At 42.9% G+C, this 67,507-nt stretch overlaps 3 protein-coding genes across 12 annotated transcripts in view; 1 reads left to right on the plus strand and 2 right to left on the minus strand.

Moving 5' to 3' along the window:
* LOC112227828 (microtubule-associated protein 4) overlaps positions 1 to 22,910 on the plus strand; it is a 146,815-nt gene extending 123,905 nt beyond the window's left edge. For 4 of the 10 annotated variants that reach the window (XM_024392753.2, XM_042308519.1, XM_024392748.2 and 1 more), the window contains 10 exons: positions 191 to 448; positions 3,331 to 3,505; positions 3,737 to 3,799; positions 4,578 to 4,879; positions 5,851 to 5,913; positions 7,644 to 7,736; positions 8,653 to 8,734; positions 8,994 to 9,106; positions 18,674 to 18,851; positions 19,147 to 22,910. In XM_024392753.2, coding sequence (XP_024248521.2) covers positions 191 to 448; positions 3,331 to 3,505; positions 3,737 to 3,799; positions 4,578 to 4,879; positions 5,851 to 5,913; positions 7,644 to 7,736; positions 8,653 to 8,734; positions 8,994 to 9,106; positions 18,674 to 18,851; positions 19,147 to 19,154 — 1,335 coding nt within the window. In that variant the 3' untranslated portion in view covers positions 19,155 to 22,910. The remainder of the gene's footprint in view (positions 1 to 190; positions 449 to 3,330; positions 3,506 to 3,736; positions 3,800 to 4,577; positions 4,880 to 5,850; positions 5,914 to 7,643; positions 7,737 to 8,652; positions 8,735 to 8,993; positions 9,107 to 18,673; positions 18,852 to 19,146) is intronic. The other 6 variants (XM_024392750.2, XM_024392749.2, XM_024392756.2 and 3 more) reach the window with 6 other exon arrangements.
* Positions 22,911 to 30,702: 7,792 nt separating this feature from the next.
* Positions 30,703 to 33,197, minus strand: LOC121841297 (myosin-7-like). The gene is made up of 4 exons (XM_042308450.1): positions 33,127 to 33,197; positions 31,101 to 31,131; positions 30,876 to 31,014; positions 30,703 to 30,782 (listed from the first exon to the last, which is right to left on the minus strand). Exons 1-4 carry the CDS (start codon positions 33,195 to 33,197, stop codon positions 30,703 to 30,705), a joined length of 321 nt encoding a protein of 106 aa, XP_042164384.1.
* A 7,673-nt stretch (positions 33,198 to 40,870) lies between these two features.
* On the minus strand, positions 40,871 to 55,924 carry LOC112227826 (myosin-7-like). The gene is made up of 38 exons (XM_042308696.1): positions 55,716 to 55,924; positions 55,232 to 55,375; positions 54,979 to 55,135; positions 54,067 to 54,094; positions 53,869 to 53,974; positions 53,233 to 53,325; positions 52,754 to 52,817; positions 52,565 to 52,663; positions 51,493 to 51,596; positions 51,269 to 51,407; positions 51,045 to 51,163; positions 50,701 to 50,850; positions 50,434 to 50,604; positions 49,963 to 50,272; positions 49,779 to 49,852; positions 49,379 to 49,584; positions 49,156 to 49,279; positions 48,138 to 48,274; positions 47,793 to 48,048; positions 47,306 to 47,548; positions 47,045 to 47,221; positions 46,789 to 46,934; positions 46,621 to 46,711; positions 46,150 to 46,539; positions 45,918 to 46,044; positions 45,706 to 45,824; positions 45,421 to 45,617; positions 45,073 to 45,256; positions 44,063 to 44,228; positions 43,827 to 43,951; positions 43,431 to 43,739; positions 43,097 to 43,300; positions 42,452 to 42,748; positions 42,220 to 42,324; positions 42,015 to 42,110; positions 41,787 to 41,921; positions 41,446 to 41,494; positions 40,871 to 40,999 (listed from the first exon to the last, which is right to left on the minus strand). Exons 1-37 carry the CDS (start codon positions 55,914 to 55,916, stop codon positions 41,474 to 41,476), a joined length of 5,814 nt encoding a protein of 1,937 aa, XP_042164630.1. The 5' UTR covers positions 55,917 to 55,924; the 3' UTR covers positions 40,871 to 40,999; positions 41,446 to 41,473.
* Positions 55,925 to 67,507: the final 11,583 nt, after the last annotated feature.

Here is a 67,507-nt window from a genome sequence, read left to right on the forward strand (position 1 = left end):
TTGATGTAACTGAATAGAGTTGTTGTGTTTGTTCAGCTGGCAGTTCCATTTGTTGATATTCTGTTGATTATGATTAAGGCTGCTTCTGCTGCTTTCTCCTGCTGCTACTATCTTGTGTTTTGTTGTTTTCTTTCTCGCCTTTGTTCTTTGTTTTGCTCTTCATTTGTCTGGTGTGCGTTCCATCTCGCAGCCTGTCGCCGGGGCAACCAAACTGAGCGCCGCTAAGCCGCGGCCGAGCTCGGCAGCATCCGCTGGTGCTGCCGCCCCCAAACGCCCCACCCCTTCCTCCACTTCCACCACCACCTCAGCCACCCTCCTCAACAAAAAAACGCCCGTGCCCAAGGCCCCTACCCCCACTGCTGGCCCCAAGCGGCCTTCGTCCACAGTCAGCCGACCCACATCCGCAGCCACCGCCTCCACCACTGCGCCACGTGAGGTCAAGCCCAAGGTGAGTGGCCCTGCCCTGCTTTAGGGACAGCCGCAGTCCCCTCCACCTCCATAGCCACCCCTGTGTGGTGTCTCTCTGTGTCGGGAGAAGTACCTACTACTTTCTTCTTCTCCCATGGCATTTCTTTCAACCTCCGATTCATCATCTTGCTGATCAGAAGAAGGAGCCGGTTCAGTTCTGTTTAGCATAAGTGTTAGTTCAGCTACTATGTTAATTTCCACAGGAGCTATAGACAAAGGCTCTGCCTGACTACAGTGGTGCTGCTCGGAGCCTAATCTGCCTGTAATGTATCCACCTTCTAAACATGTCTCCTAGTAAGCCCTTGTGTCCCAGGTGCTGAGTGGCAGGATTACTCAGTGCAGGGTTCATAGAGGGTTCAATCATGCCCCAGGGCAGTGATTGGGGACATCGCCCTGTGTAGGGTGCCGTCTTTCGGATGGGACGTTAAACGGGTGTCCTGACTCTCTGAGGTCATTAAAGATTCCATGGCACTTATCATAAGAGTAGGGGTGTTAACCCCGGTGTCCTGGCTAAATTCCCAATCTGGCCCTCAAACCATCACGGTCACCTAATAATCCCCAGTTTACAATTGGCTCATTCATCCCCCCTCCTCTCCCCTGTAACTATTCCCCAGGTCGTTGCTGCAGATGAGAACGTGTTCAGTCAACTTACCCGGTAAAAGAACAGATTTTTAAAAATAAAATAGAGGGAAGGTCGGGCTGGAGGGTAGGGGGCCAGAGGAGGTGCAGCCAGCATTCATCAATCCTCCCTTGGCATTTACTAGAGAGACCCAGGGCCAAGCATCAGTCGCTCAAGGCTTCCTTCACCACACCTAAGTCTCTCACCTTCAGCCGTCAGCACTGCAGATACACACTACAATGTACGATGTACAGCCTCTATCCTGCGGGTGTATTTGCCTTTAATTACATATTAAGTAGCCTTGCACGGGTCTTGGAGCCCATCTCCTGTTTCTGTAGCGGAAGGCAGCTTGATGTGCAAGTACACCCCCTGGACAGGACGCTAGTCTATCGCAGAGCCTTACCCCATATCTGTCTTAGTGCTAAGCAGTGATGGATCAGGTCCCATTTTTACAGTCCCTTGGTATGTCTCGGCCCAGGATGGCACTCCCAACCTTGCAATCTCAGGGCTGACATTCTAACCAATAACTACATATTACACTGCTGTTTAATATTGGAGTACAGTAATACAGTCTAGGTCAAAAGAGTGGGCGACTCGAGAGATCGCAAGACACGTTTGAATGAGAGAGGGAATGAATGAGGAGACGGCACGGTGTATCTATGCATGGGGAAATCAGACACACAGCGCATTGGCATTCTCTTTATATCCCTGGTTCCTAGTACAATCCTTACATCAGCGCCAAGGCAACAAACACTATGTTGAGACCTATCAACAGTGTACCTGCTTGAGGATTCTGTTGCCTTCAAGTTCCGATGCGACACATTCGAAAGGCTTCCTGGACAAGATTGGCTGGAGCCTTCGTTTGATAATGCTAATCTGAACTGTGCACTCTGGGGTTAAATCTGGTGTTGATTCAGAGCCAGATCTTGCCATACACTGTATATAAGTGGGCCTGTGAAGTAACAGTAGTTGACTTTGGTTAGTTCAATTAATCAGGTGTGTTACTGGTTGGTTGGAAAAAGGTCTGGACTATCACCAGCCCCGTATGTATGATAATGGCCACCCCTGTTGTACACTGAGTATACAAAACATTAAGAACACCTGCTATTTCCATAACATAGACTAACCAGGGGAAACCAGGTGAAGGCTATGATCCCTTATTGATGTCACTTGTTAAATCCACTTCAATCAGTTTAGATGAAGGGGAGGTAACAGGTGAAATAAGGATTTTTAAGCCTTGAGCCAATTGAGACATGGGTGATTCAAAGGGTGAATGGGCAACACAAAATATTTAAGTGCCTTTGACCGGGGTATGGGTAGTAGGTGCCAGGCACACCGGTTTGTGTCAAGAACTGTAACGCTGCTGGGTTTTGCACGCTCAACAGTTTCCCGTGTGCACCATGAGTGGTCCACCACCCAAAGGGCATCCAACCAACTTGACACAACTATGGGAAGCATTGGTGTCAACATGGGCCAGCATGCCTGTGGAACGCTTTCGGCACTTTGTAGAGTCCAAGCCCCAATGAATGGAGGCTGTTCTGAGGGCAAAAGAGGGGATGCAACTCAATATTAGAAAGGTGTTCCTAATGTGATGTATACTCAGTGTATGTGATGGCCCATAGTTGTTAGCGTGAACTTGGAGTTCCATACACACTCCAGGCAGGAATTATCTGCCATTGCCCTCTAGTGGTTGCCTGTTTTACTACAGGCAGTGACATTATCGCTTGTAAATTAAATTACTCCTCTTTTTTTGGCTAAACAACACACGAGGGGTGAGGCAATCTAGCGTGCCCACTCTGTTGTGAAAATGCCCTATAGAGCAGTGCATTGAGGGAATACTTTTAGACACCATGGAGCCTGGCCCTTGAATGTCCTGCTTGGATATGATTGCAGAGGATTCAGTACAGGCTAGCCAGATGGCAATGAGAGAGATATGATAGCAATTACTCTATGAGGATTTGCTGATGTTTTTGTTGCACATCGAATACTAGATAGGCAAGTGGTTTTATAAATATAACATTATCCAATGTTCCTTTTTAGTAAGGAATGTAACATTACGCAACAAAGAGGTTCTTTGCCACAGCCTCAGTTTATGAGAGCGCTATGGTGTACATTCACCCTTTTATTTGTTATTAAACTCCATTACTCCATTATCTGTAACTGAATAGTGCAGCTCCATCCTTCCCTCCCTTATGTATCTGTTTACCCAACGTCTCCCATTCCCTGTCTGTCTCTCCCTCCAGACGACCACAGAGAGGCGTCCTCTAGTGCCAAAGGCCACCGCCGCCTCCACGGCTCGAATTGCTGCCCCCAAAAACGGCACTGCCACCACGGCAACCAGTAAACCAGCCACGGCGACCCGCACGCCCCTCGTATCCCGCACTGCCGGCAGCGCACCTGCAACCAGACGCCCTCAGGGTGAGTCGCTATGCTACACACTTACAAATTTTTGAACACGCGTACACACAAACACACACACACCATGACCTATTGTTTTGGTGATTCAAAGTGTCTGACGTCTAGCCAGCAGAGTACCAAACTGTTTCTGTATTCCACAACGTGACTCCACCCTTTTGCCAAACAAACTTTGACAAGACAATAGCAGGGAGCAACAGGTTGAACTCTGATCTCTTCTGTTCTGCCTCTCAGCATCAAAGACTGACAGCAAGCCAGGAGAGGACAAGAAGCCCAGCACTCTGAAGTCAACAACAGGTACAGAAACACTCCTCCTCTCTCCTCTTCGCCCCCCCCATTTTCTCTCTTATCTCCTCCAGCGCTAGTCCTTCAGCCAGACAGCCACAGTACTGTAACACCAGTTGAGGGATTGGGGGCAGAGAGAGACAGGAAATGAAGAGTGACAGTGTCATGCAGGAACACACAGATGAAGCATGTAGACCGGGACAAAGAGGTGTTGAAGTCGTCGAGAGAGAAGAAAGCAGCAGAGTGTAAAAAGCTCAACACAGCACACTCTGAGGATTACACTCCCCTACTGTTGACATGAGCCGCTGACACTGCCACTACGTCTCAACGTTGCATAACCAGCAACGCAGGCAGAAGCCCGTTACTATACGCATAAAGAGGGGATGATTTTCTGATCCGAGCATGTCTTTCCGCTCAGAAATAAGACTCTTTCAGGACGGATTGGACGGATCTAAGACTTAAGTCCTCGACAGGGTACATTTAGTTCATCACGTGATGTCCGTTAGACATTTGGGAAGTGGGATAATAAACGTTGCAGTGCATACTGGGGTTTATGTTGCTACAGAGCAGAAAGGATACCTGCCTGATGTATGTTCCCAAAAAGGTTTTTCAAATGGTTGCTAATAGCATATTAACCATCACCTGATCTTAATCACAGAATAGTAAGAGTAGCGAAGAGAGCAGGTCTATATAATTTCTCTGAACTGAGTTGAAGTATTTTAGCATCTAAACGGCTTCATTACCTGGTTGTTGATTGTCCTCTTTTCTCCTCCTCCTCCCTCCGTTCTAGCAGACTCCACCCGGCCCCGGACCAGCACCACCCGCAGCTCTATAGCTAGCACCACCAGCGCCACCCCCCGTGTCCGCCCCTCCACCACCAAACCTGCCCCCTCCTCCTCCTCCACAGTATCAGAGAAGAAGCCGGCTGTGCCCCGCGTCCCCCGTCCCACCTCCACCACCACCACCACGGGTAGTGCCAACGCCACGCGTACCACCTCCCGCCCAGGCACAGCCCCCGCACCAGACATTCGCAATGTGCGCTCCAAGATCGGCTCCACGGACAACATGAAGTACCAGCCTGGAGGGGGGAAGGTAAGGGGTGGTGCATCAGTGGTAGATGCAGATACCCGTATCATTTATGCGGCTACACGCTTTAATATTTCCAAGGCTTATTGGTCAGGTTGTGTTTTATACATTAGTCATTATATTAGTAAAATAGATATTGTTTCACAGATGGGCTTGTTTTACAGACAATGTCATTATGATTTTGTGTAGGGCTCTGTAGTGATAGTGTTCACAGTCTAATGCAGGGGTGTCAAACATACGGCCCGGGGTTCCTATCCGGTCCTTGGGTGGTTTGAGTAAAAAATAAATTAACAGAACAAATTATTTTAATAATAATGGCAAAATGGCAAAACCATTATGTTCAGTAGTTGAAGCCCCAGCTAAGACGGAATTTTCCATAGTGCACTTCTCCTAATGCCACATCCCGTAGCAGAGCTTTCCCTGTTAACAACCCCTCCTAGTTTCTTCTCCTGGCTGGTCCCAGCTTGTCTCATATTTTACCCTTTGCGATCCAAAATAGTTCCCAGTTAACTTCAGTTAACTCAGTGACTTCCTCCATAAATCTCCATTTGATTCAATTCACCATCTTGCACTCATGCTGACATCTCACCCCATTCTCTACATCCACCTATACACTACTTTACCTCTCACTTCCTTTTCCCTGGCTGAGACCCCTTATACATTATAAGTCCTCCTAACACGCATTTTAGCCAGATACACTATGCCTTCACTTCTACTGTCAAGTGTCAACATGGTGGAATAACCAAGTCCAACGTTGGAATTACCTATAACAACGTTGAAAGGCATATGGTGCCACATGTTGAGCGATGGATCCCAAACTGCGTGTCAAAGAAAATGCAGATTTTCTTTGTACTCTGAAATAAACCGAGCCCTGCTGCTTTGGATACAGCATCAGAATAGAGGAGGTAGTTCTGCGGACTCCTGCTGCCCTGTGTCCTGTGTGTTGTATTGACCCAGGGTGGGGCTTGTCTCCCCAGGTCTCTGGCAGGAGCGACGCCCTGGCCAAAGGCTCCTCCTCCAAAGAGACCAGCGAGGCCAAAGTGAGTTCACCCCCCCATATCTACCCCTATCTCTTCAAATATCTCTCTCTTCCTCACCCTCTGTTTACTACTCTCACTTTCTGTCTCTCTCTTCCTCACCCTCTGTTTACTACTCTCACTTTCTGTCTCTCTCTTTGTATATGTCTCATTATGTTGTCTCTCACCCTCTCTTTCTCTGTCAACCTCTCTCTTTCTTCTCTTCCCCTTTCTCTCTCATTCTTTGTCTCTCTATCCTCTTGTCATTTTCTTCTAAAGTGAGATACATGTCCTCCAAGCTGTTCATCTCTCCGACCTCTGTTTTGTAGGTTAAAATATTGTGGTTTTATTGCCATATTTCATTGTTCACAAACACTCACTCATCTCTGGTTATCCCTCATTCACTGCATGGACTGACTGACGGACAGCTGTCTAAAGCAGATGTTTAGGTGACTGACTCACCGACCAACCGACACCATACTGGTGCGCACCGGTGACTATGTCTTTACAGCCAGACAGTTCTGGAGGTACCAACATCAACGTGAGGTTTTGTGGAGGCGGACCACACCCGAAGAAGAATCATGCGTTTGAAATACAATCCTTCTGATTCATGTTGCGTCTTAGGTTTCACCTCGAAATCATTTGGTTAGGTTATTGTTTACAGTAGACATGGAAGAATCGGTCAATGAGATACCAGATCAGGTGGCATACCCTCGGAGGGGAGGCACGCGTCCGTGGTAGAGCGCTAAGCATACTAACACACTGCCTTGCTACAATCTCTCTCCTCACAAGACTTCATACAGTAACGCAAGGCTACAATGTTGCTTGACAGCAATACGAATACTGTATATCCCTGGTTTTAAAATGGTCCTGAACCTAAAGCAAAGTATTAAAGTTGGCCTACCCTGTGGCAAAGTAGGGGCTGGAGGGCTGTGATAAGTCATTGTACAGTAGCGTATGTCTGCACTGTAGACGGAGGATCCGGACGGAGAGACTTTCTGAGTTCTGCTCCGTCACACCCTCCACTAAGGCTCTCCATCCCCCTAATTGCCACAACATAATGATACCCAGAGGACTCCTATGGCTGTCAAGGATCTGAGCTTAAGCCTGCTACTGCCTAGTATCTGTTTGTCTGTGTGGTTGTGTGTGGTTCCTTTGCTTAACTGTCAGCAGTGATTTCTAACTAAGATGTCTGTATGAAATGTAGTAATTTTCCTGTCTAAATCTAACTACTGGGTTTATGGGTTCATGGTACCAATGTCATGTTGTCACTGTGCGATTGTCCGTCTATGTGCCAACAAGTATGAATGTGTCAATATGGCAGGATATCACCAAAGTGAATTTTAAACGGAGACATTAACTTCAGCCATTCACTTAAGCCCATTAAAAGGGCATACAGTATGCATAGCAATATCACAATTCAGGCAGTCAGACACAGTTATAGTAATTATCACTGTAACAACACACGTTAGCACCAACATACAATACATTACAGGTGAAACAATCACCGTGATAATACATTCACATGCCTGTTTCAATAATCTATTTTAATACCGTAGCAATTGAGCATCTTCAAAGGGCAGGTGTGGATGTGGGACCCTGCATGCGTGTGTCAATAGACGTCTGTGTGTGTGGCCTCTAGATGCTTCTGCGCTCCTCTCATCCTTCCTCGTCACAGCTCGCCCCCACCCGACCCTCCCTCTAACCCCCACAGTGAATCTACTCTTCCTCTCTGCCTGCTCTATGCTTTGTAGGTTCAGATAGTCTCCAAAAAGCTGGACTTCAGCCACGTCACCTCACGCTTGGGTTCCAAGGACAATATCAAGCATGTTCCTGGTGGAGGGAAGGTTAGTACCGGATTGCGGCTTAGCTTGAATGGCCCCCAACCCTACACGGCCGACCGCACGTCATGACCACTAAAGAGCTCGGGGCGGGGGGGGTTATCTTCTGAAGACTCCACTGGAACAGGATGAACCTCACGCATACAAAAAAAAAAATTCTGCAGACCTCAAAATGTCTGAGTCACGGTTCTATCATTGACAAATTTGGTTTTAGTCTAGGAAATGCTACAGTGCTGCCCCCCTTTTGGCACTGGCACAGTCATTGCCTGAAAGCATCGCTCCTGCCGAATGACACCACCGAACACTTTTAAGACGTCACTCTTATTCACCGTTTTTTTTTGGGGGGGGGGACCTTGGCAATAAGAGGCTGTTGTATGATGTGGTTTTTGGACAGCATGGTGTCTCTAGCTAACCCTCCTCCGGAGTACCTGCTACTGTCCATGGCTTAGACCAGTGTTTCCCAACTCCAGTCCCTCCAACATCACACATTTTTGTTGTAACCCCAGATAAACTCACCTGATTTAACTCATTGAGAGCTTGATGATTAGTTGACAAGCTTTTCCGGGGCTACAGTTGGGAAACACTGGAGTTGTAAAACACTGGCTTAGACTCTACCTGTCGCTGTTTCTAACTCACTCAACACCAATCAAACACCACCCTTACCTGTCTAACCACTGACCTGCCCAGACACTCAACTCTGATTGGCTCTCTATGCAGACTTCCTCCGTTGATTGGTTGTGCTCGTGCTGCTACTATATACGGTGGACACATGAGTACATGAGTTTTCCCAAGAACAGATGGCTAATGATAAAGCTGAATAGGTTCAACTGCATGGCGAAGAAGATGGCCGTCATGGATCTTTGACGGGTGGTCATTCATTTCCTCTTCTGTGTGTGTAACTGGGTCTAATGTATATTTGCAGGTACAGATACTCAACAAGAAGGTGGATCTAAGCAAAGTGACATCGAAGTGTGGCTCCAAGGCCAACATCAAACACAAGCCTGGTAAAGGCCCTCTTGGTAGACCTGTTGAGTTGCCATACTGAATGTACACTGTAATGCATGTGTTGTGTATGTTTCTGTGTGTTTTATTGACCAGAGCACGTTACTGTCATTATATGCTCAAGATGTTATTAAGGACCATTCAAATGTGACTACCAAAGATGATTATAATGATTAAGCAGAACAACAACTGATCTCTGTTCTGCGGACCTGTGCAGTGTGTATTGTCTGTGCTGTCCCATTGACTGTGTGTGTCCTGTAGGGGGCGGCGATGTGAAGATCGAGTCCCAGAAAGTGAACAACAAGGATCAGGCTAAGTCCAAAGTGGGCTCAATGGACAACCTCTGTCACGAGCCCGGTGGTGGCAACATCAAGGTGAGGTCACTGGACAAAGGACCCTCACACTGAGTGACTGCTTTATACTCCTATTTTCACGCTGACAGTTTACTGTCAGACACCTGTCCCCAGTATAGTCTATTACATCTGGTGCATCAGATCAGATGTTCAGCCTGTGTCAAATGGTATAGTCCAGAAAACAACTTGTAAATGTGATCTCCACAGTGATAGCATTCGGAAAACATTTTAGTGAAGATAGCCATTGAGCATGGCACAGGTACGGTAAGTTATTACAATACATTGTGGACAATACTGTCTGTGGAAAGTGTCGCTCCCCACAGGAGGGAGGGATGGAGAGACTTTCTTTAATGATACATCCTCATTTCATTAAATCCTCACCACCACCACCCCCTTCAAAAAGACAAATATCCCCTGTGCTGCGTACTCACCTTGTCCTTTACCCCACGATACAAAACAACATCACACATCACAATAACCAAAACCTCACCACTTCTGCAACCATATATCCAACCCATCTTCCCCAGCTATACAAACGGCCTCCCCAACACACCATATATCCAACCCATCTTCCCCAGCTATACAGACGGCCTCCCCAACACACCATATATCCAACCCATCTTCCCCAGCTATACAGACGGCCTCCCCAACACACCATATATCCAACCCATCTTCCCCAGCTATACAGACGGCCTCCCCAACACACCATATATCCAACCCATCTTCCCCAGCTATACAGACGGCCTCCCCAACACACCATATATCCAACCCATCTTCCCCAGCTATACAGACGGCCTCCCCAACACACCATATATCCAACCCATCTTCCCCAGCTATACAGACGGCCTCCCCAACACACCATATATCCAACCCATCTTCCCCAGCTATACAGACGGCCTCCCCAACACACCATATATCCAACCCATCTTCCCCAGCTATACAGACGGCCTCCCCAACACACCATATATCCAACCCATCTTCCCCAGCTATACAGACGGCCTCCCCAACACACCATATCTCCTGAAACATCTTCCCCAGCTATACAGACGGCCTCCCCAACACACCATATCTCCTGAAACATCTTCCCCAGCTATACAGACGGCCTCCCCAACACACCATATCTCCTGAAACATCTTCCCTAGCTATACAGACGGCCTCCCCAACACACCATATCTCATGAAACATCGCCATTTTCATAGAACCCACCCTAAGGCGCACAGAGACCATCCCATTAAATAATAGTAAAGGGTCTGTTATCCCCCCACCTTTGACCCTGTTCCTCTTTGTTAGCCAAATAACTAACTTTGCCTGAGCAAACAGAACATTCAACAACACACATTTGGCCTTTTCCTTGTTCAAATACCTCTACCCCATTATAAACATCCTGACAGTAAACTCCACTTCCAACCTCAGACAGACATTCCAACAGAGACATTAATTGTATTAACTTGGTGCACACAGAAAACACATGATGCACAGTTTCACTCATGACACAGAAAGGACACCCCTGTCCGACTCCTGGGTCGACCCGTGCCAACCAGCTGTTAGTGGCCATGGCTCCATGTAGAACCCTCCACTGGAGATCCCCTGACCTCTTTGGCACTGGGGACCCACCATACTCTCCGCCCCACATACCCCCTGCCACTGATGTGCCTTCACACTGTTGGGCTCCTAATGTTCCTTACCTTAATGCAGAGGTTGTAGAGGGCTTTACCTTCCACCCCCTCAAACTCCCCCAGGCTCAGAGTGTTAAAGTCCAACAAGTCCTCCATACCCCCTTGCCAGTCCCCAGTCTCTGCCATCACCTGCAGTGGGGGAAACATTGGTGGTCCCTCCCCCTTTCACTGCTCAAACACCCACTTTACCGGCTCAGATAGTGCCTCCAGGACCTCCCCCAGGAATCTCTCTCGCAGCCTAAGAGGTGTTAGTAAACCTGTTTGTTATGCCAGGACTTCCAGGGTTTTCCACCCCTCCTCCCCCAGCAGCCGCAGGTCACCCAGCCTTAGTAAACCCGCTGCCATCAGTCGCTTCTGCAGGGTGGCCGATTGAACTGATCTCAAAAGGAGGGCTGGATTGTTGAAGATAAGCTCCTCCCACAGCCCAGGCTCCACACCTCCTTCTCGTGTGGGCCTTAGCAGCTGCCAGGCCCTCAGCACTGCAGAGTAAAAATCAGAGAGACCTGCTGTACTCAGCCTCTCCAGCCTCATGAGGAACAGCTGCCGGTCCAACCCTAATCCACCAGCTCTCCTCAGCAGCAGCAGCCGACATCAGTATGGTACAGCAGTCTCTGCGCCGCCTTTAGTCGGGAATGCAGGCACCCTGCTCTCCAGTTCCACCAGGCCCTGTCCTCCTTTGTGGATGGACATGTACAACACTGCCCTCAGCCAGTGATGGCCTGAACAGAAAAAATCCGCCAGCTTGTGTTGCAGGTCTGCGAGCACAGGGAGGATGCCGCCAGGTTGTTGATTATCAACACCCTCCTTCTATATGACACTTGAGACAGGAGCCACCTCCACCTGGCCAATCTTGACATCTCCCAGTTCACCACCTCTCCAAGCCCAGGTACACCCCCAAAATGTTAAGCCTTTACAACCCCCTCCTCCCTCCATGCCCCACATAAGAGCTTTGCTCTTGCCCCAGTTCACCTTAGCTGACGAAGCTCCCTCGTACACCTAGTCTCTAGTGCCTGCATATCCTGCCCATCCCTGACCGTCACAGAAATGTTATCTGCATATGCCGACACTGCTATGCCTGTCCATCACACTCCCTGCAGTCTCCTGCGTAGGAGGCCCAAAAAAAGGCTCAATGGCTAGTGTATTTAAATGCCGCGATAGAGGTCATCCTTGTCTAATGCCCCGCCTCACCAAGACTGGTCTACTGAGCCCCCCTCCGAACTTGACAATATGTGACGCCCCAGCATACAACATCTTCACACAAGCCAAAACCTTTCCCCAAACCCAAACACAGACATCACATTGAACAGATACTCATGGTCCACTCTACCAAAAGCCTTCTCTTGATCTAGAGACCAGTCCAAATTTCATCTTAGAAACTCTCGACAAGTCCAACATGTTCCTGATTAAGAAGAAGTTGTCAGTGATTGAGCATCCCGGTACACAATATGTCAGGTCCTTGTATACTATAGAGTCCAGATGGGAATTCACTCTGTTAGCGAGGACCTTGGCAAATATCTTGTAGTCCGCACAGAGCAATGCTACAGGCCTTTTTTGGGGGGCAGGAGAGTCAGAGCCACAGCAGGACATCGGCAACTCTCCTACCACCACGCGAAAGAAGTCCAGTCCAATTATTCCCCAGAATTGGGAGTCCATAGACCCCGGTGGACATCTGGGTTATGGTCTCTGCCAGTTCATTGGACAACAGGGGAATGTCCATCTCATCCCTCTGTGCCAGAGCTTAGGGAGTTCTGCAAACAAAACCTGAACACGTATAGGATCACACGGTTGTGCCCTATACAACTCAGTAGAAAACTCCACAGTCCACTCCGGCATCTCCCCCACCACAGAGGTCACCCGCTCGGCCGACAGCCGCAGACAATCCAAACCAAAGAAGGAGAAGCTGGGAGCATCCATCTCCTTGAGCATGGAGAACTTAGCTCTTAGAAGTGCTCCCTTTGCTTTAACCTGGAAAAAACTGCCCAGGTCTCTAAGTAATTCAGCCAAATTAACCTGGGGGCCTACATTGCCTTGCCCCACCAGCTCTACCTCCTCATCACTGATACTACGCTTGAGTTCCTCCAATACTCTCCGAGCCTGAGAATGAGAGAACTGTATACTGTTGACAGAAAAGACACATTTGGACTTTTCCCACATCCCACCATTGACTCAGAGATACCCCTCTCTTCGCTGCCCCCACCTTTCTCAAAAAGTCTGGAAAACTGAGCAAAAAGTGGCATCTTTTTAAGATCTTTACATTAAACTTCTACTAGGATGCCTGCCGAGGCCCTGATGAAGTAGACAGCCGGTTATGTGGCGATCTGAAAAACCCACCGGGAGAATGGTAGCGCCCAGCAGCCTATTCCTCTGGTTCCTGGACATGTAAAACCGATCTAGTCAGGCTGCACTCACCCTAGCCCCAAAGACCTTCACCCATGTAAAGTGTCTTGTGTTGGGACGTCTAGTTCTCCAAACATCCACTACATCAAACTGATTTAAGATGTCCCCCCCTCCTCTCCCTTGTAACTATTCCCCAGGGCGTTGCTGTAAACGAGAATATGTTCTCAGTCAACTTACCTGGTAAAATAAGGGTAAAATAAATAAAAACACCCGCACTGAGCCTGAATGAGGCTCCTCCTCATTTCTATCTTTGGTAAAAATCCATTGTACAGTTCCAGTCCCCGCCTACCACCAGCATCTCCTGAGACGCTACCTGTGAGTTTCTTAGACACCCAAACAGATGCCCCCTCTCTCGCCCTGTGTTAGGCGCATACACAGGTATAAGGGCAAAACTCATGTTGTTAATTTCTGCTTTAACAACAAGCAGCCTACCCCTGCACACCTCCTTTGAGGAGCACATTTTTACAGACAGATCCAGTGCAAAAAGGACTTCCACCCCTGCACTAAGATTTGTCCCATGTCTCAACACACTTGCCCCTTTCCACCAGAGCTCCAAATTGACTTGATTCACCACATCACTATGTGTCTCCAGCAGAAACAACACCTGTACTTTTTTGGTTTCACATATTCACCCGACAGACTCCTCTTACCTGCATCTCTGGCACCAATTAAATTAAGCGAGCCTAGCCAAAGAGTCTCCATAAAAAGTGGGAGAAAAGCCAGCAAAGAAAGAGACCAATAGCAAAGCTCAAAAAGCCCCAGTCCCAGAAAGAAACTATTCATCTAAACAGCATCTGAAGGTAGACCCTTACGCACGGTGGTTGTGACCCACTTCCTAAACCTAACACATTTCCTGAGTGAGAGGACACCATGCTCCTCGTTTTTCATAGTGTGTTTGAGGTGGGACCAAGCCATTGTTTTACAAATCACAAGTAAGTCTCAAGTCTTAGCACTCAAGTCCCAAGTCAAAACCGTCAAGTATCAAGTCAGGTCTCAAGTCTTTAACTTTGAGTTTCGAGTCCTAAACAAGTCATAATGTGCTCTTCACCAAATGTAATAGAATTTCATATTTTTAACCAGAGTAATAGTTAGTATATTACATTTACGCAAATCATGAATGCTTTTAAAAATATCTATATATTTATTACTTTCTAAATAAATTTTCTTTTTCCATGGAAACAATAGTGATCGACTATCGAGAATCGCTATGGGGCGCAGTCGGGCGATGTAGGCTTGTACACAATCGCCCAACCTTGTTTTAGGAACATCAGGCAAGATTTAGGCTACCAACTGCCTAGCCAGTTGTAGCTCAATCTGGGGTGCAATGATCACGTTCCTGCACTGACTGGCTGTGTGGAGGCTCATTGATTTAACGTTACGTTAGCCTACATGCTACACTAGTAAGGTAATAAAATATATTTCTGTCGGCTATATTAGCCGCGGCTTACCGTTCTTTGTGCAGCTTCAAATGTCAAACAAAGTTGGAAATTGTTGCTCCTCCGTCTGTAATTTTCTTCCTGCATGTTTTGCAAGTTGCAATCTGTTTTTTGTTGATACAGCATCGTCTTTATATCCAAAAATAATAATTTGGAGTATCATCTTTCCAAGGGCTCCATCTGAATTCACCCTGCCGACGTTCCTCTGCACTGCCACGCACAGCTTTTTCTCAGCTGGCACAATTTGATTGGCTGCTGTCCGATTCAAACTGTAATCCGTTAAATGAAGAGTTGATGCGCTGCACACTTTTTTTAATAGCGTCATTTTTAATATTTGGGCTTTGGGAGGGTATCAAGTCAGGTCGAGTCATAAGGCTCAAGTCCAAGTCAAGTCACGAGTCATTGGTGTTGAAGTCAAAGTGGAGTTGCAAATCATCATATTTGTCCAAGTCATATGACTCGAGTCCACACCTCTGGCGTGTTGTACTGATCTTACAAACTTTACCGGATCACAAAAAAAAGCTTCAAGATTCCTTTTTCCCTTCAGTATCATTCAGGAACCTTGACAGTTCCCTAACCTTGTACTTTGACCCCTCTGCCTGACTGACTGTCAGCTCTGGACCCATTGAGTCTGAAAAGAAAGCGACCTCCTCGTCCTTAGACTCACCCTCCTCCTCCGCATCTCCATCTCCCATCCTGACCACCTGCCCTTTCTCTCTAGCTGGCCCGCCCCCTCTCTCCCCGGCACCAGGCAAAGGTTCCTTAGTGCCTCTCCCCTCCCACCTCCTTTCTTCTCCCCCTTTTTCATTTTCCGCTTGACACCCTCCTCCACCACTCCTAGTCGCTTGCTCTTCCCCACTATACTCTCCTCATCCACTAGCATAACCTGAATAGGCCCAGCCTCATCTACACCACCCTCCATAACTTGCATAGACCCAGCCTCATCTACACCACAATCCATTACATGACTAGACCCAGCCCTATCTACACCACCATCCATAGACTGACTAGATCCAGCCTCATCTACACCACCCTCCATAACCTGCATAGACCCAGCCTCATCTACACCACCATCCATTACATGACTAGACCCAGCCCTATCTACACCACCATCCATAGACTGACTAGACCTAGCCTCATCTACACCACCATCTATAGCCTGACTAGATCCAGCCTCATCTACACCACCATCCATAGACTGACTAGATCCAGCCTCATCTACACCACCCTCCATAACCTGCATAGACCCAGCCTCATCTACACCACCATCCATTACATGACTAGACCCAGCCCTATCTACACCACCATCCATAGACTGACTAGACCTAGCCTCATCTACACCACCATCTATAGCCTGACTAGATCCAGCCTCATCTACACCACCCTCCATAACCTGCCTAGAACCAGCCTTATCTACACCACCATCCATAGCCTTACTAGACCCAGCCTCATCTACACCACCATCCATTACATGACTAGACCCAGCCTTATCTACACCACCATCCATAGCCTTACTAGACCCAGCCTCATCTACTCCACCATCTATAGCCTGACTAGATCCAGCCTCATCTACACCACCATCCATTACATGACTAGACCCAGCCTCATCTACACCACCATCCATTACATGACTAGATCCAGCCTCATCTACACCACCCTCCATTACATGACTAGACCCAGCCTCATCTACACCACCATCTATTACATGACTAGACCCAGCCTCATCTACACCACCATCCATTACATGACTAGACCCAGCCTCATCTACACCACCATCCATTACATGACTAGACCCAGCCTCATCTACACCACCATCCATTACATGACTAGACCCAGCCTCATCTACACCACCATCCATTACATGACTAGACCCAGCCTCATCTACACCACCATCCATTACATGACTAGACCCAGCCTCATCTACACCACCATCCATTACATGACTAGACCCAGCCTCATCTACACCACCATCCATTACATGACTAGACCCAGCCTCATCTACACCACCATACATGACATGACTAGAGCCAGCCTCATCTACACCACCAATTACATGACTATATCCAGCCCCATCTACACCACCATCTATAGCATGACTAGACCCACCCTCATCTACAGCACCATCTATAGCAGGACTAGACCCAGCCTCAGATGCAGCACCATCTATAGCAGAACTAGACCCAGCCTCATCTACAGCACCATCTATAGCAGGACTAGACCCAGCCTCAGCTATAGCACCATCTATAGCAGGACTAGACCCAGCCTCATCTACAGCACCATCTATAGCAGGACTAGACCCAGCCTCAGCTATAGCACCATCTATAGCAGGACTAGACCCAGCCTCATCTACAGCACCATCTATAGCAGGACTAGACCCAGCCTCAGCTACAGCACCATCTATAGCAGGACTAGACCCAGCCTCATTTACAGCACCATCTATAGCAGGACTAGACCCAGCCTCAGCTACAGCACCATCTATAGCAGGACTAGACCCAGCCTCAGCTATAGCACCATCTATAGCAGGACTAGACCCAGCCTCAGCTACAGCACCATCTATAGCAGGACTAGACCCAGCCTCAGCTATAGCACCATCTATAGCAGGACTAGACCCAGCCTCAGCTACAGCACCATCTATAGCAGGACTAGACCCAGCCTCATTTACAGCACCATCTATAGCAGGACTAGACCCAGCCTCAGCTATAGCACCATCTATAGCAGGACTAGACCCAGCCTCAGCTACAGCACCATCTATAGCAGGACTAGACCCAGCCTCAGCTATAGCACCATCTATAGCAGGACTAGACCCAGCCTCAGCTACAGCACCATCTATAGCAGGACTAGACCCAGCCTCAGCTATAGCACCATCTATAGCAGGACTAGACCCAGCCTCAGCTACAGCACCATCTATAGCAGGACTAGACCCAGCCTCAGCTACAGCACCATCTATAGCAGGACTAGACCCAGCCTCATCTACAGCACCATCTATAGCAGGACTAGACCCAGCCTCATCTACAGCACCATCTATAGCATGACCAAGGAAAGAATCAAGAAAATAAGTAAGGACAGAGCCCTCCACACAGCCTCTCAACTACAAAACACTCCCAGAGAGAGAGAGAGAGAGAGAGAGGGGCAATGCGGGGGAAAGCATAGCATTGAGTTTATCCATGTTTGTGCTCTTTTCTCACTGTGTTCATAACAACACTCAAAGAATGAAGTCCATCTTATCAGTCACATGACCAGCATCTCCATGGATGCACCGTTCATCTCCTCTGGCACTGTGAATGAATATTGATATTTCTGCATGCAGTGCATACTGTACACAGTTGATAATGAACACATACACATATTGACATGTTCTCAGTTGGTCCTCAATCACATTCTTTGGACACATACTATATGACTATTTCAGAGATGTTATAATATACCTGCACATACAGTACCTTTCAGCTTGCACCAGCAGTATACGCAACACTTGCACAATCCATGATAACATGTTTAATTTGGTGCTCTCTATGGTTTAGGTATGCACATTTCTTTTGAATGAAAATGGTGATAAAACCCAGGGTTTAATGGTGCAGGTGATGTGTAGTGTTGAAACACACACACGTTTACCAAACCATCTAGCTTCCCATGGATGTTGTTATTTATCCCTTCCCTTGTGGTCTTTTTGTGAAATAGAGACACGTGTTTTATGTACCCAGAGCTACTGGACACATAAGCCCCTGTCTAAAGATTATTATTATTATTATTATTATTCTAAAGAAATGTCAGATTAAATATAGCTGAAGAATATATTCCACATCCAAAGCTAGCTCTCATCTAATATGTTTGAGTAAATATAGCTCTTTATTTTCCACAATATTTGATACCATCAGACCACTGGTCCTGTTTTAGCTTTTATGATTTTCTACCATTTTTATTTCCAGCATTGAAGACATCCTCAGCGCCTACCATGTTTTGTTTGAGTATGCTGGTAGTTAATATCTCATCTGTCCTACTGTACACACACTGCAACCCCTTTGTCCATTCCATTTTAACCCCCCACCCAATTGACACTCTGCTACTGTATGCATTTTTAGGCTGAGGGAGCCGAGGAGACGGCAGAGGAAAATGGGGCTCCCTCCAGTGATGCCTCAGCCAAGGTGCCAGGGCAGGCAAGCAACCCCGCCCAGGAGAATGGGGTGAAGGAGGGTGCCCCCTGCGGAAGCCAGGGCATCCATGACCCCCAGGGCTTTGACTCGCGCATCCCTGAGACAAGTAAGTGTGCCGTCCAAACCGAACAGTCCCCAGCCTGTCCTCTCTCCACTAGGGCTGCGTCCCACTCCTTCCTCCTCATTCTCTCAGACTCCTATCCTTTGATGTGAGCTAATATGAGGCCTCCCAAATATGCTTTATGATTGTCTGGTCTGGAGAGGGGCCTTATGAAGGGGCAAGTTTGGATACAAAAGAAGCAGAGATGGTCTCTTATCTAAATGACTTTGAGACTTTCATATTTATTTTGTGATTTACATGCCCCTGACCACCCCATTACCTTTGACTTCTTATTTTACAGGCTTCTAATTCTTCTTTGTGCTATCCATCTACCCTCTTCATCTTAACCCCCTCAACATCTCCTATGTCCCCCACTCCTCTCTCCTTCTCTCCTCTTTCCCATTCTTTCTGTCCCATTTACACACTTCCTGCTGCAGATTGAGTCTTTCAAGCTCAACTTCCGCGAGAACGCCCGCTCTCGCACGGACCACGGCGCCGACATCATAACCTGGCCAGCCCCGGGAGACAGCCCCTCACACCCACAACGCAGCGTCTCTCTCAACGACTCCCTGACTTCTGCTGGCTACCCCCGCTGCCCCCTCCCTCCTCCCCCCGCTGGGACAGGGCGGCAACGGCACGCTAGCAGGACTCAGATCATGACCCTCAATCCCACATCCAAACACCTCACCCATGTATCATTCTCTTACTATGCCTAAACCTGCGCTTACCTACCTACCGCTGTCCTGTGTTCCCATTGGATGAGCTGACATTGTACATAAAGTAGACCAAGCTTCAAGCAGGTTGGGATAACATTGGGAGGGGAATGGAGGCTTGCCATGTTAACTGTGAAGTCTAATTCATGTTTCCTTACCTCTCCAAGAGCATAACATGGCAGTTGCAGCGTACAGTAGCAAAAATCAGTCTTATCCAGTATTACAGTACGTCCTAGTGCCGTTTTAGTGAGAGTAATCTACCAGGCATCGCCAGCCCTGAACACACCTGTTTGGTTCACATAGACACCCCCAATGGGAAACCTTCCTAGACTCACCTATGGGTTATGTACGCAGACTAATATGTGTGTAGAGCCCTTTTACTTGTGAGCATGTAGGGCTGTGGTGTGTTCCCAATAACCATTGATTAATTTACTCACTATTCACCAACCATCGACTCATTCACTCACTGCCTCACCTCCCTCCTCTCTCATATCCATGTACCCAGAGTCCAGACCCCTCTTTTTCACTGTCCAAGGGTTAAATACATTTTGTTTTTTTAAAGAGCACTCACAAAATATTAGTAAACTAGTAGACTGTACTTGAACAGTAGGCTATTTAACTCTCTTTAAACGGTGTGTTTGTGATGGTGTGTTTGATTGAATAATACTGTAACAATGAGCTGTGGCGTTCTGTTCTGTTTACTTTTACATTAGTTAATTTTCTTCGTCAGCTTAGTTTTAAGGTTTGTTCCATTGTTTTCTTCTCTTTACCAACAGGGCTCAGAAATCCTCTTGAATACACACGCATATATTTTTCTCGAAACAAAGGCACACAGTCATGGAGATGCGACTCCGTTTAGGGCGTTGAGACTGAGAAAGCATGTCAGGGGTGTGACGAGGGAGACAAAGACAGATCAAAAAAAGGGAGACAGCGAACACTGAGGCGTAGTGACGTAAAGACGTGTGCCTCTTCAGTGTGTTAAGACAACAATTTGATGTGTCAGAATAGTGCTGTCTAGGAAAACTCCAGAGGGTAATAGAATGTGAAGATGAATTATGTGAAGGAAAGTGTCTTGGAGGTTGGTGGAGCGATGTGTCTTGTACTGTACGTGCCTCCTGTCCTGCTTACCTGAAACTGGGATGGGACTCGGGCTGGAAGCTCAAGCTGATGGACCCTTGTCCCTGGAGTGACACAGACAGACAGAATGTCATAGTTGAAAATGAAACCGCATGGTGGCACTGTAGTTTGATTAGGATTTAGAATAATCGTATTTTGTGACCAGTCCTGCTTGTTGTCCCATTTCAGCTGTTTTCTGAGGGTTCTGGTAAAGTGTTATTGACAGTTATAAGAGGACTTGCTGAAGGACTTGTTGGAACATTATTAGAGGTTCTGCTGAAGGACTTGTTTTTGTCAGGCTGTTGGCAGTGGAACATTCAATGTGGCTTATTTTACTTGTAGTAATGTATCCAACAATTGCCTCCAATTGCCTTTTTAGTGCATGGCCAGGTAATATCATGCCCAGAGCAGAAAGCCTATGTGCATTATGACTTGCAGTGTTGTGGTTCAGTATATTTGTCCTTGGGGGCAAATAGTCGGTGTTGTATCTTCTTCTTTTTTTTTTTTACAGTGGGCAGGATGAAAATTGGGGGCTGTCAATTTGATTCTAAATTCTATTACAGTTTGGTATATTATATAATTCAGCTATAAGTTCGTCATGTTTTTTAAATGTGTTGAGCTCAAAATAAGGACAGTACACCAGGTACTCTTTTTGAGGAATGATTCCCCCCCTAATTCACATCAAGATGTAGACCTACTTTAATATCCTCTTAAATCAGAGATATGGAAAAAATTTAAATTTACTCCCATATTGATCCTAGGATATCCATGAAATAGTGTTTAAAAGACATTGTAATAATGTTTTTAAATTAAATTAATCACAATCTATTGAGATGTGTGGAATAGGCCTAATACCCAGAGCCAAAAAAAAGTCCATTTAAATGTTTTAAGAAAATGGTCAATACATTTTATTGTTATCAACAAGATGTTATTTTAAAATTGGAGAGGTTTGTAGATATTGATATTTGAGCGGTTTTGTAGTACAGCAGTGATTGTTGTAAGAGGAACGGCTGCTGAGGTCGATCGTAGTATCGCCTCTGGTGACACGATCCTCATCTGATAAGATAAATTTCAATATTACCCCTGATCCTGACATACCACACTCACCGGTATGTTCTCTCTGAGATTGCACACGGTTGTATATAAATAGATATTTTACTGTTTTATACACTTTCGCCACAGGAAAAAAAAAAACAATACGAAAACAACAATGATGGTAATAAGGATGTTACGTACAGCTTTTATGTTAATATGTCTTTAACAGTTTTAATGGTAAGGGGTATCATTATTGTTATTGAGCAAGTCTGCCTTTTTTCCAAGAAAAGGGCTGCTGAAGTGAAAGAATGTTATAGAGATATAATGTTCAATAGATGCAACACTTTTGTATTTATCTTGTGTTCCCATACTGACATGGTGGTTGGGTCAGTGGGGAGTGTTTGAGGGGTTATACGCATGGGAGGCATAATGAGGTCTGGTCCAGTTTGTGGATTGCTGTCTATTGAACAGTGTTTATTTCACAAATTGTAAGAGTTTTGTTAACTTTCACATAACCTTTGTCCATCCCCACAACCCCAGTCTTAAGAAATGAAAATACTCTTTATTTACAGGTAGACCTTCAGATGTGATTTTGACATTGTAGGATACAGTGACCTTCTTGCGTTGATTTGAAAACAAGATACGTGCAACATGGAAGGGATTGAAACTAATGTGTAGAATTGCACTGTATAACATGCCATTGTGGTGCAGGGCTTCCTGTTAAAGCAGGAAGTGGGATTAGAAGTCAGGTCATATCTGTCATTTAGGAATATTGTTGCCCTTGCCCTACACGCATGCACACACAGAAACACACACACACACACACTCTGTCCTGGAGTGTCATGGAGACGTCCGCGCCCTAACACACCCTTATGTAAGGCTAACAGTAGCTGTCAGGTTTGGCTTGTGTTACTTAGAGCTCTCCAGTAATGCTACAATGAGCTCCATAGATCTGCTTCTTCCGCTAGCGCACACCCAATGTGCAAGTGTACTCATAGAAAACACCTATTTAAGAGCATGCAGAAACAAATGGAATGTGTTCAGTAGACTTATGTCATTCGCAGAATTTGTCATTCGCAGAATGTGTTTTTGTTTTTCATTCATTTTGAATTGACATTTTTGGTTTGAAAGAAGTGTTTATTGTGATTAATTGTTAATTAGTGATGTGATTATTAAACATTAAAAAACAAAATGTTTAAGATATTGTGCTTGTCTTCTGATTAGTTACGTTATCCTCTCTGTCCTCTTTTAGACATAATATAAACCACATGGCCTATAAGCCAGGTAACTGCCAAAATAACTGAAACACTTGAGTAAATGAGGTACACAAAGTATACTGAACAAAAATATAAACACAACATGTAAAGTGTTGGTCCCATGTTTCATGAGCTGAAATAAAAGATCCCTGAAATGTTCCATATGAACAAAAAGCTTATTTCTCTCGTTTTGGGCACAAATTTGTTTACATCCCTGTTAGTGAGCATTTAACACTTTGCCAAGATAATCCATCCACCTGACAGGTGCGGCACATCAAGAAGCTGATTAAACAGCATGATCATTACACAGTTGCACATTGTGCTGGGGACAAAATGGCACTAAAATGTGCGCTTTTGTCACATAACACAATGCCACAGATGTCTCAAGTTTTGAGGGAGCATGCAATTGGCATGCTGACTATATGAATGTTCACCAGAGCTGTTGCCAGAGAATTGAATATTAATTTCTCTACAATAAGCCGCCTCCAATGTCGTTTTAGAGAATTTGGCAGTATGTCCAACCGGCCTCACAACTGCAGACCACGTGTAACTACGCCAGCCCAGAACCTCCACTTCCAGTTGCTTTACCTGCGGGATCGTCGGAGACCAAGCCACCCGGACAGTTAATTATATTTCTGTCTGTAATAAAGCCCTTTTGTGGGGAAAACTCATTCTGATTGGCTGGGCCTCGCTCCCCAGTGGGTGGGCCTATGCCCTGCCAGGCCAACCCATGGCTGTGCCCCTGCCCAGTGATGTGAAATCCATAGATTAGGGCATAATTAATGTATTTCAATTAACTGATTTCCGTATACTGTATGAGCTGTAACTCAGTAAAATCATTGAAATTGTTGCATTTTGCATTTACATTTTTGTTCAGTATATATTGAAAGCAGGTGCTTCCACACAGGCGTGGTTCCTGAGTATTGGCGATTTTAGCATGTACATCTTGGTGGGGCAAACTCAACCAATTTTTTTAGATGCATGCCAGCAAAGCCACTACACAACATTTTATTATTTTATTAGACTTACAGTGCATTCAGAAAGTATTCAGACCCCTTGGCTTTTTCCACATTTTGTTACGGTACAGCCTTATTCAAAAATGTATTAAATCATTTTTCCCCCTCATAAATCTACACACTGCTTTTGCAACAGCTAATGGGGATCCTAATAAAATACCAAATACCCCATAATGACAAAGCGAAAATAGGTTTCTAGAATTTAAGAAAATTCAGCTCAGATGCATCCTGTTTCCATTGATCATCCTTGAGATGTTTCTACAACTTGATTGGATTCCACCAGTGGTAAAATTAATTGATTGGACATGATTTGGAAAAGCACACACCTGTCTATATAAGGTCCCAGAGTTGACAGTGCATGTCAGAGCAAAAACCAAGCCATAAAGTCGAAGGAATTGTCCGTAATTTTGGAACTACCAAGACTTACTTGAGCTGGCGGCCCGATCAAACTGGGCAATCGGGGGAGAAGGACCTTGGTCAGGGAGGTGACCAAGGACCCGATGGTCACTCTGACAGAGCTCTAGAGTTTCTCTTTGGAGATGGGAGAATCTTCCAGAAGGACAACCATCTGTGAAGCACTCCACCAATCAGGCCTTTATGGTAGAGTGGCAAGACGGAAGCCACTCCTCAGTAAAAGGTACATGACAGCCCACTTGGAGTTTGCCAAAAGGCAAGGACTCTTAAGACCATGAGAAACAAGATTATCTGGTCTGATGAAACCAAGATTGAACTTTTTGGCCTGAATGCCAAGCGTCATGTCTAGAGGAAACCTGGCACCATCCCTACGGTGAAGCATGGTGGTGGCAGGATCATGCTGTGGGGATGTTTTTCAGCGTCAGGGACTGGGAGACTAATCATGATCAAGGGAAAGATGAACGGAGCAAAGTACAGAGAGATCCTTAATGAAAACCTGCTACAGAGCGCTCAGGACTTCAGACTGGGGTAAAGGTTCGCCTTCCAACAGGACAATGACTCTATGCACACAGACAAGACAACGTACAGTGCCTTGCGAAAGTATTTGGCCCCCTTGAACTTTGCGACCTTTTGCCACATTTCAGGCTTCAAACATAAAGATATAAAACTGTATTTTTTTGTGAAGAATCAACAACAAGTGGGACACAATCATGAAGTGGAACGACATTTATTGGATATTTCAAACTTTTTTAACAAATCAAAAACTGAAAAATTGGGCGTGCAAAATTATTCAGCCCCTTTACTTTCAGTGCAGCAAACTCTCTCCAGAAGTTCAGTGAGGATCTCTGAATGATCCAATGTTGACCTTAATGACTAATGATGATAAATACAATCCACATGTGTGTAATCAAGTCTCCGTATAAATGCACCTGCACTGTGATAGTCTCAGAGGTCCGTTAAAAGCGCAGAGAGCATCATGAAGAACATGGAACACACCAGGCAGGTCCGAGATACTGTTGTGAAGAAGTTTAAAGCCGGATTTTGATACAAAAAGATTTCCCAAGCTTTAAACATCCCAAGGAGCACTGTGCAAGCGATAATATTGAAATGGAAGGAGTATCAGACCACTGCAAATCTACCAAGACCTGGCCGTCCCTCTAAACTTTCAGCTCATACAAGGAGAAGACTGATCAGAGATGCAGCCAAGAGGCCCATGATCCCTCTGGATGAACTGCAGAGATCTACAGCTGAGGTGGGAGACTCTGTCCATAGGACAACAATCAGTCGTATATTGCACAAATCTGGCCTTTATGGAAGAGTGGCAAGAAGAAAGCCATTTCTTAAAGATATCCATAAAAAGTGTTGTTTAAAGTTTGCCACAAGCCACCTGGGAGACACACCAAACATGTGGAAGAAGGTGCTCTGGTCAGATGAAACCAAAATTGAACTTTTTGGCAACAATGCAAAACGTTATGTTTGGCGTAAAAGCAACACAGCTCATCACCCTGAACACACCATCCCCACTGTCAAACATGGTGGTGGCAGCATCATGGTTTGGGCCTGCTTTTCTTCAGCAGGGACAGGGAAGATGGTTAAAATTGATGGCAAGATGGATGGAGCCAAATACAGGACCATTCTGGAAGAAAACCTGATGGAGTCTGCAAAAGACCTGAGACTGGGACGGAGATTTGCCTTCCAACAAGACAATGATCCAAAATATAAAGCAAAATCTACAATGGAATGGTTAAAAAATAAACATATCCAGGTGTTAGAATGGCCAAGTCAAAGTCCAGACCTGAATCCAATCGAGAATCTGTGGAAAGAACTGAAAACTGCTGTTCACAAATGCTCTCCATCCAACCTCACTGAGCTCGAGCTGTTTTGCAAGGAGGAATGGGAAAACATTTCAGTCTCTCGATGTGCAAAACTGATAGAGACATACCCCAAGCGACTTACAGCTGTAATCGCAGCAAAAGGTGGCGCTACAAAGTATTAACTTAAGGGGGCTGAATAATTTTGCACGCCCAATTTTTCAGTTTTTGATTTGTTAAAACAGTTTGAAATATCCAATAAATGTGGTTCCACTTCATAATTGTGTCCCACTTGTTGTTGATTCTTCACAAAAAAATACAGTTTTATATCTTTATGTTTGAAGCCTGAAATGTGGCAAAAGGTCGCAAAGTTCAAGGGGGCCGAATACTTTCGCAAGGCACTGTAGGTGTGGCTTCAGGACAAATCTCTGAATGTCTTTGAGTGGCCAAGCCAGGGCCCAGACTTGAACCCGATTGCACATCTCTGGAGAGACCTGGAAATAGCTGTGCAGCGACGCTCCCCATCCATCATGACAGAGCTTGAGAGGATCTGCATAGAAGAATGGGAGAAACTCTGCAAATACAGGTGTACCAAGCTTGTAGTGTCATACCCAAGAAGACTCAAGGCTGTAATCACAGCCAAAGGTGCGTCAACAAAGTACTGAGTAAAGGGTCTGAATACTTATGTACAGTACCAGTCAAAGGTTTGGATACACCTACTCATTCAACGGTTTTTCTTTATTTTTATGATTTTCTACATTGTGGAATAATAGTGAATACATTAAAACTATGAAATAACACATATGGAATCATGTAGTAAACAAAAAAAGTGTTTCTTCATAGTAGCCACTCTTTGCCTTGACAGCTTTGCACACTCTTGGTATTCTCTCAACCAGCTCCATAACCTGGAATGCATTTCAATTAACAGGTGTGCCTTGTTCAAAGTTCATTTGTGGAATTTCTGTCCTTAATGCATTTGAGACAATCAGTTGTGTTGTGACAAGGAAGGGGTGGTATACAGACGACAGCTGTATTTGGTAAAAGACCAACTCCATATTATGGCAAGAACAGTTCAAATAGGCAAAGATAAATGACAGTCCATCATTACCTTAAGACATGAAGGTCAGTCAATCTGGAACATTTTAAGAACTTTGAAAGTTTCTTCAAGTGCAGTCACAAAAATCATCAAGTGCTATGATGAAACTGGCTCTCATGAGGACCGCCAAAGGAAAGGATGACCCAGAGTTACTTCTGCTGCAGAGGATAAATTCATTAGAGTTACAGTACCAGCCTCAGAAATTGCAGCCCAAATAAATGCTTCACAGAGTTCAAGTAACAGACACATCTCAACATCAACTGTTCAGAGGAGACTGCGTGAATCAGGCCTTCATTGCCGCAAAGAAAACACTACTTAAAGACACCAATAAGAAGAAGAGATTTGCTTAGGCCAAGAAACACGAGCAATTGACATTAGACCGGTGGAAATCTGTCCTTTGGTCTGATGAGTTCAAATTTGAGATTTTTGGTTCCAACCGCCGTCTCTTTGTGAGACGCAGAGTAGGTGAACGGATGATCTCTGCATGTGTGCTTCCCACCGTGAAGAATGGAGGAGGTGTGATGGTGTGGGTGTGCTTTGCTGTTGACACTATCTGTGATTTATTTAGAATTCAAGGCATATTTAACCAGCATGGCTACCAAAGCATTCTGCAGGGATACGCCATCCCACCTGGTTTGCGCTTAGTGGGTCTATCATTTGCTTTTCAACAGGACAATGAACCAAAACACACCTCCAGGCTGTGTAAGGGCTATTTGACCAAGAAGGAGAGTGATGGTGCGGCATCAGATGACTTGGCCTCCACAATCACCCAACCTCAACCCAATTGAGATGTAAGGGTCAACGTTTTTACGTCTTCACTATTATTCTACAATGTAGAAAATAAAGAAAAATCCTTGAATGAGTAGGTGTGTCCAAACTTTTGACTGGTACTGTAAATGTGATATTTCAGTTTTATTTTTAGAAATTAGCAAACATTTCTAAAAAACTGTTTTTGCTTTGTCATCTTGGGGTATTGTGTGTAGGTTGCTGAGAAAAAAACTATTGAATGAATTATAGAATAAGGCTATAAGGTCACAAAATGTGGAAAGGTCAAGGGGTCTGAATACTTTCCGATTGCACTGTATGTGGTCTGAAAAGGAAGGAAAATACAATCATGAGGATCCACTTTTATAGACAATATACCAGCGCACAGAAAGCGCATTTCTCAAACAAAAAAACACGCGCAATATCAACTGGAATTACATGGGTATATTACTGAACTTTTTGTTGGCAAAAAAATATTTCAATGGGAAGAGACTGTCATTGACAAACATGGTTACAGACCCAACATCATGATAAATAACGGGGGCATATAAGCAGACAATGAAAGCTCTTACAATATTCGATAATGCCGTTTGTCTCAAACAGGCTATAGGCTATATGTGCACCACCAAAAACAGTAGGCTACATTCTGAGGAGAGGGACCACATTTTTAGTGTGAGACACAGGCTACTAACAGGTACACAATATACACTTAGTATTACTTTCTTAGCTACTGTATACTATACATATCTTCCTGCCATATTACATCATTTATGCAGCAGACATATTTTTGGGACTCACCGTTGTTGTGCTGTACTCACTTGAACGTGGCGTGGCGGTCCTTCTTGTGGACAAACGTTGTCATCAAATCGTGTCATCAAAGTCTGGCATTCTCTGGATTTAAGGTACTTTCAAAACAACTGGGAACTCGGAAAAAAAACAAGGTCGAATCATGACGTCAGTGATCTTCAGACACAATGGCTTCAAGTGATTCCTCTCAACACAAATTCGACAATGGAGTATATATTAGCTACATGGTGAAATTCAACCATACATGTTTATTTTGTTGTATATATTTTTATTCAAGTTTTACAAAATGTTCATCAATGTAAGTACAAAGATTTTACCATATCCCAACTGCCCTCCCTCCACACAACACATTCACCAAACTTGCTTGGACTGGATAGCATTATATTGATGACTGTATTATGTACCTATTATGTAATGACTACTGGAAATACCTACTGGGAAACCTTAAAGCATCTCATCAGAGGGGAGCCTCTGCAAGCCATTGAAGCATGATATAAATGGTTGCCATTTTCTAACAAATGTATCATTGGAACCCCTAAGAGAATACTTCATTTTCTCAAGCTTTGGGAAGAACATTACATCGTTAAGCTATTGAGCTATTGAGAAATAGAGTGGGGCTGAACAGACTTCCACTGGAAAATAATTCTATGCTGAGCTGATAAGGATGTAAAAGCAACCATATCGGCGTGTTTTGGGTCCAAGGAGAACAAGCCTTCTGGAATACCAAAAACAGCTATCGGGACATGGCTGCAGGTTCATTTCAAGCACCTCATATACATTTTTTAAAATAGAATCCCATTAATTTTGTAGTTTAGAGCATTGAATAAACATGTGACAAAGGTCACATGCTGAGACATGACATTATCACACATCATTTACATATATTTCAGAGAATCTGGATTTGGAAAAATACACTCTATGTAAAACCTTAAATTGTATGAGACCAAGACAAATCGCCTCATCCCACCACTACAGTGTAAATTCAACACCCATTTCTCGTTCCCAAGCAGATTTTGTTTTGTTGGTGGAGTGTTTGTCATATGACATAATACACAGATAGATCTGAGAAATGACTGCTTTCTGTTGAGGTAATAGAGTCAATATGCCATCCCAGGGTTGGCAAGGGGGTGGAGAAGGGTAGCCAGAAAATTGGGAGGAGACACAATGCCTGAATCTGAAGGTAACGGAAAAAGTGAGATGGAGGCAAATAGTATTTAGAGGCCAGGTTGAGAAAACTAGAAAAAATTCAATTTACATGTCTTGGAAGGACTTAATACCTTTCCTTGTCCAGTAAGAGAAAACATTATCTATTGGGGAAGCGGGGAATAAGTCATTCTTATCAATAGGACCTATAGTAGATGCAGAGGAGAAAATGCTGTCGAAACTGGTACCAAATGGTACCAAGTGTGGAAAGCACTACAGGATTGCCAGTATAGTGAGAGTGGGGCGCTGGGAGAGAGATGCAGAAATACAAGAATGTGCCTCTAGGTGGCACCATGGGGTATCTGGAGCATGTAACCAGAATGGCAAGTTCTGAAAGTTTGCTGCCCAGTAATAGCATAAAAAGTGCAAGCCCTCCACTAAACTTGCATCTCTGAAGTAAAGAACTACTGACTCTGGGTACCTTTCCCCCCAAGAATATTTGGTAACAGCCTGATTGAAAAACTTTGGTAAAAACAATGGGATAGATTGAAACAGATAAAGGGATTTGGGTAAACTGTTCATTTTTACAGTATAGTATAGTATAGTATAGTATAGTATAGTATAGTATAGTATAGTATAGTATAGTATAGTATAGTGGTAAGCTACTGTAACCCATCTCTGAAAATCAGATTTCATTTGCGTAAGGATGACCCTTGACTAGGTCAGCAGAGTTCAGACCCATCAGATATGCAGCTTTGTCAAGATCTGGAAAGGCAAAGTTTTACGACTGAAAGATTTTTAGATTTTTCAGATACTACTTTATAATGAAGTGAGAGGTTTTAAATCCTCAGCACTCACCCTCAGTGCCATCTGCCTCTGCTTGCTCCTCCCGCTGTTTATTCTTGAACTTCATGTTGCCGTAGTGCATGATGGCACCAGTCAGCTTATAAATGCCATTAATCTCTTCTTGGGCAAATCCAAACACATTAAAGGCATCCTAGTTCCAAATGACAGGTCATTGTTTAGCATTGGAGAAGGGGTTGGAATATTATTGCATATACAGAGTATAGATATATTATTCACATCAGTAGCCATTAGCTCATCTGCATCATTGGGGCGGCAGGTTGGACTAGTAACCGAAAGGTTGCAAGATTGAATCCCCGATCTGACAAGGTAAAAATCTGTTGTTCTGCCCCTGAACAAGGCAGTTAACCCACTATTCCTAGGACGTCATTGAAAATAAGAATTTGTTCTTAACTGACTTTTTAACTGAAACACTGGTGTGTTTACGGACATATTCAATCAATCCCTATCCCAGTCTGTTGTTCCCACATGCTTCAAGAGGGCCACCATTGTTCCTGTTCCCAAGAAAGCTAAGGTAACTGAGCTAAACGACTACCGCCCCGTAGCACTCACTTCCGTCATCATGAAGTGCTTTGAGAGACTAGTCAAGGACCATGTCACCTCCACCCTACCTGACACCCTAGACCCACTCCAATTTGCTTACCGCCCAAATAGGTCCACAGACTATGCAATCTCAACCACACTGCACATTGCCCTAACCCATCTGGACAAGAGGAATACCTATGTGAGAATGCTGTTCATCGACTACAGCTCGGCATTTAACACCATAGTGCCCTCCAAGCTCGTCATCAAGCTCGAGACCCTGGGTCTCGACCCCGCCCTGTGCAACTGGGTACTGGACTTCCTGACGGGCCGCCCCCAGGTGGTGAGGGTAGGCAACAACATTTCCATCCCGCTGATCCTCAACACTGGGGCCCCACAAGGGTGCGTTCTGAGCCCGCTCCTGTACTCCCTGTTCACCCACGACTGCGTGGCCACGCACGCCTCCAACTCAATCATCAAGTTTGCGGACGACACAACAGTGGTAGGCTTGATTACCAACAACGACGAGACGGCCTACAGGGAGGAGGTGAGGGCCCTCGGAGTGTGGTGTCAGGAAAATAACCTCACACTCAACATCAACAAAACTAAGGAGATGATTGTGGACTTCAGGAAACAGCAGAGGGAACACCCCCCTATCCACATTGACGGAACAGTAGTGGAGAGGGTAGTAAGTTTTAAGTTCCTCGGCGTACACATCACAGACAAACTGAATTGGTCCACCCACACAGACAGCATCGTGAAGAAGGCGCAGCAGCGCCTCTTCAACCTCAGGAGGCTGAAGAAATTCGGCTTGTCACCAAAAGCACTCACAAACTTCTACAGATGCACAATCGAGAGCATCCTGTCGGGCTGTATCACCACCTGGCACAGCAACTGCTCCGCCCACAACCGTAAGGCTCTCCAGAGGGTAGTGAGGTCTGCACAACGCATCACCGGGGGCAAACTACCTGCCCTCCAGGACACCTACACCACCCGATGTCACAGGAAGGCCATAAAGATCATCAAGGACAACAACCACCCGAGCCACTGCCTGTTCACCCCGCTATCATCCAGAAGGCGAGGTTAGTACAGGTGCATCAAAGCTGGGATCGAGAGACTGAAAAACAGCTTCTATCTCAAGGCCATCAGACTGTTATACAACCACCACTAACATTGAGTGGCTGCTGCCTACACACTGACTCAACTCCTGCCACATTAATAATGGGAATTGTTGGGAAATGATGTAAAATATATCACTAGCCACTTTAAACAATGCTACCTAATATAATGTTTACATACTCTACATTATTCATCTCATATGTATATGTATATACTGTATATACTGTATATCATCTACTGCATCTTTATGTAATACATGTATCACTAGCCACTTTAACTATGCCACTTTGTTTACATACTCATCTCATATGTATATACTGCACTCAATACCATCTACTGTATCTTGCCTATGCCGCTCTGTACCATCACTCACTCATATATCTTTATGTACATATTCTTTATCCCCTTACACTTGTGTCTATAAGGTAGTAGTTTTGGAATTGTTAGCTAGATTACTTGTTGGTTATTACTGCATTGTCGGAACTAGAAGCACAAGCATTTCGCTACACTCGCATTAACATCTGCTAACCATGTGTATGTGACAAATAAAATTGGATTTGATTTGATTTGATTTAGTTAAATAAGTTAAAAATAATAATAATTAATCGGAGTTACAGCAGTCTCTCCTTGGGAGATGAAGGCATAGTCATAGGGATTGCTGGTGATGAGTAGCATTTCTGAAAAGAATTGAACAGCTCAGTTTAATTTGTGTTCATGCTGTGGTATAGGTCAAAACAACTCAGTATTAGGATTGGGGTCAATTTGAAAATTGCTATTGTGTTATATTATAAATAGATGACAAATTAGCCATAATCAAGTTTCGAAAAACTGCACTACATTTTGAGGGTTTAGAACGGAGCAGAAGACATATGTAAATGATTTGCTGTAACAGACAATTAAGTTGTTTTCTATTCTAATAAGTGGGGTGTGGCTGTTGCTGTCTCTCAAGTTGTTGGCTTGTGGGGTGTAACCTTAACTCTGTCTTGTTTATGTCACATTGTTTCCCTCCCTTTGTCCTTGAGTACAACTATAACCCAGTGAAATTCCTGCTGAGTGCCAGACTCTGATTGAGATGGACAGCTTGTGAGGTTCATTGATATCTGAGTTTAGCTAGCAGTCTACAAAAGTGTCTATTCATGGAAATTCGGTCACACATAAACAAAGCAATTTAAGATCATTACTATAATAATTAGGACAATGATCGTCCTCGTATTCTCGCGGGGCAGAAATCTGAGACCAATTGGTACAGTCTAATTTACCACCCTAAGATATTCCTGAACAACGTCTATTTGCGCCCCTACTGGATGGAAATTACAAGTGTAATGGCTGTGCTCAATGCAATGGCACTTATAAATGTAGATCTTTAAAACACCCACAAACAGGAAAATCGATCCCAATCAAAGGTGTTATTACATGCTCCACTAAGGCAGCTATTTATCTTATAACTTGTCCTAATGTGGGTAAACCAAAGTGTGAATTAAAAGTACGTATCTCAGAGCATCGTAGCACCATTAGGTGCAAAAACTTGACTTACCCAGTTGCGGCCCACTTTTTGGAAGCAAACCACTCGATTTCGTCTCTGCGTTATATTGGCATCGAACATGTCACCCTCCCTAGGAGAGGGGGTGACCTTGATAATTTATTGTTAAAACGAGATGCTGCCTGGATCTTTAATTTAAAGACCCCAGCGCCCTTCGGTCTCAACGTAGACTTTGATCTGAAGCCATTCTTGTGATTATTGTGACTTTGACATTGTAATTGTTTGAAGCTTGTGTAGTCTAAAATGAATTTATGATCGTATGCTATCCATTTGTTGTTTGTATGCTGTTCTTTGTATGATATTTTTATATTTGAGAATTAACCAATGATATTAGGCCACTCTTGGCCATGATTGCAGACACCTGTGTGTCTTTTGACATTATATAAACGAGTCATCCCGCAGTGTTTGTGATTAAACCCTGATGAAGACAGCTTGGCTGTCGAAACGTTGGATATTACATTTTTGCATCTGAGCTCCTAGAGTGTGCGACTCTCCTTTATTTTCAATGTTCGTCCTTGAACAGAAGCATCACTAAAAGTAAATAATAATTGTTTTAATCAACGCATGATTGTCGAGAGGAAACATTTCTGAGAAGCATTCACTACGAAAAACAGTTTGTGCGTTTGATTGAAACATAGTGGGTAAATGGGATGGGAATGTGGATTCTAAGCTTGAGGGCAGGAGGCTACAACAGCAAGCAAATGGTTAAGTTTTAGGTCAGGGGTTAATTGCTGCAACTCAACCTTCTTCTAACACCATCTCAAGGAGGAACTGCTCCAAAGTACGTTGTTGAAGCCTCTTCACTGAGGATTGTAGTTGTGTTTTATGTTTGTTTTTTTGTATATATTTTTAGGTGTTTACAGTGAAGCTGTGAAACCTATTGTTATTCTCTGTATTCTCATATGTTTTTCCTTTACATGGTCAAATAACTCAAACATAGACCATGAGTAACTTGGTCAAAAAGAATGCCACCAATTGGCCTATAGGTGGCGTTGTTATAAGCAGTCTCACTTAAATCCTCATATCTGTTGCCACGTTTCCCCAACCCCCTTTTTCCCCCCTATTTCGTGGTATCCAATTGTTTAGTAGCTACTCTCTTGTCTCATCGCTACAACTCCCGTACGGGCTCGGGAGAGACGAAGGTTGAAAGTCATGCGTCCTCCGATACAAAACCCAACCAAGCCGCACTGCTTCTTAACACAGCGCCATCCAACCCAGAAGCCAGCCGCACCAATGTGTCGGAGGAAACACCGTGCACCTGGCAACCTTGGTTAGCGCGCTCTGCGCCCAGCCCGCCACAGGAGTCGATGGTGTGCTATGAGACAAGGATTTCCCTACCGGCCAAACCCTCCCTAACCCGGACGACGCTAGGCCAATTGTGTGTCGCCCCACGGACCTCCTGATCGCGGCCGGTTACGACAGAGCCAGAGTCTCTGGTGGCACAGCTGGTGCTGCAGTACAGCGCCCTTAACCACTGCGCCACCCGGGAGGCTCTGTTGCCACATTTGACCTAGAGACTTGAAATTTGTATGTAGGTGACTTTCCACATGCGGAGCAAATCTGTCTCAAGGACCCTGTCAGGATAGATTGTCTTCCATCCTGGAAATGTTATTCCATCCAGGAAAACCTATTCTCCTGAACTATAAATCCAAATAATTTGTAGGCCCATGGTTGGGCTCCCAAGTGTCGCAGCGGTCCAAGGCACTGCACCTCAATACAAGAGGCGTCACTACAGTACCTGGTTTGAATCCAGGCTGTATCACATTTGGCCATGATCGGGAATCCCATAGGGTGGCGCACCTTGCGACACACCTTGTGGCCATCCTTGTAAATAAAAAAAATTGTTCATAACTGACATGCCTAGTTAAATAAAGAGTAAATAAAAATTATAATAATGGTTCATCTCCTGATTTAGTGATCTAAGGGATCTAAGGGATTGGTTAAGAGATGGCTGCGTTATTGATAAATCAGGAAATCTGATTTTATGTGTCCATTTAAATCCTTTGTAAATCCACTCCACAATGGCCTATCAACTTGAAACATTTTAGGGTCATCAAAGAAATTAATTACCATGATGAACCATGTTAAATTTGGCATTGATATCTTTAAAAATGAGGAAACTATTAACATGAGGCCTGATGGCGCCGACAGAGAGGGCTACCTCGTTTCTAGTCCTTAGGAAACCTTGCAATATTTAGTATTTTTGTGTATTATTTTTTACATTATTAGCCCAGACAATCTTAAGTGTTATTACATACAGCCGTGAAGAACTATTGGATATCAAAGCGGCATCAACTTACCAGCACTACAACCAGGAATACGACTTTCCCGAAGCGGATCATTTGTCCTCACCACCCAGGGCATTTTAACCGATTCCAGAGACCGACCGAAAACAATGCCGCCGAAGAAGAGGGAGTCGTAGTGGTCTTCTAGTCAGACTTTGGAGGCGCGCACACCACACATCGCTTCCGAGTATATTACTCGCTAATGTCCAGTCCCTAGATAACAAAGTTCATGAAATCAGGGCAAGGGTTGCTTTCCAGAGAGACATTAGGGATTGTAACATACTCTGTTTCCCGGAAACAAGGCTCTCTTCGGATATGTCGGTACAGCCACCTGGATTCTCAGTGAATCGCGCTGACAGGAATAAACCTCTCTCCGGGAAGAAGAAGGGTGGGGGTGTATGTTTCATGATTAACCTTAACCCTAACCCAACTGCATTATCTCCCAAGAGAATTCTCTTTGTTTATTGTCACAGCCTTGTATATCCGCCCTCAAGGAACTTCACTGGACTTTATGCAAACTGGAAACCATTTATCCTGAGGCTGCATTTATTGTAGCTGGGGATTTTATCAAAGCAAATTTGAGAAAAAGGCTACCACAATTCTATTAGCATATCGACTGTAGCACTCGAGTTGGAAAAACACTGGACAATTGTTACTCTAACTTCCGCGATGCATGCAAAGCCCTCCCCCGCCCTCCTTTCGGCAAATCTGACCATAACTCCATTTAGCTCCTCCCTTCCTATAGGCTGAAACTCAAACAGGAAGTACCCGTGCTAAGGACTATTCAATGCTTGTCTGACCAATCGGAATCCACACTTCAAATTTGTTTAGATCACGCGGACTGGTATAGGTTCCGGCTAGCCTCAGAGAATAATATCGACGAATACACTGATTCAGTGAGTGAGTTTATAAGGATGTGTATAGGAGATGTTGTACCCACTGTGACTATTAAAACCGACACTAACCAGAAACCGTGGCTAGATGGCAGCATTAGAGCAAAACTGAAAGCGCTTACCACCGCATTTAACCATGGCAAGGCGACTGGGAATATAGCAGAATACAAACAGAGTAGTTATTCCCTCTGCAAGGCAATCAAACTAGCAAAATGTCAGATTAGAGACAATGTGGAGTCGCTATTCAACTGCTCAGACACGAGACGTATGTGGCAGGGTCTACAGACAATCACAAACTACAAAAGGAAAACCAGCCACGTCACGGACACCGACGTCTTGATTCCAGACAAACTAAACACCTTCTTTGCCTGCTTTGAGGATAATACAGTGCCACCGACGCAGCCCGCTACCAAGGACTGTGGGCTCTCATTCTCCGTTGCCGATGTGAGTAAGACATTTAAACATGTTAACCCTCTCAAGGCTGCCGGCCCAGACAGCATTCCTAGTAGCATTACGGACATATTCAATCTCTCCCTATCCCAGTCTGCTGTCCCCACATGCTACAAGATGGCTACCATTGTTCCTGTACCCAAGAATGCAAAGGTAACTGAACTAAAGGGACTATAGCCCCATAGCACTAATTTCTGTCATCATGAAGTGCTTTGAGAGACTAGTCAAGGATCATATCACCTCCACCTTACCTGTCACCCTAGACCCACTTCAATTTGCTTACCGCCCCAATAGGTCCACAGACGATGCAATCACTATCACACTGCATACTGTCCTATCCCATCTGGACAAGAGGAATATGTAAGAATGCTGTTCATTGACTACAGCTCAGCATTCAACACCATAGTACCCTCCAAGCTCATCATTAAGTTTAAGGCCCTGGGTCTCAACCCCGCCCTGTGCAATTGGGTCCTGGACTTCCTGACGGGCCGCCCCCAGGTGGTGAAGGTAGGAAACAACATCTCCAGTTTGCTGATCCTCAACACTGGGTCCCCACAAGGGTGCGTGCCCAGCCCCCTCCCGTACTCCCTGTTCACTCATGAATGTGTGGCCATGCACGGCTCCAACTCAATCATCAAGTTTGCAGACGACACAACGGTAGTAGATTAATTGATTATCAACAACAACGAGACAGCCTACAGGGAGGAGGTGAGGCCTCTCGGAGTGTGGTGTCAGGAAAATAACCTCTCACTCAACGTAAACAAAACAAAGAAGATGATCGTGGACTTCAAGAAAGAGCAGAGGGAGCACCGTTCTATTCACATCGACGGGACAGCAGTGGAGAAGGTAGAAAGTTTTAAGTACCTTAGCGTACATATCACTGACAAACTACAATGGTCCACCCACACAGTTGGTGTGGTAAAGAAGGCGCAACAGCGGCTGTTCAACCTCAGGAGGTTGAAGAAATTTGGCTTGTCACCTAAAACCCTGACAAACTTTTACAGATGCACAATTGAGAGCATCCTGTCGGTCTGTATCACCGCCTGGTACAGCAACTGTTAGATATTACTTGTTAGATATTGCTGCACTGTCGGAACTAGAAGCACAAGCATTTCGCTACACTTGCAATAACATCTGCTAACCATGTGTATGTGACCAATAAAATGTTATTTGATTTGAACATGGAACTTTTTTGACTTTGTAACGCTAATGCTTAAAATAATCATAAAAATCTTCTCATGGACTAAAAGTCAGATTCCCTCAGAATGTGGTCTTTGGTCTCATCACAATAGTTTGATTAAATAACATTGATATATTCAAAGATGGCAACAATATACCAGTAGATGAATATATTTCAAAAATCTTCTTCTTATGAACCATAGGACCAATTGACACCAAATGTGGAATGAAGGTCCATGGTACTTGTCTTAAATTAGTTTCAGTGGATATATATTCACTGGAAACCTTAGATGGCTGCATCAGACCAGTTGGTGGCACTACAGATGTCAATGACACCAGTGGCACCATAGGATACTAGAGCAAAAACTATTGATCAAGTAGACCATGTCTCGTGTAAATTAATGATAGATTATGCAATGAAAATAATGCTGAACATTTTTCACAAATCTTAACATGAACTATTAGTCAAATTGACCCCATAATTGGTTTAAAATCAATAAGTGGCCTAGTGGTTAGAGTGTTTGGCCAGTAACAGGAAGGTTGCTGGATCAAATCCCTGAGCTGACAAGGTAAAAATCTGCTGTTCTGCCCCTGAGCAAGGCAGTTAACTCACTGTTCCCTGGGTGCTGTGGATGTCGATTAAGGCGGCCCCTTGCACCTCTCAGATTCAGAGGGGTTTGTTTAAATGCCGAAGACACATTACAGTTGAATACATTCAGTTGGACAACTGACTAGCTATCCCCCTTACCTAATGAAGTAAAGAATGGTTACCTGCAGCACTCAAAGATATCCAACTTCCTGCAGTAGACTAAACTTCCCTTTCGTCATCCTTGTGGGATTGACAGATACACATGGTAATGCTTTCACTGATTGCACATAAAGAAATCTAGTTCTTACATAATAGAGTGCTTTCTTGTTATCCAACTAATCTTGTGTCCTTTCTGTTATCCTGTGAACCCGATTCATTGCTGCTCAAAGCTATATGTTATTTGTGTGTTTCCTAGGCTCCTGACTTGATTGTGTAATTGCTTGGTCTTGTAATGCAGGGATCCTTTGAAAAAGTGACTGTGGTCTCAATGGGACCCTCCTGCTTAAGCGGCACTTGTCTCCTTTTCACCTCATTTAAAACCTGATAAATAAAATACAAAATATTAACCAAGACTCACATTTTACATATACATGGGGCCCTTCAGGGGTGTGTACTTAGTCCCCTCCTGTACTCCCTGTTCACGCATGACTGCACGGCCAAGCAGGACTCCAACACCATCATTAAGTTTGCTGACGACACAACAGTGTCTGATCACCGACAACGTTGAGACGGCCTATAAGGGAGGTCAGAGAACTGGCAGTGTGGTGCCAGGACAACGACCTCTCCCTCAATGTGAGCAAGAAAGGAGCTGATCGTGGACTACAGGAAAAGGCAGGCCAAACAGGCCCCTATTAATATGGATGGGGCTGTAGTTGAGCGGGTCGAGAGTTTCAAGTTCCTTGGTGTCCACGTCACCAACGAACTATCATGGTCCACCAACACTGTCTGAATTCCATTGATTATTTGGCTTCACATCACACAATAGTCCAGGGTAGGTTTGTTAGCAGATAATAAATAAATGCTACAATAGTTTATTTGCTAATATCAAATTTTTGATTGAATATTGTCTTTAATGTTGGTTCACCTGCATATATGATTTAATAATAATCCATTTCTAATTAAACCACACAAATCCTTAGTTTTATGCCAACAAAATATGATTTGCTCATTGGTATTGGTAGGTGTTTCACTTTGTCTAATTAGTTGTTGTTGTTTTTTTACAATATTTCTGTTCATTTAGGGGACCCAATTTGGCTCAGAAGCACCCCCAGACACAAAAGTGAGAGATGTTTGTCTGTCTTCATAATTCCTTGTGAGGTAAGTATATTATGAAAACAAGTGTTAACTTAATTTTGTTGAATAATAGTGGATTCCATACCTGTTCATAATAGAATCAAGCAATACACAGAGGAGCTGTTTAACTTGACTTTATTCTTTATTCTGCTCATGTTACATGGAGAATAGAGAAACAACTAAAGCACTACAGTCAGGAGATTTTCAGAAAGGTCCATCCGAGAGCTTCACTCTTCATCATGTCCTTTCTGTGACAGAAGATCGATGAAGGTTAAAATGTAATAAACACAAAAACATTCTTACAATATTCTGTGCGTTGTCAACTATATATTAAACGATGGGTCTCCTTGTTTGAGTGTATAGAATACAATATAAATATCATGAATTACACCAACTCTGTCTACTAGTAAATGAAAGATTCCACAAAAATATTTAAATAAGCAAAGATGTCCGGCATTTATCACAATAGATATAAATGTGTTACTTGCCATCACACAGTAACTCACCACTGAAACAAAAATTTGTCATGCTTTTGAAGATTTTTTTAACCCATGACAGGGCACAATAATATGAATGACAGTATGTTTATTGGAGATCAAATACTTAAAAAGCAATTAAGGTTGGGGCTGTCATCATATATGATTTGAGTTTGCAAATTATAACCAATATAATTCATCTGATTGAAAGAACTGACCTGGGAGCCAGCATCACAACTATTGGCCTCACTCCTCATCCTTTCCTTTCTGTGACAGAGAAGATAGATAGATTGATTACCAGAACATTTCAATTTGACTGTGTACCCGAAAAACATTTTACTACCAAATATTGTGTACTCTGGTTGAAATTGTACCATGTGGAACTTCAACAGGTATGTATAGTTACTTGGTAACAATGTAACAGATGATCCATGTATGACTTATTTTCTTCAGGAATCAATGAGTTAATATCGAGAATCCAAATGACCATTAAACAGTCCAAGATACCACAAAGTTTAGGCTTTCCCATACATTAAATTGAAACAGAAACTTCACTGACCTTGGATCCGGCATCACGACTCTTGGCTCTCATCTTGTTGACCTGAGACTCAGCAATATCAGCCCTCTCTTCTGCCTCATCCAGTTCATGCTGAATCTTACGTAACTTTCCCAAATTGGAATTGGCTTGTTCCTCCTGTGAAAAATGTTAAATACGATTTAAGTTTCTAGCAAACAAAACAATTAGAAAATTACAAATGCATCAGTTGGATGATAGAAGGTTACTTACAGCCTCCTCTGAAGTCCTCTTGTAGGATTTGACCTTCAGCTGCAGTTTGTCCACCAGGTCCTGCAGGCGGCTCAAATTCTTACGGTCTTCCTCAGTCTGCACCCAAAAAGAAGGGAAGAAATAGTAATGCTGTAGATATATCTTACATTTCATTCTGAGCATGTTAATATAATTGTGCATTGTCAAATTAAAGTATATAATGTACCTGGTAGGTGAGCTCCTTGATGCGTCTCTCATATTTACGGACTCCTTTCACAGAATCACTGCTCCTCCTTTGCTCCAGTTCCACTTCAGTCTCTAGCTCTCTCACCTAGAAAGATATGATCGATGTTAACACACCATTTACATTTATTTTGTTAGTTACCACTACTTTCAATATTGGAGCTAGAAATATGTGACATTGAATTAATAGAAGAGAATGTAGCTTAGACACTTACTCTGGCCTCCAGCTTCTGGATCTGCTTCTTGCCCCCCTTCATGGCGATTTGTTCAGCTTCATCCAGGCGGTGCTGCAGGTCCTTGATGGTCTGCTCCATGTTCTTTTTCATGCGCTCCAGGTGAGCACTGGTGTCCTGCTCCTTCTTCAGCTCTTCTGCCATCATGGCAGCATCAGTAATGGCCTTCTTGGCCTTTTCCTCAGCATTTCTACACTCCTGCACGGCCTCCTCCACTTCATTCTGAAGCTGGGATGTGTCGCCCTCTAGCTTCTTCTTCTGGCTCAGTAGGCTGGTGTTCTACACACATATATATATGACAAATTATGTTTATATTACCTATACGTACCTCAAGTAGCAGACATTTAAAGATGGAATCCGTAGTAGGGGAAACAGTGGCAGTGTCCTTCCAAACACCATTGTTATTGTTTTGTTTTGTTAACAAAGCAGAGGTGAGGAGCGTTGCACAACATGGTACAGTACATTTTCTGCTCTTTTATTGTGCTTGCAATGCCATCCAAAGGGAAAAAACGGTGTTTTTCATTTGCAGTAACTACTTTGTTGTTGTAATATCGCAAACAAACGTGTCAGTTTCCCCATTAAGGATTCCAGCTTCAAGGAGAACACTGTTATATATTACTGACTTACCTGTGAGTGGAGCAGCTGAACTCTCTCACTAACATCCAGCAGTTCCTGCTCAGCCAGTTTGCGGCCTCTCTCAGTCTGCTCCACCAGGGCTCTCAGCTCATCCAGTTCAGCCTGAATCAAGTTGTTACGTCTCTCCACAATGGCAATGTTCTCCTTCAGGTCATCATTGCTACGAAGAGCATCATCCAGCTGCAGTTGAGAATCCTGTAGAAAGAATTACTGATTTTACTAGATTTACTATTTACTTTATATACATTTACTACACTAAACAGTGTTTTTTTCTTTTTCTGAATGCACAAGCAATGTTTTTAATTCAGTGGTGTGGAAGTAATACCTTCAGATGGGAATGGAGACCCTTAAGTTGCTTCTGGGCCTCTGATGCCTGCCTGTTGGCCTGGCTGAGCTGGATCTCCATCTCATTGAGATCTCCCTCCATCTTCTTCTTCAGCCTGAGAGCTTCATTCCTGCTGCGAGTCTCTGACTCCAGGGAGCTTTGCAGGTTATCCACAACTCTCTGCTGGTTCCTCTTATTCATCTCCATTTCCTCATCCTTCTCTACCAGCTTCCGTTCAATGTCAGCTTTCACCTGATTGAACTCCAGCTGAGCTCTCAGGATCTTGCCTTCCTCATGCTCTAGGGAGGCCTATGAGAACACAGCCACCCATAGTTTGTAAAATCGTAAAATAAAATGTTGGTACTTTCACTATCTGTAAATGTTTTCTATTCTCACCTCAGCTTCCTCTAGAGCAGACTGTATCTCAGCCTTCTCCTGCTCCAGCTGTTTACGGATCTTCTCCAGTTCATGGATGCTCTTTCCTCCTTCACCAAGCTGCTCAGTCAGGTCAGAAATTTCCTCTGTGGAAAATATTGCTGTACATTAGAATCTTTTTGGCATAACTGATCTCTAAAAAATAAATGTATTTTATTGACTAAGTTATATAGGTCAATTAATGCTAATGCTCTGACCTTGGAGGTTCTTGTTCTCCCTCTTCATGGTCTCCAGATGATCCAGAGACTCCTCATATGAGTTCTTGAGTTTGAAGAGCTCAGTGCTGAGAGATCTGGCCTCTTTCTGGGAGCTCTCCAGCTCAGTCTGCGACTCCTCAAACTTCTGCTTCCACTCAGCCAAGACCTGAAAAACATACTTTTTTTAATTGGCTTGAATACAGTATACAGTATGGTTCAGATAAGATGGACAATATTGTCCAATAACTTACAGAGAACAGAACTGTGTCTTCATGCTCACAATCCAAACCCCCGAGACAAACGGGGTCTGGAAGCAATTGGTCAGGGGGTTAAGTGCCTTACTCAAGGCCACAATGGGAGGCAATGGTAGGATGTAGGATAATGGCAGCACAACCTTTTTTTGAACCATGACACTTTGTTGGGATAAAAAAATGCTGCAGCACAGCTAACATTTCCCTATTCATTTATTTAGTGGTAATGACCTCCTTCTCATCGGTTCCATATTTCTAATCATCTATTTTCTGACAACATTTTTGAAGATTAAATAGGTTTTATTTTTAACGACACTGAACAAAAATATAAACGCATCATGTGAAGTGTTGGTGCCATGTTTCATGAGCAGAAAAAAAAGATCCCAGAATTGTTCCATCTGCAAAAAATGCTAATTTATCTCAGATTTGTGGCATGCTGACCGCCGGAATGTCCACCAGAGCTGTTGTCAGAGAATTTTATGTTAATTTCTCTAACGTTAGCCGCCTCCAACGTCCTTTTAGAGTAATTGGCAGTTTGTCCAACCAGTCTCACAACCGCAGATTAATCTGCACTAGAAATATTTTGCTTTAGCTCTGATAATATAGGTATTTAGTTTAAAATAGGTTTGCGCAAGAGATTACCGGTTTTCTGCATTGTAAAGGTGCCACAGCACACTGGTTGAAAACCACTGCACTAGGCTACCTGCCGCCCCTCATGTACTATAATGAAGGCTAATAGGACTTATGTTTTTTTCTTACCTTGTCAAAGTTCCTTTGCTTCTTGTCCAGAGAGGCAGCAGCTGCATTGGATCTCTCCACATCCACCATGAGATCTTCAATCTCATTCTGGAGTCTGTGTTTAGTCTTCTCTAGGGATGAACATTTAGCATTTACAGCTTCCACAGCTTCCTCTGCATCCTGCAGACGCTGAGCCAGTTTCTTCCTAGATTGACATAGATGAGAAACACATTTCTAAACAGCTGTCTAATATATAATGGTTGTGTAACAGGTAATCCATCTATTATTTATCATGTACTTTTGTGTATCGCTCTTTCAGCCAAGGTTCAATAGCCTGAAAAGTAAGAGAAAGTAATAAAGCATCCTTACTTTGCGTCCTCAAGCTCCTCAGTCTTCTGGATGGCATCAGTTTCATACTTGGTTCTCCACTGAGCCACCTCAGCATTAGCCTTGGACATGCCACGCTGCAGCTCAGACTTGGCCTCCTGCTCCTCCTCATACTGCTCCCTCAACAGATCTGAGTCATGGCGAGCAGACTGCACTGCATGGGCAAGTGCGTTCTTGGCCTGGTAAGGACATTTAAAAAAGAATCTGTGATTATGCCTGAAGATGAATGGAGTTAGATAAGAGACACTGCATTCTTTGTATAAATACCTTGACTTCCTCCTCCAATTGTCTCTTGAGGTCTTCAATCTGCTGAACATTGGACTGTTTACCTCTGGTCAGTTGAGAGACCAGAGAGTCCTTCTCCTCCAACTGTCTGGCAAATTCACCTGTTTACATGCAATTCAAATTATTTTAAATTATATTACTTAATCGGGTAATTTATTGTGGTTGTTCAATTTATTATTTTTTTGTAAATATACCATTCTCAGTTTGAAGCTTTGCTTTCTGCATTGTGAAATCATTGATAGATCGCTGTCCTTCCTCAGCTTTCGTCCTGTATTCACTCATCTGGTCCTCTAGAGTACGGCACATTTTCTCCAAGTTTGTCTAAAAACAGATTTGTTTTTGAATGAGAGAACAGCATCACTAGATTGCATCTTTAAAAAGCATGTATAGATTTTTTTTCTTTGATTTACCAATGATACCACATACTTTGGACTTGACAATCTGCTCCATGTTGGAGACCACATCATCCAGCTCCAGCCTGAGCTCACTCTTCTCTTTCTCCAGCTTCTGCTTCACTCTCTGAAGGTTGTCAATCTGCTCTCCCAGGTCAGCTACACTGTCAGCATTTTTCTTCCTCAGCGTGGCAGCTGTAGCCTCATGCTGCAGGGTAGCCTCTTCAAGGTCTCTGCGCACCTTCTGGAACTCAGCCTCCCTCTTCTTGTTCATCTCAATCTGGGCAGCAGTGGCTCCACCAGCCTCCTCCAGCCTCTCACTGATCTCTTCTAGCTCTCTGGCCAAGTCTGCCCTCTGTTTCTCCACCTTGGCACGGGCAGCTCTTTCAGCCTCCAGCTCTTCCTCTAATTCCTCAATGCGGGCCTGAAATGTTAGGATTTCAATTAAATCTAGTTCAAATGTGACTTTTAGAATTAAAATGTTTCAACAATTGTCTTAAATTACCTGCAGCTCCTTCAGTTTTTTCTGGAGCTGGGCACCCAAAGCCTGCTCATCCTCAATCTTGCTGTTGAGTTGGCTCATCTCAAAGTCCTTCCTGTTGAGATGAATATGCATTTTTAGTGTTTTCCATTGAATAATACTTTGTTAGCATATTTTGATATCTGATCTTACTTCTTCATTCTCTCCTCCATCTGCTGCTTGTCATTCTCCAGGTCCATTAGGCTCTCCTGGGTCAACTTTAAATCTCCCTCCAGCTTTCTCTTGGCTCTCTCAAGGTCCATTCTCACCTTCTTTTCTTGCTCCAGAGACCCTTCAAGCTGATAAATTATATATTAAACAATATTTGGAGTAACCAATTCACTGAAGCTTGTTTTTAGGATAGTACTAATTTTGTTATACATTTGATGAATTTCTATTTGATACTCACATCATCAACTTGCTGTTCCAGTTTGGCTTTGGCCTTGGTCAGCGTGTTGACTTTGTCCTCCTCACTCTGCAGGTCATCAAGTGTTTGTTGATGAGCCTCTTGGAGAGCCTTCTTCTCCTTGGTCAGCTTGGCAATGATTTCGTCCAGAGCTGCCATCTCCTCAGTAAGGTTTTTAACCTAAGAAAACAGTGTGTCATTACACTTTCATCCAAAATATTTAATTGTAGTTTTAACATCACAAGAAATACCAACTTATTTTACCTTGTTCTCTGTGGCATGCTTTTCCTTCTCCACTTTAGCCAGAGTGAGCTCCAGATCATCAATGTCCTTCTTGAGTTCTGAGCACTCATCCTCTAGCTTCCTCTTCTTAGCAGTTAGCTCTGAATTCATCTCCTCCTCATCTTCCAGTCTTTCTGTCAGCTCTTTGGCTTTGGCCTCAAGCTGGATTTTGCTCTTGATCAGACCCTCACATCTCTCTTCAGCATCAACAATAGTGTCTTCTTGCTGTCAAGAAGTATATCAAATTCTCCAATGCTCAGAAGTTTGTTTGGAGGCAAAATATTTGGACACTACAAATGATTGACAAATGGTGCACTGATTGCACGTATCTATTTAGAAAATCATGTCTCTTTTCTCTCTGTTTTTCCATTTCTCTTGATAGCTTATGGCTAAAAGCTAACGAGTAAGGCCATTTTGACCAAAGATGTGACTGCAGCAAAGTAACTGTAGTGCAGTTAATATTACTCACAGTTTGGACAGCTAGCTGCAGGTCATTCTTCTCTTGGAGAATTGAAACCATCTTCTCTTCCAGCTCCTTTCTACGGGCTTCACTTTTAGCATAAGCCTCTTTAAGCTTCAGGAATTCTTCCTTCATGTTGGCCATCTCCTTCTCAGTCTCTGCTGACTTCAGCAGAGGTTTGATCTTGAAGTACATCTTCATCCAGGGCCAATTCTTGACACCCATGAAGGCACGAATGTTCCATTGGATCACAAGCAAGGCATCCCTGCAAAAGTTTTATAAAATATAGTTCATACAACCTTTCCTCAGCCCATACACATTGTCTGAAAAGGTTTAAGCTATTCTCATTCCTACCTGCGGTCAACCATTTTCTGGAACTCAATTCTAGCAAGTAGACCACGTGATCTGGCCTGGAGGCCAGTGATGATAAGAGCGAGACGATCGTCTCTCATCTCCTCAAGTAGACCCAGGAGACCAGCCTTGAAGAACACCTAATGATACACAAAGGCCTTCTTGTATTTGGTAGGATTGCATTTTTCTGCCAGATTACCGTAAATAACTTGAATGTGGTATCCCACAGTTACCCAAAACGTTCATGCCTCTAGGAAAATGGCACACACTGATGACAAGGTGGCCCTGTAATGAGCAATTGATTTTACAACTTCCAACCCAGCATGTTGACCAAGAGTTACTAAATTATAAAGGAAGTCTATCGCAAGCAGTATGGCCACTATGCTTTTAATTGCTCATTGTATATATGGATCTACTACATTATGGCACTATACCAAGTATCTATTTTTATCTCTTGACTCGACCCATTTGCCCAAGAGACATAAAATTAGATAAGCATGATCAGTGGTACATCAGAAGTTATTTCAAGAGGCATTGCTCAGGTTGGCCAGATGGTGATGTTGTATTAATATACTGCTTGGACCCCATAATTGCTGCTACGATTCCATCCTGGAATTTATGTTGCGTTCATAACCAAGTGGTAGGTCTGCATTTACCATTTGAATGCATTCACGTGCTTTGAAATCGTTAAAAATGGTAATTGGCTAATGGCTTTCAAGCTGCGTGAACCATAAACTAAAAGTACAGCTATCAGGCTTGTCAACAAATTATAGTGCTCAAAAAACATATTAATAGATAGTTTATAAAAGCAATGTTACGCCCGATAATGCTGTTATCGTGGTAATTTCCTTAGTAAGTCACGTCAGATGTCAGTATGTTGAAGAAGTGGGAGCTCAGGATGATAGATGAGTTTCCCACTAGTAATTACCAGCTGGAGGGGAGTTCAAGTGGATTATTTTGAGTCGTATGTGGTAAATTCCTACTTCCTACTTGGTTACGAATGCACCATTAGATAATTTACCTTCGTGTGTCCTAATCTGTACTGGGTGTGGTCAATATCCAAAGAGCCCAACAGTTTTTCTGATGCCTTCATGTTGTCCATGAACTGACCCTCAGGGATAGCATTTGGATTGAGGATGCGGTATCTGAATTTAAATCAGAAAGAAATTATCTTTAACAATGGAACACCTGAATAGGTAAACAGTTTAATTTATTTTGGAAAGGAAATTAATAATTATTTTGACCTTTGTTTGAAGTCAGCATACAGGATTCTGTTGGGGAAGCCCTTTCTGCAGATCCTGATGCCTTCCAGCACACCGTTACAGCGCAGCTGGTGCATGACCAGAGGATTCTCCATGGCCCCAGGAGTCTTGGTCTCGTTGGGGATGATGCAACGCACAAAGTGGGGGTGAGTAGACCTCAAGTTGGTCATGAGTTTACCCAAGTTCTCCTGTCAGTATGACAAATGTAGAATTTTCCATCAGTGAATGAGTCTCCAAGTAACTCACGAGTCACAACGGCATTTAATGCTAACATGCCTAACACAACATACTGGCATCTCAAATTTAGTGCAAATATAATACATTTGTTAATATTCTGACATGTGAAAACATCAAAAACATATTGAGTTAAGCTCAGATTTACCCTGTGCAATGCAGACACAGTCTGGAAGGAAGAGCCTTTCTTCTTTTTTCCTCCAGCCGCTTTTTCTTCAGGTGCTGGATGATAATGAAATAACTATTTAAATATACTTTTATTACTACTATCATATACTGTGGATGATTTATTTGAGTGTGTTGTAGTCTTTGCAGATATGAACACATAGTACCTCCTTCTGCACCAGCATAGTTTGCAAACAGGTTTGCCAGGAACTTAAGACTTGACTTCTGGAACAGTCCGACCACAGTCTCATTCAGGGGGTCCTTGTTCTTCACCAACCAGTTACCAATGTTGTAGTCAACAATGCCAGCATAGTGAACCATGGAGAAATGGGCCTCTGGTCTACCCTTAACAATCCTAGGCTTCTGGAAGCATGCATTTTTGCCCAGATGGGTGTCATACAGCTTAGCTTTGAATGTATTATCACTGGCCTTGGGAAACATGCACTCCTCTTCAAGGATGGACATGATACCCATGGGCTAGTGGAAGGAATGAATACAAATTAATTAATGTTAAGGGAAAAGCATTGTGAATAAATTTCAGAATAATTTGTCATTGAAGCACATTTATGAAGACTGTCCTTTCTTTGAGATTACTTAGGATACATCATATAAACTACTGCACAACTGAAGATACCAACCCTTTCAATGAGGTCAATGCAGGCAGCCAAGTCCATGCCGAAGTCAATGAACTCCCAGACGATGCCCTCTTTCTTATACTCTTCCTGCTCCAGCACAAACATGTGGTGGTTGAAGAACTGCTGCAGCTTCTCATTAGTGAAGTTGATGCACAGCTGCTCAAAGGTGTTGAACTGAAATAGAAGTTCACAGTTACTTTATTTTGTCAGCTGTAATGTTCTAGATGAATTTTTTTCGTGTGTCCTTTTTTAAATCAAATTGACACTCACATCAAAGATCTCAAAGCCAGCAATGTCCAGCACACCAATGTAGTGCTGGCGAGCGTTCTTAGTGTCCAGAGAAAGGTTTATTCTTATCACCATCCAAAGGAACATGTTCTCGTAAATTTTCTTTGCCAGTGCACCAACAGCGTAGTACACCTACAAAATATTGAGAATATAAATTACCTCAACATAGCCTCAACATAAACACATAGGGACAGTTTCTCTGACACAGATTAGGCCTAGTCCTAGACTAAGAAGCATGCCCAATAGGTTATTCTAGGTATGAACATCCTAGCAACTTTATAGACAGGTTTTATGCTCAATATTATAAAAACATTTTGGAGACGCACCTGGTTGACATTCTGACCTTTGGTGACCCACTCATTTCCTACTTTGACCCTTGGGTGACACAGACCCTTGACTAGGTCAGCAGAGTTCAGGCACATCAGATATGCAGCTTTGTCAAGATCTAGAATGGCAATGTTTTATGATTGGTAGAGGCAATATAATGGGTTTTTGATGATCAGATACTACTGCATAATGAAGTGAGAGGTTTTAAATCCTCAGCACTCACCCTCAGTGCCATCTGCCTCTGCTTGCTCCTCCCGCTGTTTATTCTTGAACTTCATGTTGCCGTAGTGCATGATGGCACCAGTCAGCTTATAAATGCCATTCTTCTCCTCTTGGGAGAACCCCAGCACATCAAAGGCATCCTAGTCCCAAATTAAGGTAATTGTTTTGCATTGGAGAAGGGGTTGGAATATTATTGCCTATACAGTATATAGATATATTACTCACATCAGTAGCCATTAGCTCATCTGAATCATTAATGGAAGTTACAGCAATCTCTCCTTGGGAGATGAAGGCATAGTCATAGGGATTGCTAGTGATGAGTAGCATCTCTGAAAAGAATTGAACAGCTCAGTTTATGTGTGTTCATGCTGTGGTATAGGTCATAACATAATATACTTAGTATTAGGGTTGGGGTCAATTAGAAAATTGCCATTGATTTATATTATAAATTGACAGGAAGGCAAATTAGTCATTAGAGTTTCGAAAAACCAGTGGTGGAAAAAGGACGCAATTTTCATACTTGAGTAAAAGTAAAGATACCTTAAAAGAAAATGACTCAAGTAAAAGTAAAAGTCACATAGTAAAATACTACTTTAGTAAAGGTATTTGGTTTTAAATGTACTTAAGTATCAAAAGTAAAGTATACATCATTTAAAATGTCTTATCTGGCAAACCAGATGACACAATTTTCTATTTTTATTTACGGACTGCCAGGGGCACAGTTCAACACTCAGACATAATTTACAAACGAAGCATTTGTGTTTAGTGAGTCTGCCAGATCAGAGGCAGTAGCAGTAGGGATGACAATGGGTGTTCTCTTGATAAGTGCATGAATTAGACAATTTTCCTGTCCTGCTAAGCGTTCAAAATGTAACTTTTGGGTGTCAGGGAAAATGTTAGGAATAAAAAGTACATTATTTTCTTGTAATGTAATGGAGTAAAAGTAGTCAAAAATAGAAATAATAAATGAAAGTACAGATACCCCAAAGAAACTACTTAAATAGTACTTTAAATTATTTTTACTTAAGTACATTACACCCCTGCGAAAAACTGCAGCTGGAGATTGTTTTGTGTGCATTGGATTTTAATGTTGTGTGCTTAAATGTAATTTAAATAATTGTTACTACATAAATCACCCTATATTGTGTTGTGAGTTTCACAGTGGGGGGGAAAGGGGTAGTACACTGCCTGGGCTGGCTGTGCTGCATCATAAGAATTTAATTGGATTTCATCAGAAATGTTCAGTTTAATCCAGAATTGACATCAACCCTATTCAGTTTGATGTTTCAATACTCACCCAGAAGTTCTGGTTTCTGTTGGGACAGGATCTGATAGAAGATGTGATAGTCTCTCTCAGCCTTGAGCTGGAAAGTGACACGTGACTTCTCCAGAAGATCTGATCAGTATGGAAAAGTGCTTTTGGTATTAATGTGTTTCCTGTCAAAGAGATCTGTTCAATTCTGGGCAAATTGAGTGTTGTACTCACAAGTCTCAATGTCAGCAGACGAAAGCTTCCCAGTGACTCCAAAATGAATTCGGATGAATTTACCCTGTAAGTTATTGTCAAAGCAGAAATTAATAATCACATTAGATCAGAGTTCAAGTAGTATTTGTTTTCTTTTTGAATACCTTAAGTGCACATGATTGAGCTTGCATGGTGTAATGGAACTGATGGAATAGTCCTACAAGTTTAAATTCCACCTATCTGGTTCTCAAGCAAACACAGAAAATATTTAAAAGAAAACAAATACTATTGAAACCCAGCTCTGTTGCACACATACATATTTGATATGATCTACAGTCCCAAAAGGGTTGATTAGCTGATGGACATGAGGAAAATTAGCTGATGTCATGACATCAACTAATTGTATCATAATAAATTTCAAACACAAAATATAACAGATAAGATGAACATGTATGATAAGATTTAAATTATATTTGACTGCGAACAAAGACCGAACGTACAAATCGGGAGGAGTTGTCATTCCTGATGGTCTTGGCATTACCAAAAGCCTCCAGGGCAGGATTGGCCTGGATGATTTGATCCTCCAGGGTCCCCTACAACCCAACAACCACACAGTGTTAAAATGCTGCAAATATCTGTAGTCAACATATGCTTATCCAGCCATGAAGAATGTTTAATTTAGGATTAATAATGATTCAGTGTTTCATTTAGGTTAGGGGGGGGCAATGCCATGGGACTAAGTTTATTCATCTTTATTTTTTAAAGCTAATTTCCTTCAACAACTGTACACATTATGCCATGGCTTATGCCTAGTTCTTATGCTTTGTTCTTATGCTATCTGAGTGAATCAAACATTATAACAAAATCAATGGTGGCCACATGACAAAACACTGTTTTGTTTTTATTTTGGTGATTGTTCGTTCTGAAAGATGATCTTATTAAGAAATATATTGCTCCATTATATTTTCTACATACTTATATCTGGTTTAATTTTGCCCAAAATTATTTATTTTATTATTTATTTTTTATATTATATAAATAAAAAATTAAATTAGTGGCGGCCATGATTTAGTAACAGCTTTGCAATGCTGCTAAATGCAAATTGGGAAATGCTGAATATTTGCCGTCTATTTTACCTTTTTTTCTTCTGATACACTTTTTTTTCCACTAACAGCAGCAATGCTGGCGAAGTACTGGATGACTCTCTTGGTGTTAACAGTCTTTCCAGCACCGGATTCTCCACTGGAATATAAAAATACAAATGTTAATGTCTCAGAATTTATCTTAACTTTAAAAAGCTTCAAATGGATATAACCTTTGGTTGATGTACTTACGTGATAAGGACAGACTGATTTTCCCTGTCTGTTGAAAGAGAAGTATCAGTAAATGTGTCATTTAAAAACATTTTATGTCACTGTAGACTAGTGCAGAGCGATGAGTGCTTTTTGGGGTCAGTTCAGTTTCGGTTTGATTATTACATTTATATTTTATTTTTAAACATTAAATGCATTATGAAATAATGACATAAAAATAATTTTAGGTTTTTAGCAGAAATTCCAAAAGCCAAATAGTGAAAATTCAGTTGCAAAAACATTGAAAATAACCAATTGTCTCCGTCAGGTCCACATTGGGTAGATCAATAGACATCAGTAGACATCAATAATAAAATATTTCAGTTGTGAATATGACTTAGTTTTTATTTAATGAATGTGTTATTTTCCTTCCTTAAAAGTCATCATCTCATCTCTGCTCAGGCAGTAGCAGCCAATCAGCCAGACAATGTTCTCCCCTCTCCCCATACTGTACTGTCTTTAGTCATCCTATTTAGCTAGGCTAGCCTGACTAAGCATGGTGAGAGCTGTCTGAAGTAATAATACTTTCACAAACTGTCTCTAGCCCCCCTCTCTCTTATCATTGTGTTGTTTACATTCCTCTCTCATGTGGTCTTTGCATCCGTGTGTATCTAACCTAACGTAACAGGGTCAATGGATTTTGGTAATTGTAGTTCATTTCCACGTTCCTGTGCTGAACTAGGTTGAATAATTTGCTTAATGGAAACTACGACTCCCTTCAGCCTAGCGTCCCACTCTCTCGTTGATTTGAAATAGGCGTTGGGGTTTACGAAAATAATTAACGAAATGGAATTCAGGTAAAGACGGTCAATTATGTATTTAACCCCCAAAAAAAAAAAAAAAAAAATATGGTTAATCGCTCAGCACTATTGTAGATGAAAAGTTCTATTTTACCTGACAACATGTACTGGTAAGCATTGTCAGATATGGAGAAAATGTGAGGTGGAGCTTCACTCCTCTTCTTGCCTCTGTATGCATTGACAACAGACTGATCGTACACTGGCAGCCACTTGTATGGGTTGACAGTGACACAGAACAGCCCTGAGTAGGTCTGTGGAAGACAAGGGGGATGCCGAAGATTTAGTTTAATTCATTTGAATTAATACATTGATTTATTGGAGATATTAGCAGACAGGTCATTGCTTACATAGATCATCCAGGCTGCGTAACGCTCTTTGAGGTTAAACAGCACAGCGGGCTCGTGCAGGAAGGTGAACATCGCCATGTCCTCAATTTTATCAAACTTTGGCGGGTTCTGGGGGTGGACATCATCCTCCTTCACAGTAACAGTCTGAAAGAAGATAAAATTAAATCGTTTTTTTTTACATTTTCAATGTGCAGAAGTATTCCATTTGAGACAAATCTTAACTTGAGATTACACACAGTGTAACATTTTCACAAATCATACATTTACATGTAATGCAAGATTTGCATGGAAGTTAAAGATTTCAAATTAAGATTATGCTCTTTGTTGTCTCTTGTTAGAAGGATTTTAAACATTAAAGAGCATAACTCATTTCAGTTCATAACTCATTTTTCATTAATCATAGAGTTATCCTAGTAGAACAAATGATTATCTTATGATTTTCCAGGTCATATATTTTCAGAATGTTTTTCACCAAAATATTTACCTTTCCAAACTCCGTATCAGCGGTGACTTTAGCCCCATCTCTGCTGGTGATTGTGGCCTTGACGTATTCTACCTCAGGGTCAGGCACATAGCACTCTCTCTTTATGTCAAAGGGTCTAGTTTGGCATTCCATACGCTCCTTGTCTGATTTACGCAGAAAGGGCGCCGCGACACCAAACTCTGCCATCAAACTGTCCCCCATTTTTAAACCTGTAAAGGCAGGAAGAGTGTTGAATACATACATATGTACATATTTTATACAGTAAAAGGTTTGAGTTAATGCAGCCCCAAACTCTGCCATCAACGCAGCCCCCATTCTTAAATTTGTGCAGGTATATATCTATTATTATAAAGGTTGAATTTGCTAAACTTCCCAATTTACTAGTGCCAGTTCTCACTGTTGCCATGGTTTGTTGTATGCCAGGATTCTCATGATAAATGTTTCTCAAACTTAAGAAAGAACAACCATTTAGATCTTCATACTTTACAGTAATTTTTATAATATCAACCATATTTTGATAGTTTTACATTTTATTCTGTTAATGACAAAGGGAACTGTGCATATTGTGGTAATAACCTAATATCAGTGTAAAGCACAAATATTAAAGAATATTAAATACATCAACAACTTTAGGGCACCAGGGCTGTATTTCACTTCTCTCTGGTACCATTTTTGGAATGCATAATGTAAATTAAACATTTGATCCCAAACATTTTCCACCAAAGACCTAAGTTAATTGGAAAATGGTATACTAGTATCACTACTGTATGTATACAGGTGTACTGTATGCTATGATACAATATATTACTCATATAAAGGTCATGGCAGAACAATAGAACTTTAAAATATAAGCCTAAAATAGACACAAGGGTCAAGGCAGAGGCAGAGTCATAGATTAATAAGAGTTTAATTGAACAATATGAAGGTGAGTAAAGCAACATTGAATATAAAACAAAACATGTGAGGTTCAGAGCAGATCAAAGTAACTAGGTCCACTGTAGCTGAAATCTACAGCTTGTGTAGTGATGACACTGACAACATGTAATTACTATACAGGAAATATGTATTATGCAATATTATCCTACAGCCAAAGGATTTGAACATCCATAATGTTGCTTGATCGGTGGTTAGGCTATTATTAGCTGGCCAAAAGTAGGCTACATGGAAAGTGCAATACTGTTCATTTAACTGTGTGTTAGTATTGGTTTTCAGTGAATTCATGTAACTCACAAAGCTCATCTGCCTTTCCTGCGTTGCATAAAAATGATCTTCAACAAAAGACTGTGTACATCTGTACAAGTTGACTACATTGATGCGTACAGATACTCAAATGTTTTGCATTAATATGCATATTTGGCAAGCTGTTATAGTTTTCATGTTGTTGAACATCTATTTTAGAAGATTGTGATTCTTACCTGTTGGTCACCCCTGGGATACGTTTGGTGGAAAGGATCTCGACTGAAAATGAAGTAGACAACGAAATACCAATATCAGTCTACTGACCAGCTATGTGTGGTTATGACTATTGTTAGGTCGTATAATGATTATCTTTGCCCTCCTCAGCAGACTGCCTCTATATGCTTACCTTCAGGATGTCCGGTGTCTCGTGTCTCCCCCTGGTCTGTCTCCCCCTGGTCTCCATCTCTCTTTATAAAGAGTGTTACTCAGCCCTATATGGAGATGGGCCATCTATTATAATAAATTAGTCTGATTATTTTAGAAGATCTGTATTTGGGGCTAGAGGTGTATACCTCTATGACCTATCAGGCTGGTTGTAACAACAGGCTATTCCAGGGTGGACAACGGATGCATTGAAAGCATTACCCATGTTTTGCTTCTGAGATTCTCATTGTGAGGTAGCATTGGATAGACAATAGCAAGCAGCAGGTCTTTACAGCTCTATTTTTGCCCCTTCGATCAAATTGCAGTCTCAGGTGATGTAGTCATCTAAAAATGCCAACATAAAGTTAATGGAAATTTTTCAAATTATGTATTTTTGTGCAATGATAATTGCAAGTTTTGAAGATTTATTTAATTATGTTTATGCTAATTTGTGAACACTTGGGCTTTTGTATGGGGCGGCAGGTAGCCTAGTGGTTAGTGCATTGGGCCAGTAACCGAAAGGTTGCTAGATCGAATCCCCGAGCTGACAATGTAAAATTCTATACTTCTTCCCCTGAACAAGGCAGTTAATCCACTGTTCCTAGGCTGTCATTGTAAATAATAATTTGTTCTTAGCTGCCTTGCCTAGTTCAATAAAAGTTAACTACAAAAAATGGTGCTTGTACTGCTTAACACCATTATGTTGGATTATTAAGGTGACATGAGAAAGTGTTCTTTCCATGTGTAAGCTCATTTCATAATTGATTTATTATGATGTAGACAACTACAGCTGTCCTCCTGTGTTCACCAAGGCAAGGTCACTCCCCAATCTGTTGTCACCAAGGGTAATTACCCTAGGCCCTGTTGACCCGGCATTGTTCCCTTTCCTTTATTGTTGATTACAAAAATTATCCTGTGAATTTGTTCTTGGATGTACTTTCCTGGAGTGTCTAACATTAGTCCCAAAATGATGAAAATAAGTTAAAACATCCTAATTTAATTTCCTAAACTATATTCAGCTGGTTATTTAAGTTATGGATTTTAATGGTGTGTAATTGGATGTACAGTATAATGCAGTTACATTAACATTGACCTACTTAATCACACATGATTTATTCATCAGATGTTTAGAATAAGTTTGACTCCTCTAATGTTCACAAAGTTATAATAACCTCTGTAATGTGATGGGTAATGGATTTAGAGTAACCTGTGTAGAATATTTAAAGCTGTAATATGTAAATTTTTGGGCAACCTGGCTAAATTTGTATAGAAATGTGAGTTATAAATATGTTGTTCTCATTGAAAGCAAGTCTAAGAAGCGGTAGATCTGTTCTATGGGCGCTATATCTATGCTTCCCGTTCTTAGGTAACATTTTTGTGTCTTTTACTTTCAGTTTTGTTCTCCAGCTTCAAACAGCTGAAAAGCAATTTCACTGCGGTTTATATGGTACAATTATTATCACATTGCTTGTTTTTTCACTAAACTGAAATTAGGCAAACTGTTACAATTTTTGAAACCAGGAAATGGTTGAGTGATTTCTGTATATTGCACCTTTAATAAGGAGTTGAACCAATGGGCATAAGGTCTTTGTTTTGTAACGAGGTCGAGATAATTGTCAATGCATTTGTGTGAAGCTATCTAGAAGGTGATAATGTAGTGTTTGTCATCGCCAGAAAGTGTTCCCCTCCTTAAAGACCTGTGCAGGGGCCATAGAGGTGCCTTACAACTTAACACCTTGGGTCTCCTTTCAGCAGTGATGTTACCCAATTAGCATCCAGAGCTGAATATATCAGCTCAATGACACTGTTAAGGGTCAAATTCCCAGCTGTCATGTGTGTGGGTGTGTGTTAATATGAGATTGGAGGGGAAACATTTGTAGATTTCTATTTAAAAAACATTTGTGTGAACCTACCCTCCCCTATGTATTTATTTGGACAGTGAAGCAAAAACGTTTCATTTGGCTCTATACTCCAGCATTTTGGATTTGAGATCAAACCTTTCATTTGAGGTGACAGTACAGCATGTCACCTTTTATTTAATGGTATTTTCATACATATCTGTTTTACCGTTTAGAAATGAAAGCACTTTGTATACACTTTATATACAAAAGTATGTGGACACCCCTTCAAATGAGTGGATTTGGCTATTCAGGCACATCCGTTGTTGACCGGTATATAAAATCGAGCACACAGCCGTTGCAATCTCAAAAGACAAAGATTGGCAGTAGAATGACCTTACTAAAGAGCTCAGTGTCTTTCAACGTGGCAGCGTCATAGGATGCCGCCTTTCCAACAAGACAGTTCTTCAAATTTCTGCCCTGCTAGAGCTGCCCCGGTCAACTGTAAGTGCTGTTATTATGAAGTGGAAACGTCTAGGAGCAACAACGGCTCAGCCTTGAAGTGGTAGGCCACACAAGCTCACAGAATAGGATGGCCGAGTGCTGAAGCTCGTAGCACGTGAAAATCGCATGTCCTCTGTTGTATTACTCAATACCGAGTTCCAAACTGCCTCTGGGAGCAACGTCAGCACGATAACTGTTTATCGGGAGTTTCATGACATGGATTTCCATGGCCGAGCAGCTGCACACAAGCATAATATTCCCATGCGCAATGCCAAGCGTCAGCTGGAGTGGTGTAAAGCTCGCCGCCATTGGACTTTGGAGCAGTAGAAATGCATTCTCTGGAGTCATGAATCACACTTCACCATCTGGAAATCCGACGGACGAATCTGGGTTTGTTAGATGCCAGGAGAATGCTACTTGTCTGAATGCATAGTGCCAACTGTAAAGTTTGGTGGGGGAGGAATAATGGGCTAGTGCTGTTTTTCATGGTTCGGCCTTGGCCCTTTAGTTCCAGTGAAGGGAAATCTTAACGCTACAGCATACAGTACAATGACATTCTAGACATTCTAACTTTGTGGCAACAGTTTGGGGAAGGCCCTTTCCTGTTTCAGCATGACAATGCCCTTGTTCACAAGCGAGGTCCATACAGAAATAGTTGGTCAAGATCGATGTGGAAGAACTTGACTGGCCTGCACAGAGCCATGACGTCAATCTCATCGAACACCTTTGGGATGAATTGTAACGCCGACTGTGAGCCAGGCCTAATCGCCCAACATCACTCACTAATGTTCTTGTGGCTGAATGGAAGTAAGTCCCCACAGCATTGTTCCAAAATCTGGTGGAAAGCCTTCCCTCAACGAGCAGGTGTCCACATACTTTTGGTCATGTTGTGGATCTTGAAGGTGTCATAAATATTTGGACAAATGCATTTATATTTTTATTAAAGCAGTCAAAGCTTAGCATTTGGTCCCATATTCATTCACACAAAAGCTCTGACGAAGGCCAAAGCTTATTAAATATCAGTGATACTTCCAAGAGCGATGTGCGGTTTCCTTTTTCCTTCGTCCCATATTCATTCCCATATTCTTAACACACAAGGATTACATCAAGTTTGTGACTCTACAAACTTGTTTCATGCATTTGTAGTTTGTTTTGGTTGTGTTCAGATTATGTTGTGCCCAACAGAGATCAATGATTAATAATGTTTTGTGTCATTTTGGAGTACATTTTTGTGGAAATAGGAATAGGATATGTTTCTAAGCACTTCTAAATTCATGTGGATGCTACCATCATTACAGATAATCAGGAATGAATTGTGAATGATCATGATCATGTGTAAAAGTTACAGAGGCACAAAGATCATACCCCCAAGACATGCTAACCTCTCACCATTAACAATAACAGGGGAGGTTAGCATATTTTGGGGGGTATGGTATTTATGCCTCTGTAACCTTTACACTTATGATTATTCACTCTTCATTATTCACAATTAATTAATAATTATCTGAAATCACGGTAGCATCCAAGTGATCAAAAACATAGTATAAAATCTGGTGCTTTCCACTCAGTTTTAAGGCACGGACAGGCCAGTGCGATGGTCGAGTGTCTGCCGGCCGAGAGAACTTAGCACCTTTGATCAGAGTGCAAGATGTAATTTGCTAAACGATTCTATACTGAACAAAAATATAAACGCAACATCGTTGGTCCCGTGTTTCATGAGCTGAAATAAATGATCTCATACATTTTCCTTACGCACAAGCTTATTTGTTTACATTCCTGCATTTCTCCTTTGCCAAGATAATCCATTGACCGGACAGGTGTGGCATATCAAGATGATTAAACCACACGATCATTACACAGGTGTACCTGGTGTTGCGGACGATAAAAGGCCACTCTAAAATGTGCAGTTTGTCACACAACACAATGCCACAGATGTCTCAAGTTTTGAGGGACGGTGCAATTGCCATGCTGACTGCAGGAATGTCCAACAGAGCTGTTGGCAGAGAATTTTAATTTCTCTACCTTAAGCCACCACGTTTTATAGAATTTGCCAGTACGTCCAACCAGACTAAAATCCGCAGACCACGTGTAACCCCGCCAGCCCAGGACCTCCACATCCGGGTTCCTCACCTGTGGGATCAACTGAGACCAGCCACCTAGACAGCTGATAGAAATAGTCCTCATTTTCGTCTGTAATAATGCCCTTTATTGGGGAAAAACTCCTTTTGATTGGCTGGGCCTGGCTCCCCAGTGGCTGGGCCTATGTCCTCCCAGGCCCACACATTGCTGTGCCCATGCCCAGTCATGTAGCATCCATAGATTAGGGCCTAATGAATTTATTTCAGTTGACTGATTTCCTTATATGAGCTGTAACTCAGTAAAAGGTGAACGAACGGACCCCAACTCTGCAGTCCTACATTTTGTCTGGTGATTTTTCTCTTTTACAAAGTCACCCTTCAGTATTTCTTCTGAAATAAGTTCAAATTGAAAAAAACTTTGGGTGTTTACATGTTTTTGTTTGATTTACAACTGCACAGTGCCATGTAAAAAAAATGGCCTGCACTAAATTATTTAAAATTCAAATGAATTTGGTTGGAGGCTGTTTACTGTATAATTTCTCACCTGTGGTAAGTAGCAGGTGCCTACAGGGTAAAAATAGGCATTCAAGCAGTTTTGAAAAAACATAACATTTTTCTCCATTGCACTCCTTTGTACAGGTCAAGGGTGCCAATATACTTGACCGCATCTGTAGCTAGTTAGCTGATGTTATACTACATCTAAACAAATGAATACTTCTATTCACTTGAACAGTCTATTCTAGGCTCAACCTTTCTTTGTAGGTCCTCATTCTCAGCTGTCCAGTCTGCTTGTGTTATGAGCACTGTCTGTCAGACTGAAGAAATGATGGCTGGACACCTTACCACTGTCCTGCTGTTGAAATGTGTAACCTGACCCTCCTATGTGATTTAAAGACTGTACTATAATTAGCACCTGTTCTGACTGGAAGGTCATAGAGAACTCAACTCATGTCAGCTGATGACAATTACGAAGTCATAAGCATGACAGAGAGCAAGTCATAGTGTCATAGTGTCTCCAGCTCCTACATTTTTTTTACAAGGAGTACATGTGGTCCTAAGTTACAAAATGTAGGAGCACACAAAGACATGTACTGTAGGAGCACAATGAGAACTATTCAAGGTATTTCTTTTATGATAAGAGCCTTCAGCAATGACAAAATACAGGGATTGTTGATATTGAGAATATAGCCTACATTATGAATCCTTGCTACTTTTGAAGCATATGTCCTGAAGAAGCTATGTCTTTTATTTGTGTTCCACAAAATTGTTACACAGTACTACTGGTAAAGTTACCAGGTTATTAACTAGCTAATGCTTTAACATGACTGAACAAGGTGGTTTAAGTTTAGCGACTCGCGAGTAGTTTTAGAATGGCCCATGGACATGTTTCATGAATGTAAAATGTGTCCCGCCAATCCGCGATAGAAAGAAAAAAAACATTGTGCCTCATAACTTTTGAACGGTTTTCTCTATAGTAATTTTTCAACCACCACGGTCACAAGCTGCATTTGTTTGTTGACAGGCTAATTGTTTACTCTGTCCCACTGATATTTGCAGATATTTAATATTAGACAGTTGTGCAATATTATATCAATCACAATGTATTTGTTTATTAGAGAGGATAACATGCAACCTACACAGAATATGTTTTTATTTGGTATATGTTTGCTTTCCCTTTAGTGTTCCTGACTGTGGCTTACTTACAATTAACAGGATGACATAAGTGTTCTGTTTGGATGCAGACAGTTACTGTGTGATATTTACCTCATTTGTATGTATCATCAATCTCTCCTCCATGTGACTCACAGATGCAGGATGCCTCTTGCATTGGGTGAATTTCTGTCAGGGACAGCAAGCATGACCACACACAAGAGAGATGGTACGAAGTTCATCTTTGCTAGCATTACATTGTACACTATTAAACATGTATTTACCACAAATCCAATTTTTAGAATGTTCATCTTTACAGTATGGCCTGGTGTGCAGTCAGAGAGTCTGTGATGTAATGGAGGATAAACACAGTTTACACACTTATTTTGTGAATAGGGTTTATGCAACTTAATTTTAATATCTAGGTTAGTGTAACGGCCATTGGTGGAAGAAGGTGAGGACCAAAGTGCAGTGTGGTACATGTTCATCATTTATTAAATAGAACTGAACACTAGATACAAAGTAACAAAAAGAACAACCAAAACAGCTCCGTCAGGTGCAAAACAGAAAGCAACTACCCACAAAACCCATGTGGGCAAGAGCTACCTAAGTATGGTTCTCAATCAGAGACAACGATAGACAGCTGTACCTGATTGAGAACCATACCGGCCAAAAACAAAGAAATACAAAAACATAGAAAAGGGAACATAGAATGCCCACCCTAGTCACACCCTGGCCTAACCAAAATAGAGAATAAAAGCCTCTCTATGGCCAGAGCGTGACAGTTAGTCTCATTGAGATAACAATCAGGCAATATCTGCAATATTGCAAGATCTGCAATCAGAATCAGGGTGGCTGTGCGAAGTCAAGTGTAGTGCAATAGTTGTTTATTTGCTTTTATACAATGGGTGGGTCTAATCCTGGATGCTGATTGGTTAAAACCACATTCCAGCCGGTGCCTATTCCACAAGTTACCACCAGCTAAAGCTATGACGTTGAAATGCCTATTTACTTTGTTCCATCTCACTGCACAATCCACTGTCTCATCAGCCCAGCCAGGCCATGTCCATCTCCACTATAAAAAGCATCTAGACATTATCTCCTATTTCTTTTAGACTAGCATTTGGGTTTCAACAGAGATTCAGAGGAGATTTGTATAAACGTTGCTGTCTGTCTCTCCAACATGTTGGGAGTTGGGACGAGAGACAGGCAGGCAGCTTTTCTCAGCCAGTCGAAATCATGAATCAGGATCATTTTGATGGACATGTACAAAGAAATGTCAATAGAAAACAGGTAAAACCAAACTAAATGCAACTAGTTTGCAGTTTTTCCAACTTCCGTTTGAAGTGATTGTGTTAGTTGTGTTGTTTGCTAGTTCCTCTGAACAACAGTGTCCTGACGAAAAAGCTTTTTTACGAATGTATGCAAATAAATGTCACTAGAAAACACAAATGCAAATGCAATTACTTTGCTGTTAATCTGGCTGCACTGGTTGACGTGACTGTAAATTAGCCGTAGTTGGATAGCTAGCAAGCAGAGGATAAGAAGGTTTCCCGCCAATATGGCAATTGAACCTTTAAAATTAACGACTGGGTCACTTCCATAGATACAGAACAAAAATACTTAACAACTGGGTGGCGTCACTGGCAACCGAACAGATAGAACGAACGACCAGCAGGCTTGGGTTGCAACTGTAGATTTGTGTCAGGACTATATCTGTTGGAAGGATGGTATAGTACGAATACATTTATAACAAAGATTTTTATGAAAATATGTCAATCATGACTTGAACATGTTGCTAACCCATTGTATAAAAGTATTAATGTACTATGTATTTTTGTAAATAACAGCTGGTGCACAATATCTAGTCTCGAGGTTTTGCCCACCTGGCGTAGAGTATCTCATGATAAGTTGTAGACCACACTATCTACCTAGAGAGTTTTCATCTGTATTTTTCGTAGCTGTCTACATACCACCACAGACCGAGGCTGGCACTAAGACCGCACTCAATTAGCTGTACTTCGCCATAAGCAAACAGGAAAACGCTCACCCAGAGGTGTCGCTCCTAGTGGCCGGGGACTTTAATGCAGGGAAACTTAAATCCATCTTACCAAATTTCTAACAGCATGTTAAATGTGCAACCAGGGGGGAATAAACTCTGAACCACCTTTACTCCACACACAGAGCTGCATACAAAGCTCTCCCTCGCCCTCCATTTTTTAAATCTGAACATAATTCTATCCTCCTGATTCCTGATTACAAGCAAAAATTAAAGCAGGAAGCACCAGTGACGAGATCAAAAATAAAGTGGTCAGATGAAGCAGATGCTAAGCTACAGGACTGTTTAGCTAGTACAGACTGGAATATGTTCTGGGATTCTTCCAATGGCATTGAGGAGTGCACCACATCAGTCATTGGCTTCATCAATTAGTGCATTGATGACATCGTCCCCACAGTGACCGTACGTACATACCCCAACCAGAAGCCATGGATTACAGGCAACATCCGCACTGAGCTAAAGGCTAGCGCTGCCGCTTTCAAGGAGCAGGACTCTAACCCAGAAGCTTATAAGAAATCCTGCTATGCCCTCCGACGAACCATCAAACAGGCAAAGCATCAATACCGGAATAAGATCAGATCGTACTACATTGGCTCTGATGCTCGTTGGATGTGGCAGGGCTTGCAGACCTTTACAGACTACAAAGGGAAGCAGAGCCTAGAGCTGCCCAGTGACACGAGCCTACCAGACAAGCTAAACTACTTCTGTGCTCGCTTCGAGGTAAATAACACTGAAACATGCATGAGAGCACCAGCTGTTCCTAACGACTGTGTGATCACGCTCTCCGCAGCCAGATGGATTACAACAACGTGTACTGCGAGCATGCGCTGACCAACTGGCAAGAGTCTTCACTGACATTTTCAATCTCTCCCTGTCCGAGTCTGCAATATCAACATGTTTTAAGCAGATCACCATAGTCCCTGTGCCCAAGAACACTAAGGTAACCTGCCTAAATGACTACCAACCTATAGCACTCACGTCTGTAGCAATGAAGTGCTTTGAAAGGCTGGTCATGGCTCACATCAACACCATTATCCCAGAAACCCTAGACCCACTCCAACTTGCATACCCCCCTAACAAAGCCACAGATGATGCAATCTCTATTGCACTCCACACTGCCCTTTCCCACCTGGACAAAAGGAACACCTACGTGAGAATGCTATTCATCAACTACAGCTCAGCGTTCGACACCATAGTGCCCTCAAAGCTCATCAATAAGCTAAGGACCCTAGGACTAAACACCTTCCTGGACTTCCTGACGGGCCGCCCCTAGGTGTTGAGGGTAGGTAACAACACATCCGCCACACTGATTCTCAACACAGGGGCCCCTCAGGGGTGCGTGCTCAGTCCCCTCCTGTACTCCCTGTTCACTCATGACTGCACAGCCAGATACAAATCCAAAACCATTAAGTTTGCAGATGACACAACAGTGGTAGCCTGATCACCGACAACAACAAGACAGCCGATAGAGAGGAGGTCAGAGACCTGGCCGTGTGGTGCCAGGACAACAATCTCTCCCTCTACATGATCAAGACAAAGGAGATGATTGTGGACTACAGGAAAAAGAGGACCGAGCACGCCCCCATTCTCATCGACGGGGCTGTAGTGGAGCAGGTTGAGAGCTTCAAGCCCCTTGGTGTCCACCTCACCATCAAACTATCATGGTCCAAGCACACCAAGACAGTCGTGAAATGGGCACGACAAAACCTATTCCCCCTCAGTAGACTGAAAAGATTTGGCATGGGTCCTCAGATCCTCAAAAAGGTTCTGCTGCACCATCAAGAGCATCCTGACTGATTGCATTGCTGCCTGGTATGGCAACTGCTCGGCCTCCGACCACAAGGCACTACAGAGGGTAGTGCGTATGGCCCAGTACATTATTGGGGCTAAGCTTCCTGCCATCCAGGACCTCTATACCAGGCGGTGTCAGAGGAAGTCCCTAAAAATTGTCAACAACTCCAGCCACCCTAGTCATAGACTGTTCTCTCTGCTACCGCACGGCAAGCGGTACCGGAGTGCCATGCCTAGGTCCAAGAGGCTTCTAAACAGCTTTTACCCCCA

Source organism: Oncorhynchus tshawytscha, linkage group LG29 (genome assembly GCF_018296145.1).
Source record: "Oncorhynchus tshawytscha isolate Ot180627B linkage group LG29, Otsh_v2.0, whole genome shotgun sequence".
Classification (NCBI taxonomy): Eukaryota; Metazoa; Chordata; class Actinopteri; order Salmoniformes; family Salmonidae; genus Oncorhynchus; species Oncorhynchus tshawytscha.

What these genes read in the sequence shown, in the direction of transcription:
- LOC121841297 (XM_042308450.1), bottom strand. Translation starts at nt 33,197, where the DNA reads ATGCTACTCATCACCAGCAATCCCTATGACTATGCCTTCATCTCCCAA. An exon ending in GAGACTGCTGTAACTCCGAT is followed by an intron (nt 31,132 to 33,126) that starts TAATTATTATTA and finishes AACCTGCCGCCC; the next exon opens with CAATGATGCAGATGAGCTAA. An exon ending in AGAGGCAGATGGCACTGAGG is followed by an intron (nt 30,783 to 30,875) that starts GTGAGTGCTGAG and finishes TTGCCTTTCCAG; the next exon opens with ATCTTGACAAAGCTGCATAT.
- LOC112227826 (XM_042308696.1), bottom strand. Translation starts at nt 55,916, where the DNA reads ATGGGGGACAGTTTGATGGCAGAGTTTGGTGTCGCGGCGCCCTTTCTG. An exon ending in CTGTGTCTGCATTGCACAGG is followed by an intron (nt 49,585 to 49,778) that starts GTAAATCTGAGC and finishes TCATACTGACAG; the next exon opens with GAGAACTTGGGTAAACTCAT. An exon ending in TTCAGCTGCTCCACTCACAG is followed by an intron (nt 42,749 to 43,096) that starts GTAAGTCAGTAA and finishes ATATGTGTGTAG; the next exon opens with AACACCAGCCTACTGAGCCA.